Source organism: Martes martes (assembly GCF_963455335.1).
Source record: "Martes martes genome assembly, chromosome: 16".
Classification (NCBI taxonomy): domain Eukaryota; kingdom Metazoa; phylum Chordata; class Mammalia; order Carnivora; family Mustelidae; genus Martes; species Martes martes.
Window position 1 is genome coordinate 49671745 of NC_137904.1, and position 72089 is coordinate 49743833.

General features: G+C 44.7%; 1 protein-coding gene and 1 pseudogene across 2 annotated transcripts; one reads left to right on the top strand and one right to left on the bottom strand.

The window, feature by feature from the left end:
• The first annotated feature begins 3320 nt into the window (after positions 1–3320).
• On the top strand, positions 3321–3995 carry LOC308357395 (large ribosomal subunit protein uL24-like; annotated as a pseudogene). Its single transcript has 2 exons — positions 3321–3707; positions 3909–3995. The product of its transcript is annotated as a large ribosomal subunit protein uL24-like (transcript).
• Positions 3996–15573: 11578 nt separating this feature from the next.
• On the bottom strand, positions 15574–55338 carry MARCHF10 (membrane associated ring-CH-type finger 10; the record flags this gene model as incomplete). The annotated part of the gene is made up of 4 exons (XM_080826996.1): positions 15574–15908; positions 23069–23240; positions 45991–46110; positions 55249–55338. 4 exons carry the CDS (start codon positions 55336–55338, stop codon positions 15574–15576), a joined length of 717 nt encoding a protein of 238 aa, XP_080683122.1.
• Positions 55339–72089: the final 16751 nt, after the last annotated feature.

Genomic DNA, 72089 nt, shown 5'->3' on the forward strand with positions numbered 1-72089 from the left:
GAAACAGAATTATAGTTTTCCATTATGGGCACAAACAAAAGAAGAGCTATACCATATTTTTCAAAGACTCAATATCTCCAAGATGTCAGTTCTCCCCAGAATAATCTGTAAATTCAATGCAGTTTCAATGAAAATCCCAACAGGCTGACTTTGAAAGGTATATAGTCAAGGATTCCGAAGGAACAAAATGGGGAGGGAGGCTTTGCGCCACTGGTTACCAAAACTTATACAAGTTACAGATATTAAGATGCTGTGGTATTGGATTAGGGGAAAAAAAACAAAAAGAAACAATAGGCCAGAATAGAGAGCTCTGAAACGGACTCAGACATTCATAGTTCTGTTATATGACAGACGTGGCTCTTCAGTTTAGCCCGGAAAGATCCTGCAACAGCTGGACATTCATGAAGCATACCTCACACCCCATATTAAACCTCACTTCACATAGAAGTCCAAAATCCATTTCACACTAAGTGCTAAATGTGCAGAGTAAAACTGTAGCGATTTTATTTTATTTTTTTAAGATTTTATTTATTTGAGAGAGAGAGAGAGAGACAGTGAGAGAGGGAATGCAAGCAAGAGGAGTGGGAGAGGGAGAAGCAGGTTCCCGCTGAGCAGAGAGCCCAGTGCAGGGCTCGATCCCAGGACCCTGAGATCATGACCTGAGCTGAAGGCAGATGCTTAATGACTGAGCCACCCAAGTGTCCCAAAACTGTAGAGATTTTAGAAGAAAATAGGAAGCATCTCATAATGACCCCAGGTTGCAAAAGGATTTCTTCATCAAGACAAGAAGTTACAAATCACAATCCATAAAGGAGATGGGTCCATTTGGCTTCATGAAAATTAAAAATTCATTGTCATTAAAAGACATCAAGAAAGAAAACACAAACTACAAATTGGGAAAAGATATTTTCAACACATGACTGTTAAAGGATTAGATCAGTGGCCAGAACGTATAAGGGATTCCTAAAATAAAAGAGAAATAGTCTAAAGGAAATAAGGGCACAAGATATAAATAAGTATTTTGCAGAAGAGGAACACAAGTGGTCATTTGACATTTAAAAGAGCACATAAAATGCCTAACCTCATTAGCAGTCAATGAAATTCAATGTAAATTAAAGCCACAATATCATTTTATTCCCATTAGTGAGGCAACATTTTGAAAAGTCAATCAATGTAAGGGCTGGCAAGGAAGCACAACGATAGACATTGCTAGTGAGACAGTAAACGGCCATTATTATTATTATTTTTTAAAGATTTTATTTATTTATTTGACAGACAGAGATCACAAGTAGGCAGAGAAGCAGGCAGAGAGAGAGGAGGAAGCAGGCTCCCCACTGAGCAGAGAGCCCGATGTGGGGCTCGATCCCAGGACCCTGGGATCATGACCTGGGCTGAAGGCAGAGGCTTTAACCCACTGAGCCACCCAGGTGCCCCACAGCCATTATTTAGGATGGGGAAGGCGTGCTAACCTCTAGCTCAGCAGTTCCACCCCTAGATAAATATCCCAGAGAATTCTTCCCATGGGCACCAGGAGACATTTGCAAGAACGTTTATGTGGCCCTGTTTGCAGAAAACAATAGAGAACCCCAATGCCCATCAACAGGAAAACAGCCAAATTGTGGTATATTCAGGTAACAGAATACCTTGTGTCGTGAACGCAAACAAAGTAAAGCCAAAAATATCAACGAGGATGCCTCTCGCTAACGATGCTCAGGAGAAAAGCAAGTCACAGGGGAATAGATATTCCATTTCTATAGGGCTCGGAAGTAATGCATTTCTACAGAATTAAAAAACATGCACAAAATATTGTTTAGGGTTGTGAGTTCGAACCCCACATTGAATGTACAGATTACATAAAATAAACAAATTAAAAATTTTTTAAAAATTGAAAGCAAAGGCATGATAAATGCAATGCAAGAATGGTTTCCTGGGGGGGCAGCAGGGGTTGGGAGGGTGTAGATGAGGGAGGAAGATGAGTTAGGGTGGGTGATGGGGTCAGGAGTTCAAGTAAAGTTCTGTTAGCTGGAAGGCAGGCACCAGGATATTTGGGTTTTGTTTTATTTCGAATTCCCTAATTATTTGTATGCATTAAAGTAACTAACCAAGGGGAAATTTTTAAAGAGTATAAGTGGCATTGAGAAATGAGCTTGAAATATTAAAATGAAGCATATTATAAAATATGAGCCAAAGTGTACTAAGAATTGCATTTATATGCAAAGATAAGAGACAGGAAGCAAAGTTTTTTTGTAGTACTTATCTCTGGATTATAGGATTACAGGTGATTTTTCTTTGAAGTTTTTATTTCATATTTCCTAAAGTTTTTATTTCATATTTCCTAAAATGAACATTTTTGTGATCATAAGAAAAGCATAAGGTTTATTATATACAGGGAAAAAAGGTGTCTGATAAAGTACACAAGTCATAGCTGTTTAATGCATTGCCACACCGAGACGTGGATGCCCTTTTCAAAGAAATCATTTTTAGCCCAAAGACATCACTTTGGGCTGGTGGAAGCCCAGACTCCTGACAAGTGGGTCTGAAGGTATATTTCTGGGTAGGTGTAGATGGGTGTGTGTAAGGCTTTGGGGCCCTTAACCATGGGTCAGTGTGCTGGTAGTGTGCATAATACGGAAAAGCAAAGGTCCCGCCAACAGGAAAGTTACTCATTTCTGTAGCTGGATAACAGACCTAGAGGAGTAGAAGGGCTGCATCCTGTGACCTGTCTTATCCTCCTACACTCTCATTCACTGCCATGGAATTTTCCCACGTGCAAATGAATATCAGTTGGATAATTAATGGCCCAAATGAGCTGTACTAACACACACAAAGAAGGCTTGCATTCAAAGAATCCATTTCCAGATCAGTAAGCCAACATTAGGGTGTGGTGACACCTGTCATAAAGGAAACGGCCGAATCCTGACGTGGTGTCTAATGATGGCTTTAAAAGGTATCGAATTTCGTAGTTGTGAAATATCCCCAAATCATCTTACAAGACAGTGAAGATCAAAGATAAGGGTAATCCATAAAAAAGACCTTCTGTCTCTCCCATGCATGAGAAAGAACACAGGAAATGGAAGCAGGGTTACCCCAGTGCAGCCCTGCAGAGAACCCAGGTAACCATGGTAACTGGTTGGAACCAGACTTTTGGTTGGAAGGATTCAAATTCTAGAGCTGTTGGTTGGATTTGTGCAAAGTCCCATGAGAGAGAGCTCGTGAACTTCAAGTGCAGAGTGGTTCACTCTCTGGGGAGATAGCAACCTTTTTATAAAAAATCCTGGTTCCTGAACTTACAGAACCAGAAATAACGTGTGGATCTCTTCCCTCCTGCGGCCATCGCTGAAGCTCCTGGGGCCAAAATGAAGTTTAATCCCTTTGTGACTTCTGACTGGAGCAAGAACCGAAAATGGCATTTCAATGCACCTTCCCACATTCCCAGGAAGATCATGTCTTCCCCCCTTTCCAAGGAGCTAAGACAGAAATACAACATTCGGTCCATGCCCATCTGAAAGGATGATGAAGTGCAGATTGTGCGAGGACACTGCAAAGGTCAGCAGATTGGCAAGGTCGTCCAGGTTTACAGGAAGAAGTACGTCATCTACATTGAACGAGTGCAGCGGGAGAAGGCGAACGGCACAATCATCCATGTGGGCATTCACCCTCGCAAGGTGGTGATCCCTAGCCTAAAACTGGACAAAGCCCGCAAAAAGATCCTTGAACCAGGGGCGCCTGGGTGACTCAGTGGGTTAAAGCCTCTGCCTTCGGCTCAGGTCATGACCCCAAGGTCCTGGGATCAAGCCCTGCATCAGGCTCTCTGCTCAGCAGGGCGCCTGCTTCTCTCTCTCTCTCGCTCTCTCTCTCTCTCTCTGCCTCTCTGCCTACTTGTGATCTCTGTCAATAAAAAAAAAAAGATCCTTGAACGGAAAGCCAAATCTCACCAAGTAGGGAAGGAAAAGGGCAAATATAAGGAAGAAACAATTGAGAAGATGCAAGAGTAAAGTAATCTTCTATGTGACTTGAAATAAAAACTGTTAAAATGAAAAAAAAAAAATCCTGGTTCCTAATGGCTGGTGAGAAATGCTAGCTCTACACAGCAGTTCAAAACCCCTTAGGTCGAGCAAACTCGCCTTCCTTAAAGTTACAGTAACAGTAGTCAAGGAAAAAACACTTCGGGAATCCTGAAGAGATTGAACTAGAAGACCAAACATTTCCTCATAGATACATGTATCTTAAGAGCAACAAAATAGACAATTTCCTCGATATAAGCCACATTAAAATGCCAAAGAACGGCCTGTCTATATGAGTTAAAATTCCCATGATGCTCTAATGAAGGCACTGGTTATTTCTACCTGGGAAACACAGAATTAAAAAAAAAAAAAGTGTATACATCTAATTGTGAAAATTCTTCACCTTTCCTGTAATTTCTTGAGTTTCTCAGGGTCCGCCTTTATCTTGATGGCTTCCTTTTCATCTGTGAAAGCAGGGACTGCCAGTCTGTTTCCATTATCATTTTGATTTGGGGAATCAGAGACTGCAAAGAAAGTAAAGGGTATGTTTTCTTGCAGGGACCCAGGCACATCCAAATGGCCTTGTACGTTCATTCTTGATGGAGAAGAGCTGGTAGACTCCACCAAGGACAAGTTGCTTTGAGGATTTATTGAGAGGTCTTCTGTGTATAATGGAGCCCCCTGTGATGGGCTTGTTAAAGTAACATCTTCTCCCCTGACATCAAATTCATGTGCACTGTTTACCGGAAAATAACTATGGTTTTCAGCACTGACAAATGGATTCCTATTTCTAATAGGGGACAGTGGCCGACGAACACTAAACCTTGAGTTTCCCTCTGAGTCTGTACTCTGAACGAAGGTAAATGACATTGATGAGTCTACTGGAGTATCCTCTCTCGTAGCAGAATGCATTAATGATCCAGGAATGTTGTAAGGTGAACTCACTGGTGACCTTGGAGCTGTTGATCTACCCGAAAGAAAATAGTCAAGAGAATTACTAGAGCTGTTTAGATAGGCATGCAAATCTCTTTCATAATCATGGGTACCAGACCTGTCTTCCATTGAAATACAATCTCTAAATACATTTTCAGCACTGAGGTCACCATCCAGACTAGATCTGGTGTCCCATGAAGGAAAGGCGCTGTTCTCATGTTTACTGTCACCACTGTCATTCTCTTTAGGAGATCCTCCAGGAGGTAGCTCGGGGTCTTGAAACACCCTTGGCCCAACAGGAGGCGGCTTGGTCACCGGCTCCATTGCATTGCTTATTCTTAATGAGCCATAACTGGACTCATTTCTTCTTACGGAATTAGCTCTCCAATTTTCAGGGTTTTCTTCGAAATTTTTATTTTTGGCCTGAGTGGCCGATATCCCAAGAAATCGACTTCTCTTGTGATTGGGAGGAGAACGAGTTGGGTGCATACCAGCCAACAAAAGTTCTTCCTCTACAAGAGTTTCTTCCTCAGTGTCATCACCGTCTCCTCCAGGGTTTAATGATAAAATGGAATAAAAATCTTCATCTCTGAACCTAAATGGTGCCCTTCTTGGTCCTCCCAGGTTGGTGGTTACAAGTGGTGGCCCCAAGGACTCACTCAACACTTGAGGACTGTTTGTTCCTTGGAAGGCCTGGCGTAGGCCTGGATATAGCTCATTTTGGGAAAGAGCACTTGGGTCTCCTTTTTTGGCTCTCTCAGGGGTATTCTCAGTCATGGTCATTAGCTGTGAGGATGAGACGAAGTTTCTTCTCTCTCGAGTTGGCCTCTTCAGCTTAGTGTCACTTGTCCACATTGGGCCCTCTTGTTGAACTACTGGATCTGCATGGAGAAAATAAGACAAGTTTGTCGTTTTACTGTAGGTGCTCATGGATGAAAGACCTTTAACACCAACACTGAGAATCCCTCAAGTCAACAAAAAAGCCTAGAGAAGAAAATATGCATGGTTAAAACGGCTGGATGTATAAAAGGACAACAGTAGAATTAGCTTCCTTTTACTGCTCCTTTTGTACATTCGTGGAGCTTAGGCTGGTTCTGGGGAGACGGGGTTTACAGATTGTTTCTGAGGATACAGATTGTTTCTGTGGACGCCTTTGGGAAGACTGTCCAGTCCAGGTCAGCCAGGGCTGGTAATGGGTAAGTCTCTCGAATGATAGTTTTCATTCCAGTATTTATGGAGAAGGAAAACCAGCCCTCCACAAAAACCACCAGTGCCTCCTCATCTGGTTTCATTCAGCGTACATTTACGACACTCCTGCTTCACACACGGCTTTGCAAAATCTTAAGGAAAATATAATCTACCTTGGCAGATGGGGGGGGGAGGCTCTAGAAGCTGGTGTCCAGTTACCCTGATGATTTTGGTTACATTTACTGCTTAGTGCAATAAAAATTATAACTCTCTTATGAGATCATTACCTTTTCTTTGTCATGAGCCCCCAGTCGATCTGTAACCTCTGGCTATGAGAGAATTCTTCCCCCTACCCCCTGATTCTAAAGTATGAAGAGATGTACAGGAAGGAGGAGGCAAAAAGCCCAAATGAGTAGGAATTTCTAGCGGTGAAGTCACGTGGTCAAAACCTGCCTTATAAAAATAATGATTAAGCACTACTTACTGAGGGCGTGTACGGAACAGGCCAGGCACTATACTAACTGTATTACATACACACATTTGGGCCTTACAACCCTATGAAACAGGTACCACAATCACAGCACACTATAATCAAGGGCACCAAGGCCTAGGGAGGTCCCCTTGCCTCCTGGAGATCGTATTTCTAGTAAGTGATGGTGCGATCACTCGAACTCAAGCCTGCCTGACACTATGGTTTGTGTTCTCAATCCCTACCCTGAGTCCCCCTTAAGAAGCTGGGTGGCCTTTCCATTTCCTCATGAAAATGAGAATCCATTTAATTCATTGTGATGTTGTGTGTGCTGTTCACGGTTTCTTACCCTCTCGATGCAGACAGGACGCTGTAAGTACTTCTCTGATTCCATTTCTCTTTGTTTTCTCTCTGTTCCCTCCTGGCGTTGGCCTTCCTGCCCGGGTCCCCTCATGCCGTCCTGCAGCATCTAACGAGGCACTGCTGTTCTTGTCGTTCAGCTTCTAAAGCCACTCACCCCACAGAGGGGACAGGACTCCACCGGCTTGGGAAGGCCTGTGTTGGTACTAGCTCAGGCAAGGATTTGCGTTGCAAATCCTCAGAGCATCTGGCCAAGCCAAGGGCCAAGTCAATACTGACTCACTTTAATTGAGGGCCTCCCGGGGAGCACCGGCTTCTAATGTCCTAATACTCTGTAAGCCTCTTTTATTGTTAACTGCATGGGACACTCAGCGACGCCGTGCGCGTTTTTACTCATCAGCTCTTCCAGAAATCAGTTAAGCTCTCCTATCGGGCCCCTCGTGGGTTTTCAAAACCCCAGTAAGAGATGAATCAGCAATTCCAGGGAGCTCTGAGCATCTGGTACGGGAGTGGAGCTGGTTTGGATCGCGGTCTGAGGGACACATGCTTCTGTGTGACCCACTGAATTCTCTGGATAATTTGGGGGGGGGGGTAGAAGGACTGATAACAGGAGATTTGGAAACACAGGCTCTGGTTGATTCCTTTTCATTTTGAATTTGATGAAGGGCCTCGGAGATCAGCTCACTAGTGCTGGGACGTGAATCTTCTGGTCTGTCCCTGAACAGGCAGCAGCCCCTCTGCCCTGAGCCAGTTTAATCTGGGCTTCAGGAGACACCAACGCAAAACGAGCCACTAGGTCAGCTTCTGAAACGGGGAACTGGACACTCAGCGGGAACCACAAGCTTGTTTCAAGGAAGCTATGGGGGTGCCACCCAGGGACACTGGATTCGGAACACAGCAGGATGATGCCTGTGGGTCCCAGCACAGCCCAGGAACACATCTTCACCCTCTTTGTCACCACCACCCCCTTCTCTTGAAAGGTCCAATAAGCCTTCCCTAGCACCTACCCCTAAAGGTAGCAGGTGACACCATTTTATATTTATGCTATTTTAACCTGATTTCTTATGTCTACCTGAGGGGGAGCAGATCTCATAGCTCTAGGGCTCAGATGAAACCCCCCCTTCGGTATGCTGGGATGTGCTATTCATAGACCAGACCCTACAGATTCTGACGAATGCATCTTGGGCCCCGTGTGGACTTCAACTTAGAAGGAAGGGCGCCTCCCACATCCGGGAGTTCAACTAGGTACGACGGAATATTCTAGAGGCAACAAGATGAAGCCAAAAAAAGCCTCTGTCTGCCCTCAGGCTCTGTCCAGCCTAGACTTCTTCATGTGCTTGACCAACCAGTAGTTTTCCTACATTCCAAGAGCCATAGACTTTTAACTTTTTCCTCTGGTTATACAAGTAGTCGCTCTTCATTTGGAGAAAAATTGGAACTTTCAGAAGAAGATGAAGAAGAAGAAAACAAAATCACCCATAGTCCAAAACTCAGATAGCCATTGCTCCTGTTCAGGAACTCAGGGGTGGGTTGCCAACTCAAGACCCCTGGGTTATTTTCATCCTATGTAGGGGTTTGGCTCAACCTTTGAACCCTGAGGCAACCACCTTCATGTGGAGGCTGTATGTTCTGGTTTACCTCAGGCCCATAGCCCTGGTTATGTGTTTCTCCTGCCACATCGTCTGTTCCCTGATGGCATTTGAATTTACAACTCTGAGCTCTCTCACCTAGCCTTACCTCTTCAAAAAACCAAAATTGGAATATTTGGGTACATCCAACTTTATGTCCTGCTTTCTTTCCCTAAACTTTTTATTGTGAGCATGATCGCCTGCCATTAAATTCAATTATTCTTTTTCTTTTCTTTTTTTTTTTTTTTGACAGACAAAGATCACAAATAGGCAGAGAAGCAGGCAGAGAGAGAGGAGGAAGCAGGCTCCCTGCTGAGCAGAGAGCCCAATGCGGGGCTTGATCCCAGGACCCTGGGATCATGACCTTAGTCGAAGGCAGAGGCTTTAACCCACTGAGCCACCCAGGCGCCCCAAATTCAATTATTCTTTGAGAACAGGATATTAAGTACAGGTTATGATACATTATATAATTGTGTCACAATTTAACTCTTCTCCTATTCCTGGGTATGTAAGTTGTTTCATGGTTTTTGCTGTTACAAATTACCCCGAGGTAAATGTCCTTATTCATACAACTTTGACTGTGTGTCTCATTAGAACAGATTCGCAGGCATGGAATTGCTACATCAAAGATTTGACCCTTCTAAAGACTTCACAGATGTTGCGTAATTCCGGTTTGTACCAAATTACCCTACAGATAGGATATGAACCCATCTCTCATAGCTGTGTCACCAGCAACACATGCCAAGAGCTGGGCATAGCATCTGACACAACAGTGCCCAGGAAATGCTACTCATTTCACTACCAGTATTGAGTATTATTTTAAAAATCTTAGCCAATTTGGGAGGCCAAATTGCTCTCTTGCAAATTCACATGTATTACTTAGTGAGATTCAACTTGTTTTTGTTGTTGCTGGTTTTTGTTTGTTTGTTTGTTTGTCCAAATGTTTATTAGGTACCTGCATTTCTTCTGTGAAATTATCTGCTACCCCTCTTCCCATTTCTATTAGGGACTCATGTTTTTTCTTATTGATTTGTAAGAGCTTTCTATATATTACCTCTTTGTCACATTTGCTTCAAATCTCTCCCTGATACAATTCAAACATCTCGCTCCTACTCCAGTTTATGCAAACCACTTTAGCATGTGAGAGAAAAAGATTAGAGACTAGCGAGGAAAAAATTGGGGGAAGACAAGGAGCCCTTATCCTTATGTAAGAGAAAACTGAATATATACCAGAAAATTGGGACAAATTCTCAGTGAATTTCAGGATAACAGAAGATGTCTTCTGGGTACAGGTGGAAGACTGTATGAATCTCATGGGTTCAGGAACGTTCTATGCAAGGGGAACCTCATCTTTCAGATAATATTCAGAGGTTTACTAAGGTCACTGGGGAGATGGCAGGAGAGAAACTAATAATAGTTTGTGCCCACTAGAGCTGATCAATATATTTCCTTTAGTTATTACAGAGTACAGTGAGTTAGATTTTATTATCTTGAATTTTAGACAAGGGAACTATAATCCAGAGTGTCTGCTTGAACAGCCCTTGGCTCCAAGGCAGGGAGGAATTAGAAGACAGGTCTTCCCTTCTCAACAGGAGGTGTTAGATCACTAGGAGCCTGTGACATCTGGTTGCTATAGATTCACGTATGCTCTCATTGACCCTACTTCCAAGCCATCCAAGCCACTACCATGTCCTATATTTACAGGTGTCCATCAAAGCATAGATCACATGTTAAAATACAGCCGACTGCATTCATTGTGTGGTGAAGTGGGATGCTCAGTGGTTTCTCCAAGGGGAAGACTAGGTCCACGGGCAGGTTGGCTGTCAAGTGTCACTTTCTTTGAGTCCCATGGAGATTCCTTGGGTCCTATGTCTTCTGCCACCACAGGGGAGGGTAATGTGGTCAGTGGAGCAGCATGGCTTAGGAAGCTCAGAACTGAAAGAGGGGGTATGCACCAGTGTTTGGAAATAAAGCATATATTTATTTTGATGTTCTTTCTTACACACCGAGATCTTGAAACCCTGGGTCGGAGGTGAGAAGATCCCTGTGGGACATGAGCAGCCTGCCACCCGCAGACACCCATCCATCATCCCTCCTGGGCCAGGTGAGATATCCCCAGAGTTGCACACTGCTTCTCCACCCCTCGTTCCCCACCCCAACCCCACCACCTGCCACCCAGATGCCCTTTCCAGAAGCCAAATGGCTGCCCTCCACTTAAAACTAGGCACAATCGAAAAAACCCAAAAAAACAAAAAAAACAACAACAAACTATGCACAGTCACGCTTAATGGAATAAATGGGAGAAGGAATAAAAACAAACTACCTACCTTCTCTAGCTTTTCCTGGCAGCCTTCTTCCTCTTGAAGAAGGAACTAGAACTAATGGTTTGCTTTCAAAACCTTTTAAGCATTTCATTTTAAGGTACACTCTCCTCCACATAAAAGCACAGTGTCTAAAATCCATACAGAATTCACCAGGTAACAGTTCGAGTCAGTTCTCTCCAAGGACCAAGATGCACGAGCCACGAGTCCTTACCTGGTCCCCTGAGGGCCTGTGCCTTCAATCTGCTTCTGTCCCCCGGCACTCTTGGGTTCTGCGTTTCTGGGCTGACTGTCAGTCTCCCCAGGTTTGGCCTCCTCTTCCTCGATAAAATCTGTGGTGCCTGGGCTGCTGAAAGGTGCAAAAGCTTTTCAATAATTAATTTTTTTTTTCCCGGGAAAACAGTTTCCGCGTAAAGAATGCTCAAAAGGCCCAGCAGTGGGGAAGGCAGTTAAGAGACTGGGCCCAGGTGGTCGGAGAAGAACTGGATTTGGAACCTGGTTCTGGGACCTTGGAGCTGTGTGAGCTCGGGAAGATCACTTCACCTCTTGAAGCCTCAGTTTCCCCACCTAGTAAATAATAATACCTAATTTGCAAAGTTGTTATCACCATGAATGAGGACCTGTGACACCTGCAATGCAGAGTCTATAAGGGGGTGTGTCCTTTTGCTAAGAAGTGTCTAGTTGCCCGTTCATCATAGATGTTGGGTTGGGCATGTTGGTAACACTGTCAAGAACCATCTGCAGTTGGGACACACAAAGGCCCTCTCCCCAACTGCACTTCCAAGGTTGAATCACAGCCTATTTTGTTTCTGTATATCCTCAGGTGGTTTATTGGCAGCTCACATGGCCTTCGAGAAAGGTTCCAGGCATCCGGGCTAAGCATACAGTTTTCTTTGCTATGTGCTATGCACCACTGTGCTGGGATGATAAACTCACAGGAAGATGGTAGCTGGAATGCTAATGTGGGTTGAGGTCCCAATGAGTATTTTTTTTTTAATTCCCATTTTGAACTAGGTTGCTAATTGGTTTGAATAATCTCACATTCCTTCCGCGCATAAGAAGCATCAGCGCATGTGGAGTTTGGGGCAAGAGTTCCAGTATTTTCCATGCCCCTCTGCAAGTTCTCAGGTTTACAAGGCAATTAAATTGTGACTATCTGAACTAAATCTTTCCAAGAGAATTTGCTTGGCTCATCCCCTCTTGGACAGTTCAGAAATTTCACAAATGACCATGGCCAGCAGGCAACGTGGGTAAAACTGGGAAGGTCCTTGAGTTGTGTGCGAGAGAGCAGCCGTTCTTGGCCCATGAAGACAACTGGATTTATGTTCCCAAGTATAAGTTGTGGTTGTGTAAATAGTTTTTGTCCAGATTCAGGAAATGAATGAAAGTTCTCCATGGTGGCTCATGAAGCTGAGTTTAATACAATGATTAGGTACTCCCTGCTTCTCCTGATGGGCCCCAGGAGGGGAAGGCACTCGGTTCTGTGCCCCCCAAGAGAGAGAGGACCATGTTCTATTGGGGACGTGCTAGAAAGGGGGCTCCCGGTGGTGAAGGCTCATGTAGGGCAAGTTGGTGGAGCCTGGAGAGGTGACCAGAAAGGAGAGAGAAGGGAGTTCTCCAGAAACTGAGGATCTCTTCTTCAGAGAGTAGAGGGTGGTGATGAGACAGTTTCCCCAACCTCGAGGAGAGTGGGAGGGGCTTTAAGAGTACAGGACCCTGCATGGAAGAGGTGAGGGAGACACTTTCTCAGTACCAAGGGTTTCTACCTTGTCCCCTAGGACCTCATCCCTTCCAGTTCCCAGCCATCAACAACTGCCTCCTGCCTTTCACCTGATGATAGGGCAAGAGGTGACAGGATTGTGACTGAGCAGACAGGGGACCAGGGAAGGAGCAGGCTTAGGGCTCCAGCCCAAAGGTCCCAAGGCACAAGGATTGTGCTTTGATTTCCAGCAGGGATCCCCTCAGAATATTCACATTTCCTTCACATCCCGGGCAGCCGAACCTTACACTGCCCACAGCCTCATGCCCCCAGCCCTCTCCACACCCTCACACACGCCCTCCTCCTCCCCAAGGACCTTTCTTCCCTAGCCTGAACTAACCAGCAGTTCTTCTTAGGTCTGTTTCCAGTTTCACCCCCCCCACCCTTGACTCTGCTCTGACTCTGCTTTGGCCAGAACTTTCAGGATTCCTAGGACCTTTAGCATTTACATATTCTAACATTGCCTGAGGTACGTATCTTCTCTCTCCTACTGGTTGGTAAGCTCCTTAAGCATGAGGACCCTGTCTCAGCCAGCCTGTGTTGCCTTGTCTCCTGTAGGACAGTCATTGCTTAGTGCGATTTGCAGGGCTCCCGAAGACGCGTTCAGCTACCCAGCTACTACAGGGGATTCCAAAAGTAGAACAAACTTTTTCTCGTGCTAAACATCCAAGATGACTTTAGATAACAGGTTATTTTGTCTTCTCGTTAAAAAAAAAAAAAAAACACAAAACAACTTTCTCCAAAGCACCAGATCTTTTAAATGATTTCCAAAAATTACCACATCGTCTCTGAGTTTTCAGCAAACTAAAGTCTTAAAGCTGAAAACCTGCAAATTGTTTTACTAGGTCTGGCGGTGAAGCTGGTAGTGTGGGCAGGAGCCTCTGACTTTGGGCAATTTGAACCTCAGTATTTACAACTGTGAAATGGGAATATTCCTACCTTGCTGAATCATTGCCAAGTTTAGCAGTAATGTACATAAAACCCCTCACTCAGTGTCTAGTGTTTATTAGTTGCTCTAAATGGTAGCTGTAGCTTCTGCCATAAACAATTTACTATTATTACTACTATTTCTACTACTAATTGGGAATCTGAAGTCACTCCCGTGAGAGAACTGGACTGGACCAGAAACTTGTTATGCAGGTCTCATCAGTTGAGAATAATCTATTCAGCAGCTTTCACTGCTGTGCACTTCTTGCTACTCCCTCCCTCAATCTTCTATAAAATCCAAAAGGCAAACAGCAACTCCCTTTCCATTATAATCTGTTCAACAAATACCCATGTGCCTTTGCTATGTAATAATTCACAAAGATGAGTAAGACATTTTGGTCATGACCTTAAAGATTGTAATCCAATTTAGCTGTACCGTTGACTTCTTCCTTGTGACACCTTTAGAGTCTATGAAAAGCAAATTCTTAACAAAATATTCTTTTTTCACCACCTGAAATTGCAGTCACAAATGAGGCAACCTAAGCTGCGTAGCTTTTATGGGCCCTGATTGCGGTTCCTAATCCCCTTACCGGTACCCAAATCGGACCAAACTTCAGACCTCTGGGGCTTTTCCAGGATGGTCCTCCCTGTGGCATGGGACATACATTAACCAGCAGAAAGACGCAAGTTATATTTACACATTTACACTCTTTGGGGAGGGGGACAGACAGACCCTTTGCTTTCCAGAGAAGGGAGAGAATTGTGCTCAGGAGTCTCATTGCCGTGACTCAACACCCTGAAGTCTGCCAGTGAATTTGGGGGAGACTTTGGTTTGCTTTATACCATACCCTCTTCTAGTATCTGAGCAAGGTGATGGCTCCAGTAGAAAAGAAACCCAGTGGCTATTTAGATCAAACGCGTCTGCCCTAGTTCTCTTGATGATGCTGGGACACTGTCATTGTTGACTGAGTAGTTCTTAATTTGACCAGGAAAGGGGGGGGGGAGGGGAAGGTAGTCATCTCATTTTTATACAAGGCCCTGCTGACTGAGAACCAAGCCCACATAATGGTCCATGTTCCTTCCATGTGCCTGATCAGGTCTTGACGTCACTTGCCAGACACAGACACGGTTCTTGAGAGACAACGTCGAAAAGAGAGAAAATTACAATTCCTAAACCTTGGCATCCCCCTCCCCACCGTTGACTAGGAGGTGCCAAGATTCTAAGAGATGTCTTCTTTAAAAACAGTATTGCTTCCTTTAGACCGTGGGAAGCGTTCGTGGTGTTGCCTTGGTGTAACAGGCAGCTTTCCGAACAGTCACAAATAACAGGCCGCGCCTATTCGCCGCTTTGGGTGTGCTGGAAACGTGCGTCGTCTCACATACCCAGAGGAGATCTTAATTAAAGCTTAATTATGTACCATAAATATGTTTTATTTTGGAGCCCAGGAGGTGGGATTTTTGATTTGGGGAGATGTGGGGCCTAATAAGTAGGCAGGAAAGGGAATGTAAACAGTGACCGAGCCCTTTAATTTGTCCCCTCTCAGCGCGGTTCTCAAGGGGTTTCCAGTTCCAGCCTGAGCCTCGGGAAGCACCTGCCCCCTGCCCACCGCACCACCCTCGCAGGGACCTGCGCGTCGTCGCCTTGCGCCCGGTCACGTGGCCCCCGGCTTCCGGGCTTGCGCCCGGTCACGTGGCCCCTGGCTTCCGGGAAACGTGGAAGGGCCCCACGCGGGAGTGAAGAAATCCAAGAAGTCTCGCGAGATGACGGGATTTTATTGGTCGCTCACTCCTGGGGCGCCGTGAGGGAGGAGGTCGGGAGAAGGGGCAGCGGGTGTCTGGTCTTCCTGCTCCCCTGCACACCTCACCGCCCTGGGTTGGTCGTGTGACCTCGCCCCCCGGCCCTCCTCCCATCTACCTGTCTTCTGGAAGCCTCACGTCTCCCTCTCCCTGCCGCTGCTGTGCTGTGTGCCTGGCCAAGGGCGACTTACCACACCAGGTAAATTTTACTGGGCCTCCTGGGGCCAGGTAGGCACAGCACAGGGGTCTCCACCGGGATGGGGCTGGAGACCGGGAAGTAGCACAGGGTGGCAGGGGACTCGGGCACGGGCCCTGGGGACGAGGAAGTGGGGCTCATGAAAGAGGGGATGGGCCCCGGAGGCAGATGGGGGGAGGGGGCCTGGGCCGCCGGGGTGGCAGGTGGCACGAGTGGCAGGAGGAGGCAGCAGTAATTGGAATTGGGCTGCCGAACGGGGGAGAAAGCAAAGACGGAGCAGTAAGGGGAATATTCAACACAGAACAGGGGGTGCTCGCTGCTGTCACCTGCACAAAAGAAAAAGAGCAGTCAGGAAGCAGCACTCACGGTGGGAAAGGACATTAAAAAAAAGCCTGTGAATGAATCAGAACTCAAAAAGTGTTCTTCGGGCAGGCGTGTCCAGGTGTCCTAGCGGCAGCAGCCTTGGATCTCAGAGTCACTGAAGAGTTAACTGAGGGACATGGCCTCATCATCACACCCTGTTCCAGCCAATAGTCTCTGGCATCCCTGCCAGACACAAGAAAGTTCTTTCCCCACCATGTTCCTGCGTGGAAGCGCTGGGTCCCTTCTCCTCTCCCACAGCCAGTCTAATTAGCTGTGCTGGCAGCAACATACGGTGGCTGGCAGGGTCTCACCTAGATAAGGCTCTCCCCCCACCAGTCCTCCAGCTGTCCGCAGGAGGAGGTGGCGGTCATGCCCTAATCTGGCCTTTCTGCTGCAGAGAGGAGGCCTGGGAAAAGAGAAAGCAGCAGAGAGATCCTGGTGGGATCGTGGAAAGGGAGAGGGACCAAGGAGGAAAGAAGCAGGTGGGCGAGGGAGGCGTCCAAGTGAAGTTAATGATTTGCTCGCTAACCTCACACTTAATCTGCCAGCCTTGCTGGAGGCTGAGTGTGGGCACCTGATGGAGTCACGATCCAGAGGGACCCCCCCTTGTGCGTGACAGATTTCTCAGCTCTGCCATGAACCAGCTGGGTCACCTTGGATCAACTGCTTACCTTCTCGAAACCTGTTTCCTCATCTGCAAAATGAGACAGGTGTTTTCTCTAGCCTTGTTCCTCTAAGGGTGGTCCTTTGACCGCCAGCATGGATGTCCCCTGCCAGCTCCTTAGACATGCAGAATCTCGGCCCACCCAAACCTACCGAATCAGAACCCTGAAGCTTCTCAGGGTCCCCAGGTATCTTTCATCAACTTTAAAGTTCTAGAAGCAAGGCTCTGAGATGGGTATCCAAACCTCTGTGATGACAGTCACCTATAGTGCTTGTTAAAGACGTGGTTTTGCAGGCGGCTTTATTGGAGAATCTGAGAGATTCTGATGCTCTGGGTCAGGAATGGGAACCCGGAACGTGTGTTTAAATCATGTACCTCCCTGCTGATTCTTATCAGAGAAATTTGGGAAAGAGTGCAGCTGAAATCAGTTCCAATTCTAAAATGCCATCATTCCACGAACCATCCAGTTGAAAATCATTACCTCCAGTATAATGCAGGAGGCGGTGTCTCAGTCCTTATTTATTTGTATCCTGTGTAGAATTTGATGCGATTACCTGTTCCTTCATTTCCAAATGCCTCCTTAGGCTCCTGGAGTGGCTCCTACTTTTCACATCGTTTCTCTGTGATTGTCTTGTCCTTCTGTCCTTTCTCCACATCATCTCTGCTTGCTCCATACACTCTTTCGGGAAAGACACTCTTCAGTCCCCTTGCACTCCAGGCCCTTGAGTTCCTGCTGGCGGCCAGGAGCTCTCTGCTGAGCCACAGACCTGGATCATCAGGTACTTCCTGGCGTTTCTTTCTGGCCAGCCTGCCTGCCCCTCAAACTCAACACTCACGGAAGGGGGCCCACTCCCTTTTTGCTTTCTTAGCCTCGGCAAAGGCGTCCTTCACTGGCCTAGTTTCCTGGGCCAGAACTCCAGCTTCTCTTTTGTTTCTCCTTTTTCTTTATCCTCACACCCAAGGGTCACCAAGTTCTGCCAGGTGTACTTCCTTGAACATTCTCAAGCCCAGTCCTTCCCCCCGCCCCCTGACCCAAACCCCTCTGCTTTTAATCCAGGCTCAGCCCTTGTTTCTCTCTGGGTGTACTGTACCTACAGTTTGTCTGGTGTCTCAGCCTCTCCTCTGTCAGACTGCCCTCACCCTCCAGCAGTCCCCTTTCCATGCTAGTCTGCTTTTAAAAATGCCAGTTGAATTGCATCGCTTCCCACTTAGATCCCCTCCCTGGCTGATGCTGGGACATTCAAGGCCCTTGGGGACCTGGTCCTTGCCTACCTGCAGGGTGTCTGCTTTATAGTCTACACTTCCTAAAGCAGAGTTTCTCAAACTCAAATGTGCCTACAGACATTGCAGAGATCTTATTAAAGGCAAGTTCAGGTTCAGTAAATCTGGGCTGGGACCTGAGGTTCTGCATTCCTAACAAGCTCTCAGGTGATGCCTCTGCTGTAGTCTGGGGATGCTTCAAGGCCCAAGGCCCTAGACTACTTGCCATTCTTCGACATGTGTCTGTCTTTCTCCCTCTTCTTTGTGGCTCTCTTCCATGCCTTTGCATACTCCATACCTCCTCTGGGGCACATCATTCTTGCCTTCCCCCCTGGCTACATCTCCTGTCCTTTAGGAATTACATCCCACTTGTCCCTGCCCACAAGCTCGTGGAACTTACCTTTGTAGGGACATGTTGGTGTCTTGCCCTCCCGCTAAGCTGTGAGCCCCTGGAGGACCGGTTCTGTTTGTTTTATTTTTTCTGTGGCCCCAGCACCCATGCAGCGCCTGACAGGTAAGCATGCAGTGAGCAGAATGTTAAAGTGCAGAATGAATGGGTGATGGATGAGGAAATTAAAGCATCCTGGTATCTTTCTCCTTGGGACACCAGGGCTGATTGGATGGATTTATAACATCCCAGAGGTACCGGAGAAGTACATGACCTCACTGATAATCAAATAGTTTTTTTTTTTTTAATTTTTAAAAAAATTTTTAAAAAATTAATTTAAATTTTTTTTTAAGTTTTTTTTTTTTTTTTTTTTTTTTTAGTTTATTTATTTACTTACTTATGTGATCTCTACATCCAGTGTGGAGCTTTAACTTATGACCCCAAGATCAGGAGTTGCATGCTCTTCTGATTGAACCAGCCAGCCTAAAATTTTTTATAGTAAAGTTATAACCTCTCTTACATCTCATACTAAAATGACTTTGGTTGAGCGGCTTATAAAAAGATGCCAACCCTGGAGCAGCAGGTGGTGGTGGGAGTAGGCTTCATAAGCAGAGGGAGGATTGGGGACTGACCTTTACCTAAGGCTTAGGCTCTCCCCAAGATTTTAATCTTCCTGTCTACCTGGTGAGGTAGGTAATAAACTCGATTTTACTGATGAGGAAACTGAGTTCAAAGAAGTTGCCAGCTCACATTTATAGGGCTATGAAGTGGTAGGCCAGGAGGATTCTGAGCCAGGACTTCAAATTCTGGACTCTGTGACGTCCCTGAGCCCCACTGTCTCAGAAGCATTACCATAAACGACTGGGAATTGATTCTCTCTATAAAAGCGGGAGCACTCACTTATGTTGTTTTTTTTCTAACTTGGGCAGATGGCCTGGAAAGTTGTTGGACACCGGTGGACCTGCCTGGAAATTCATTAATCTTGGCCTTTTGAGAAAATCTTCATCAGGATTTATTTGCAAGGTAAGTTACGAAGATTTGGGATTTGCCTCAAATTTCTCTTCCAGGCTGCCCTACAAATAAATATTTCACAACTCAAAAGAGACGAAAGTTATGTTAGATATTTATCTTTTTAAATCTGAATTCACTGCTCTTTCTTAGCTTTACAAGAACACATCTTCATGATAAGCCATTATTAAGCTGAATAGGTTTTGCTACTCCTACAAATGTGAATCTGGTAATGACTAACATTGGACTCAGTAATAAGTGAGGATAATTTCAGAACTCTTGGCTTTGTTTTAAAGGGCAAGGTTTTGGAAGCAGGCTCCAGGACTCCATCCAGATCCGTTTTCCTGGCACATAACTAGGAGACGGTGCCCAAGTTCTAGGTGACAGGAGAGGGCACACTCATTTCCCGTGTGCCTGGAACTGAGGCAGAGAGGTCTGCAGGACTCCAGGCGCCAGAACCCCACAGCACAATGGCCTTTGGATGCCTCTATGCGTCTTGGAAAGGAGAGGTGGCTCCTTTACAACTCAGGCTAGGGCTGGGTGGGGTCTAGGATGTAGGCAGGAGTCCAGGAGTTGGAGGCCACCGTAGCTCCCTGCGCTTTTCTGTCCCCCAGCATTCGCTGGGCCTGCAGACTGCTCTGCTTCTCACAGACCCAAACAGAATTCTGTTTGTAACTCTGCTAGGCTTCTCTTCCACCTTGTATCAGTGTTCACCTTGCTCATGAAATAGGGTTTCTGAATCCACTGCACATCAGACACAGCTGGGTCTTGACTCACTGCCTGAATTTTCCATGTCTTTTTGGAGATAAAGCAAATCTCTGGCTTGGTGAATGCTTTCTGATTATTCATTTTTTTCCCTTTTGTGTTTTGCTTTGTAAATTCAGGGTGTAGCCAAAGCTTCTGTACCTACGTTTATATCAGGATTTAAAGAATACAACTCCGATTTTTGGTAAAGGGAAATAAGATTGTGGGGAGGTGGGGGACAACATTAAGACAAAGAAAACAAGGTTTTCTAGTTCATTCTCTAGTGAATACAACTCTCACATTCTAGAGATCATAATGCTATGAATTTACCGAGTGCTTATGGTATCAGGAACCGTTCTAATGTCTGAGCATATGTTTTATCACTGAATCTTTACAGCAGTCCCAGCAGGTAGGATCTGTTTTCACCCCCTACTTTACAGATGAGGAAGCTTAGGCACAGAGAAGTCACTTGCCCAAAGGCCACACAGCAAATAAGAAATGGGGCCCAGATGCATTTTGACTTTAAAGCACTTGCCCAACACTACATGGAGGGAGATAGTACGGAGAATCACAGGCCAACTCACTTAGCAACAGTTCCGTGGAAGACACAAGCTTAATTTAAAATGCGTGAATTCTTTCTAATAGAGTATGAAGACCAGTGAAAATCTGACACCTTCTTAGTTATAAATATAATTTGTAGAGGGCACCATTGGTTTCTATATTGTAAGTAGCCTTCTTAGGGGTTCTAGATGGTAGTTCACATGGACATAAGAAAAACCTCCTTTATGTCATGGGTTACCATTACATAGATTTGCATGTGAGGAAGGCCACATTTCCCAGCTATATTATTGTATTCAGGAAAAGTCTAGCGTAGCTCAGTGGAGGAAGGTTAGCCTATGACCCAGATGTTGCGAAGGGATTTCTTTGGGTTTGATGCTTCAGTTCTGCACAGTACCCCAGTTCTGAAACGGGAAGAAGGTTTGGTGATTCACTGCCGACTTTGGATCACCCCCAGAAAGCTTTAGGAAAATATTTCTCTACAGAGGTGAAGGAAAGCAGGACCCTGACCTGTGAATTCACCCAGTGAATTGAATCAACGTGTCCAGATAATTCAGGCCCCAAATCTTTTTCTCCAACAGCAGGGTATTCATTTGATCCTCCCCCCAACCCCCGCCCTGAGTTGCTAGCACCACTCAACTAGACTTTTCCTGAAAAGATTCTGCTTAAATTCTCACCATGTCTCTGGGCTCTCATTTCGCTGTGCTAATTAAGGAACTCTGAGGGTGCATCTACACATGTAAAATGAGTGGATCTGAACACACCAACGCTTTGCTTTTGGCCAGCTTCGCGAATGCAGTTAGTTTGCTGCGCGACTGCTTCGGCTTCTGTGGCAACTGGCATCAGTCACCAGGACTGCTAGCCTCACTGGACAGCCGGGGCCCAGTCCGGCTCCTGCCTGCATGGGTCTTGGACATGGTCTAGGGTCCTAAGAGGACAATAAAGCCACTGCTTTTTAAAAAGCTTTTCCTACAAGTAACATCCCTCATTTGATGAAATAGATATCTTTCTGCCAACTTGGCTCTCCTGCCTAAACCTTGGTGTTTTCCAGGCTAGTAATTCTCCAAACGTGATGTTTTATAGAATGTAAAGTGAATTAATTCTTCATTTGTCAGTGTTGTAAGTTCCATATGGAGTTTGCTTAGTCAGAAAAGCATCTGTATTAATCACAAGACCAAAATTATCTTGTGGACCTCAACTGTACATCTTAATGACTTTTCTCCACAGATGACAAAGCAGCCCCTGTGAATAGTTACCCAGTTTTGGTAAGAAGGCTAGAAATTATACTGAGTGAATGAAATTGCATTATTTGAACTTAAATTCAATTTTTTTCTATTAAAAACCTCCCCAGTTCAATAAATTATAACATGTATTTTGAAATATTTGGGGAATGATCTTATCTGCTCTATTCCATTCTTAAACAGCTGAATTAAAAACCTTCTTCCTACTAAAAATTTTCAAAATGAGAAGTTAAGTATTGATGATACTTTCCCCTAATTAAATAAGGAAAAAGAATTCAGGCTTTGCTTGAAAGGACATCATTTCAGAAGTCAATTTGGTTTTGTTTTTATTTTTAACTTCATTAAAGCAACAAAATGTGGGTGGTTAATCTGAGGGAAAGCTGCCATTTTCTAAAAATGCATTAAGACTTAACTGGACGGGTGGTTGCATGACAAGAGCTATTTAGGATTAGAAAGTAGTTGTGATTTGTATTTAAATGAACTGCACGCTATTTACAAATTCCTCGGCAGTTAATTTGGATCGTTTCCATCCTACTGTAAGCAGAAGGCAGACCTTTCTGCCTAGTTACCCCAACTTCGAAGTCCGTTCCCAGAGGAATCAAGTTTGTCCTCCATATGTTGGCTTTGATGGGGATGAGCCCGAGGGACTCTACGCTTTCACTTGAATTTATCCTCTTTCTGGATACTATTAAATCACTCCTGCCTCAAGCAGAGGACTGGTCTCCGCTTCAAAGGCAGCTAAAGAGTGAGTTATTTACCAAATCGCACAAAAGGGAGGATTTATCAAGCCCCTTTTCTCCCAGAGAGGACAACCCCAGAACTGGAGGACTTTATTACTCTCTTTCTTGGCTATAAATTATGGCATTCAGATGCTTTTGAAAGCTTCTCTTCATGCTCTTGCTTGAGTCATAAAATTTGATACCTGGGGCCAAATGCCTTTATTCTCCTCCTCCACCCCCCACCCCCAAGGGTGAAGAAGATGAAAAAGTGCCAATTCTAGGCAAGTGCCACACAAAGCCAATGACTGCTCCGAAAATATGGGCAGTGGGAACAGTTACTCTACATAATTCACACCTCCTTGACCTGCTATTCTATCCTGAAATGAATTTTACCGTTTGCATAAGATCACTGGACACTCCAAAGCCTGAATTCCCCACTGGGAGAACACTAAGTGGAACCAACAGCACCAATCTGACTGTTGTCATTACCTATAATACTGGGATTTTAGATTTTGTGAATTTCAGTAACTCAGCCACTCACCTGAAGAGGGTTTGCTGGGACTTGCTTTCTCCACTTTCCTTGGAGTCATAGTACTTTTATGTTTCTGTTTGACTGCTGTTTGGTCAATTGCTGGAAGTTTGGAATCACATTTAACCGCAGAACTCTTGGTGGATGGTCTTGGTTCAGCCAGAGGATCCTCCTCACCAGAACTCTACCAAAAAGGAAAGGTGTCTGAGTATCAGTGCCAAGTAGGTCATCTTTGCTATGCAGAGGAGAGATGCGCTGAATGCATGGACTCCTTCAGCACTAACACTGGAGCGTCCTGCCACGCTTAATATGCCCTTTTACCAGAGAGATTTTGATGGACTGTATCCATTTAGAAGTATCAATTAGAAATAATAGCAAAGTTAATGAGTCTATTTTGCAGAACACTATAAAAAGAAGGCACTTGTGTGAGTCTATCTTGTAGAACATTATGAAAAGAATGCACTTCTGACCCTTGCGGAAACCCAACCAGCTCATGTTAAAGGCTACATATGAAAGCAGGAGAAGCAATCAATGCCCTTAAACTTCTTGCTTTTGTTATTTGAACTGCTTTGGGGGTGGGTGAGGAAAAATGTTCCTTACAGTAATCATATACTTAACAATGAAAAGGAAATTTACATAGTGTGTTGGGACTGAAAAGATGGGACCTCAGTTTAATATTCTGAATTACTGCGTGCAGTCTAAGAGAGACTAATCTTAAAAGTCCCCTACTTGTCAGTTCTCTATAAAGAAGTCAATATAAATTTATGCCCAGCCAAATCATGATTCCGGCAGTGTCAGAGCAGCTTGGCACAGCCTTCCCAACACAGCAAAAATGATCCCGACGTTCATCGTTTTATCCTTTGCCACAACTACACCCACCAAAGAGATAAAAGCAGTGAAAATGGCTATGGGAAGCCTGGTCATGAGAGGGGAGTTAAGTCCTACATTATGATTTTTTTAAAAAGATTTATTTATTTTGGGAGGGAGGGGTGGAGGAGGAAGGAGAGAATAGCCCCAGGCAGGGTTTGCTAGGGGGGGTTTGCTGCCAGGACCATGAGATCGTGACCTGAGCCAAAACCAAGAGCCAGACACCAACTGAACCACCGAGGCGCCCCCCTGCCTTATGGTTTTATAACCATATGATTTGTAAAACACTGCAACATACAAAACCCCAAGATTCCCCCCCTCTCTCCCGGGGGAGAGGGTCGCTCAGTTCTTCCACAGGCACATCAGTCCACTGTTGGAAGGTCCTCTGAAGATGCCGTCTTCTGTAGGCAAGAGTGCTGTATTAACACCCCTTCTCCCCTCCCCAGCTGTGGCAATGTGTATTGATCTCCCTCGTCATTCTCGCTGACAGTTGTGGCATTTTCATTTCAAGGCTCCTGACTCAGGAAAATACTCTGAGTAGCTTTGAATCATTGGGCGCAACGTAAGACAAACAACTCTAAGAAAAGTCCCCTACTTGTCAGTCTTCTCCAAAGCAGTCTGTATAAATCCACAGGTGGACAGATCATTATCCTCTAAGATTATAAGTCCTGTTTTGTAATTTAGAGTCTGGATACAGCCTTCAAACAAGTAATTATTGTTTCTCTCTGTCGCTTCAGAAAACAAATCAGATAAGGGACAGGGAAAATAAAGGACTTAATGAATCGGTTCTCCATTTTCCTTTTTGATTTGAGAATTTAATAGAAATCCTTGAAAATGATTGTGACATGTCAAAGGTGAAGCGTTAGTTTGTACCTGAGCATGAGACGGGCTGTTTTCAGAGAAGGAAATGTGGGTAGGTTTTAATTATGATGCCTAAGACAGTGAACATGTGATGGAATTTCTTCCACAAACTGCCCAAAACAAACACCTGCCATTAGGGTATGGATGGATAATCCGGCTCATACAAGGGTCTGTTCTTCAGCCCTCCCTCCCTCCCTCCTTCCTCCTTTAAAAGATTTTACTTATTTCAGAGAGGGAGAAAGCGCAAGAGCACACAAGCTGGGGAGACTGGCAGGGGGAGAGGGAGAAGCAGACACCCTGCTGAGCAGGGAGCCCCCCCCCCCCCCGCCACCGCCATGCGGGGCTTGACCCCGGGATCTTAGATGAGGGCCTGAGCCAGTGGCAGATGCTTCACCGACTGGCCCCCCCTCAGCCTTTTATTTCTAACCAATGCAAAGACAGGAAAGATGCTCTGGGCTCAGACTACCAATACCCACAGTTGACAGTATCAGGAACAGTAATGGTGTCCACCATTACTGTTGGGTTCATCACCCTCAGCCAGGGCAGGTTTCTTTGCTTGCCCCAGGCAGTGGTGAACTGGGAGGTGTGGGTTGGTGACAAGACTTTTTTTTGGGTGGGTGTTAAGCCATATTTATTGTTCCTTCATCCACTCATACCTCAAGCCGTTAATAGCACTGAAGGTGAAAGAAAGTTTGGCCCCCTAGGCACTGCTTATTACAATGGAATTGTGTGCTTGCATTCTGAATACATCCTTTTCTGGTTCCTGGTTCCATAAAACTTACTTACTTCTGGTTGGTAATCATTCCAAAGCGTCCAGAAATGGCAGCTGAAAGAGGGTGTTTTGTCAGCAGGAAACTAAAGTCACAATGGCAGGAACTATAATACTTATGAATGTGCTTGCTTCTCTGAGTCATCATAAGTAAATCATTTCAACTTTCTGTGCCTTTATTCACGTCCTCTTATGATCTGCCATTTTCCTCTATCCTCTTCTATGAAAACCCATCATATTATCCAGGGAGGAGGATCCTTGATGGGACAAGTCATAGTAACTCATTCTGGCACTAAAGCATAGTATTCAAGACTTCCTGGGAGTGAATTCTGGCCCTTTCACGGAGTTATTTTGTGATATAGGGTTAGTTTTAGTTCATCTCTCTGCATCTCAGATTTTTTTCATCCATGAACAATAGTGGTCTACCTTTTGGTGGTTCTTTGAGAATTGAATGAGTTAAGATGTGTTGATAGCACTTAGAACAGTGCCAGGCATCCAGTAAGTGCCATGCAAGTGTTGGCTTTTGCAATTAGCTGTTCATTCATGTTCAGCCATTAAACTAGCTAACTAGCTAACTACTGAATATTAACTATATATTGATGAAAGCAAAACCAAATCCCCAATGAAACATTCCATTGGATTGTCACCTAATCCCAAGAAATGGGAACAGAGAAAGTGGATCAGTTTCTTCACTGGACTCTTGGTTTCTTTCAAAAGCTTTATAATTTGTGAACGTCAGTAATCAGTGGAAATGTATCTAGTCTTAAGAAAACATGGTACAATTTCTTTTTCACACAGTATAAGCTCTAATGGAAAATATTTACAATGTTTAGAGATTATCAAACAATAATAAAATTATTTTGATTTAAAGTTGATTTTAAAACAGTCTTTTCCTCTTGTAATTTCGAACAGTAATTACAATTTTCATTCCTTCCCCCATATGTTCCTAAGTTGAAATGTCACATGGAGGTGGAGGCAACAGCACATTGCTATTCCTTTGAGGGAAGAAAAGCAGCTCTGTCTTTCAAAATCCAAGTCTAAAATGTTTTTAAAAAATGAACTAGAAAAATCTTTAAAAAATCAAGCTACGTGATACTTGTAAGGATTTTTTCTCTATTTGTAATTTGGTGAGAAAGTCCTAATGAAGCCATGTGAACTAAAAGAAGTTATTGCCAAAATTAACATTTTCTAGAGCATTATTATATTTGTACTTAACGTTTTCCAAAAATCCCAACTTGCTCTTCTGGCCTAATAGAGATATTACCTTGCCCTAGGCTAGGCTCTCTCAAAAGAGAGAAAGAATCTCTTTCTCAGAGAAAGAATTGCATGAGGAAGAGAAGGAACTTCTGTGAGAGAATGCAGTGGCACTGGGCACTGGAGTAATGGCTTAGTAATGCTATAATGGTTCTAGTTAGGCCTGGGAGATGGAGACCCAAGGGTTGGGAGTGGAATGCATTTCCTCAGGGATGCGAGAATGACGAGATTTTTTATGTGAGACCTAACAATGTCGAGTCTGGAATGGCAAGGTGACAGTGAAAAGAGATGATTAGTAGAGCAAAGGAGACTGAAGTAGTAGGAGACAGAAAAGACCAACTTATTTTCCAGCTCTTGCCTGATGGCTCATTTCCAAGACCCAGGAAACTGATTCTCTACTGGTGTGCCACCTCCTTCCCTCCCCCACTGGGTGCTACTGAATTCTGATTGACAGAAACCCATTTTGCCACATGTCATGTGATGGTAAGCTGGGCTGGGCAGATCTTCTGACATGGTGTAGACCAGGGTACAACCTGCTGGGAATAAGAGGGAAGAGGAAAAGAGTAATGTCAAGCTAGTGCCAGAGAAAAGACCGTGTGTTTTGACATTCAAAATGAATGTGTTTTCATGAGAGAATGAAGGACCGTGATCAAGATGGTGATCCTCAACATTGAAACAGTATCAACATGGGAAGGATGACCGAGAGACTGTGGGTGCAAATGTGTACTTTCAAAGTCTCCAAACTCCACACCCATATTGTGCCTCAAACACAAAAACAGCCTTAGAAAATTGAGGGTAGCTCATATAAACAGCATTCTGGATAGGGTGGCCCCCTTTGTGTATTCAAGAACCATAAAGTAAGCATGTTCTACACGGAATGCTGGCCGTATCACAAAGCAGGCTAAACCTTCTCTTACCTAGAAAAACTCTAAGAGCAGCAAAGTCCTGCCCATGTTCAGGACAATTTTGAGCTTACTAGAATTGTAAACTTCAACAACAGTAAAGAACAAGGATCAGTGACCTTTTTTGGGTTTGAGGTTTTTTTGTGCGGGGTTGTTTGTTTTCTGGACTCAGGTACCACCTGCCAGAATCAGATTGCTGCTTAACCCCATTTGTCTCTCCCTCCTGAAGATATGGCTGCCAGATGGGGCTGGGTAAGAGTAGGATCAGCAATAAACCTTGGTCTCCATTTTTGCCACAAGATGCTTTTTGGAGTAGGTTGGGCTGTCACATGTATAAATATCATGCACACTGGTCTATACATTGACTTTGGTAAAGAGACACCCCCCTTCCCCGCCCGCCAACCTGCCATTGTCTGTGATTCTCATGCTAGCAGGTTGGAATGACTCATCCTGAGACACTGATCTGAAAGCAGTAGTGGCCTTGATGATTAATGTCTTATGACCACTGGGTCTGCTCGCTGAAGGACGGGCATGTGGGACTCGAGTTGGCTTTGTGCTTACTGTCCATCTCACTATTGAATGGCCTCTGGGTGAAACTCAGAGCTGCAAGCTACTGAAATAGCAAACATGACAGATTTCCTGACACTTGTTAGGTATTCCTTGTAATGCAAATTGATCCCTTGTGTGTTGTAGACATACCTGCGTGGTGACATATTTTCATGCTTTTGGGGACAAGTATGTATGGTGTTCTCTGGGATAGAGTTCTTTTTTTTTTTTAATTTTTTTTTTTTTAGGATTTTATTTATTTATTTGACAGAGAGAGATCACAAGCAGATGAAGAGGTAGGCAGAGAGAGAAGAGGAAGCAGGCCCCCCGCCGAGCAGAGAGCCCGATGCGGGGCCCGATCCCAGGACCCTGGGACCATGACCCGAGCCGAAGGCAGAGGCTTTAACCCACTGAGCCACCCAGGTGCCCCAGGGATAGAGTTCTTTGTGGTGGGCAGTGGGTAAGGAAGTGGTATGTGGCCAGAAAATGTTGGATTTTTAAAATTTGAAAGCTACAGTGTAGTGTTTATTTATTTATTAGAAGATTTATTTGATAGAACAAGCAGGGGGAGCAGCAGACAGAGGGAGAGGAAGAAGCAGATTCCCTGCTGAGCAGGGAGTCCAGTGTGGGGCTCGATCCCAGGACCCTGAGATCATGACCTGAGCCGAAGGCAGACGTTTAATGAACTGAGCCACCCAGGCGCCCCCAGTGTAGTGTTTAGTAGCACAGTGAGACGGCCCTCAGTGGGTATTTCTCACATGCAGTGTGGCTACAATGTATTTCTCCTCCATTCTTTATTTGAATTCACATTCCCCTTTTAGCTGAGAGGAGCATCTGAGGAATGTGAAAGATTTGGCCATCAAATGGAGATCACCTACAAGATTACCTCCTACTCAAAAGAGTGTATCTAAAATGTGGGAATTAACTGAGAAGTATCATTTGCAACTACTATGTCTTCAACCCCATGCTAGGCACCATGAAGGAATCTGAAGACAAAAAGCTTGCAGTGGGAGAGAGAAGATTATACCATACTAGCAAAATGCAAAAAAACATTTAATTAAGCGATCAGTTGGGTGGCACCAATTCTGAATTTCAAAGGAACTCACAGAAAACGATGTGAAGTCAAGGCAGGGTTCATGAGGCAGGTGGTGGTTTCTGGAACCTGAAGGATGACTAGTAACTGAGTCGATTAGAGGCAGCACAGGAGCACAGGAGCCAAGGTATGGATGGAGTAAGAAGTCAGGCCTGATTCTCAGACAGCAGGGCAAGGGGCCAGAGCAGAGTGTGGGAGGAGCGGGAGAACAAAAGCTGGATAGCAAGGTAGGGTCAGATGGTGGGGAGGGGCTCTGAGACTCAAGCAAAGGATTGAGAGTCAATATGATAGAGGCTGGAAGTCTAAGTAGAAAAATGCTTAACATGGTGTTAAGACTAGCATGTATCTTTCAGAGCGGGAAAATAAAGGATCCCTTCCAGATTTGCCACTGAAATAATCTTTTTGTAGTTTCAGTGGCATATTTTTATAAAGTATAATTCTTCATTACAAAAGAAATGCATGTTCATAATGGAAAAATAAAGACAAGCCTAAGAAAACTTAAAACCTTCAAAACTGTATTAATCTTGAAATAAAAACTGCAAATAGCTTGGTCTGTATTCTTTAAGACTCCCTTTTCATGACTGTGATGGAGGCAACTAGATTTCCACCAAAATACCTTCTCAAGTAATGAGTTGAAGCTAGATATGGCCGCCCACCTTGAACTGAACCCCTGCCACTGGATGTGAACTCAGGAGGGAAGTCTCACCAGCCCATGGGAGTGGGAGTGATATGATATGTGCATTCTGCCTCAGTGTCTGGCTCAGCACTTCAAGTTGCAAGGTAACAACTTTGAAAGTCGGGTGTTGAAGACAACCGAACCATTATCAGCCTGTCTCTGAAAGTCCTGGTGGAGGAGAGCTGCCTGCCTGCCGATCTGGTTCATCCAGCCTGAACTGTCACAGGCACAAGAACTTCCGTCTTGATGGAGCCACCATGCTTCGGGTCCCGTTGTCACAGCCACTGACCTTACTCTAACACACATGAATGCATACATATGAATAGGATTAAAAAATAATTTTAAAAAAATAATAATTTAAAAAAAATAATTTCACTTAATGATATTAATTTCACTTAATGATAATTACCTGCATCAACAGATACCTGTTTAAAATTTTTTCAGTCTTAATTTGAAGAATGTCAGATCTACAGAGAAGTTGAAAGAATAATACAAATAACACCCATTACTCTTGGGCGCCTCAGTTGGTTAAGCAGCTGCTTTCGGCTCAGGTCATGATCCTGGAGTCCTGAGATCGAGTCCTGCATTGGGCTCCCTGCTCAGTGGGGAGTCTGCTTCTCCCTCTGACCCTCCCCCTTCTCATGCTTTCTCTATCAAATTAAAAAAAAAAAAAAAAAGAATCTTCAAAAAAAACCAAACACGCATTACTCTTTAGCTTGTCAAATTGCACGTGTGTGCTCTCATGCATGCGCTATGTATTCTTTTTCTGAAGAATTTCAGAGTAACTAGACTTCATGGTACTTCACCCCTAAATACTTAAACATGTATCTCCTATCAAAATATTCTCCTACAAAGCCACAATACCGTTTATCTTACCTAAGAAAATATAACAGTTCCATGACATTGTCTAACATGTGGAGCATATTCACATTGTCCAAAAATGTCTTTTTAACTGTTGGTTTTCATCTACGGTCCAATCAGAGTACATGCATTGCATGCAGTTTTATGTCCCTTTAGTCTTTGGTTTTCTTTTTTGCTTTTTTCATTTTTTTTTTTAAAGATTTTATTTATTTATTTGACAGACAGAGATTACAAGTAGGCAGAGAGGCAGGCAGAGAGAGATGGGGAAGCACGCTCCCTGCTGAGCAGAGAGCCTGATGCGGGGCTCGATCCCAGGACCCTGAGATCATGACCTGAGCTGAAGGCAGGGGCTTAGCCCACTGAGCCACCCAGGTGCCCCTTTTTTCATGTTTTTTTACTGTTTTGAAGAGTCCCAGCCTCACAGGTCTTAGGTTCCAAATTTGATTGTTTCCTCATAATAAAATTCACATTAACCATTTTCGATATGCATATTCCATAGGTGGTGTGATGTTCTTCATAACATCACACGTCAGTACCTCACAATGCTATTTGATAATTCTGTTTGATCTCTAGGGAAAAGTGGTGACTACCAGATTTCTTCAGTGTAAAGTTACATTTTCCCTCCAATTGCAATTAGTAGGTAATCTTATAGATGATTCTTTGACACTGACTAGCCTAGTCATAAACAACATTTTACCCGATGACTTTAGCATCTTTTGATGTACTTTTCCTGATTTTATAATAACACAGAGATAGCAAAATGATGATTTTTCTAATTCTGTCATTTCTTTTATAAGTAATAGTTGGCATTCTTCTCTAAAGGAGAAATCCCCCCCTTCTCTTTTATTTATGGATGTAATTTATTTATTATCATTGTGGTCTCAAGGATATATTTTACTCAATTACCTCATCACATTCTTTGATGCTCAAAATGTACCAAAAAATGGTGAATGGGAGTTCATTGAGTTTGACTTTTGACTTGTCTTTGAGCACTTCTTTGCTTTCTGGTATAATAAAATATCATAGTTTTGCCTTGTATTTTACCTGTCTCAGGCCTGGAATCCAAGAAATTCTGGGTCCTTTTAGTTAAAACAGTACTTAGGAATTAATATCTGGGTGTGAGGTGCGTTCATTGCTAGTGACATAGCATTGTTCCTCAATCCTTTCAATAAAATTTATTAGAAATACATATTTTAAAAATCATGAATTCACAGTGATATTTCTAATTAAAATGTAACACTATAAGGAACTTTCCCTTCCTTTAATAATTTTATATTTGTATTTTACGTTTAACATCTTTATGCCTTAATTATATTAATATTTTTTGTTTTAGTCTGTAATAAACATGAAATAATGTGAAAATTACAATTCAAATATTACTCTAAGACTAAACCCACTACATAAATTTCATTCTTTCTTGGTAGTTCTCTTTATCTTCATTATATACTCCTCAATTACTGGATGGATCTATCATAATTCTTTCTGTTGGTCATATACTTTGCTTCCAGCTTTTTGCTATAATAAATAATGCTATGATGAATATTCTTAAAGATTTATGCACATCTTTAATTATCTCCTTAAGTTTCCCAAAGTGGGAATTTATATTAGTAGATTAAAAGCATTATAAAGATTTAAAGTTTTTTGTTCCCAAATTGTCTGCCAGAAATATTGGTGTCAATTTACATTTCTAGATGTGTATGAGAATGCCAGTTTCTCTATAACTTTTCCAACTATTCTCTTTTTTTTTTTTTTTTAAAGTCTTTGTCGGGGTGCCTGAGTGGCTCAGTGGGTTAAGCCTCTGCCTTCGGCTCAGGTCATGATCTCAGGGTTCTGGGACCGAGCCCCACATCGGGCTTTCTGCTTGGCAGGGAGCCTGCTTCCTCCTCTCTCTCTGCCTGCCTCTCTGCCTACTTGTGATCTCTGTCTGTCAAATAAATAAATAAAATCTTTTTTAAAAAAGTCTTTGTCGTTTTGTAAGAAGATTATAATTTTGATTAGTTACTCATACGTAATTTTAATTTCATTATTACACAGGCTCATTTATCTCACCAACTTAGTGTGTTCCACCCAGTTCTAAAAAGGGTCTGAGATGACTTAAAAGTTGAACTCAAAACCATTTTAGAAAATGGAACAAGAGGGGTCCTGGGTGGTATAGTTTGTTAAGCATCCAACTCTTGGTTTTGGCTCAGGTCATGATCTCAAGGTCTTGAGATGAAGCCCCATGTTGGGTTCTGCTCTCAGTGCAGTCTGCTTAAGACTCTCTCTCCCTCCCCCCCTCTGCTCTGTTTCTCTCTCTCTCTCTTTCTAAAATAAATAAAATCTTTTTTTTTTTTTTTAGGAAAGACATTTATTTATTTATTTATTAAATTTATTTGACAGATAGAGATCACAAGTATGCAGAGAGGCAGACAGAGACAGAGAGGAGGAAGCAGGCTCCCTGCTGAGCAGAGAGCCCGATGTGAGGCTCGATCCCAGGACCCTGAGATCAGGACCTGAGCCAAAGGCAGAGGCTTAACCCACTGAGCCACCCAGGCGCCCCAATAAAATCTTTTTTTAAAAAATGGAACAAGAAAAGGCGAAACTAATTTATGGGGAAAGCAGAATAGCAGAGAGTGGACAGGCATAAGAATTGGCTAAAAAAGGGGAATAAGGAGTCTTCATGGGGTGATGAAAACTTGATAGGGGTTTGGGTTACATGGTTTTGTTGTTTTTTTGGGGGGGTTACATGGTTACATGCATTTGTCAAAACTCATTATTACTGTTAAAAACTGTCAAATTACTGTCAAAATTCATTATTACTGTTAAAATTTTCACAATTCACTACAGGTAATTCCTACCTCTAAAAAACTGGGAAAAAAAAACACAAAACCACAAAATTTGAACAGTCAAAACCACAAAAGCCATAACAAATATTCAATGCTAGTTAATGATGTACATATTGAAGCATTTTGGGGTGGCGGGAGGGCAGATGTCTGCAACTGGCTTTGAAATGCACCAGAACACAAGGTGGATCAGTGGTTGGATAGATCGATATGTGATAAAGCAAATATAACAAAATGTCAACAATTGTAGACTGTGAGTGGTGGATTTATGGATATTCACTACACAATTCTGTCAACTCTTCTATATGTTTTGAAGCTCTCAGAGTAAAATGTTAGGAAATGGAGCAGTAGTACAGATATATAGATATTGCTGGGCTGCTGGGATAAACTAGGTACTTGGTGGGAACACTGCCAGTTTTCTTTTTATGGCTCATAATAAACATTTCATTAGATTTAAAATGTTTCCTTCATGTTATCATCTGGTAACAATGAGAGATCAATGATCAATATAGGAAATTCAATGTGAGATAAATTTTAAAAGATACCTCTCACACTTGGTGCTTTAGGAGGAACATAAATTTATACTAACCAGTGACTCTTCGTGGAAAAGGCAATAGAGCCACATACATTGGGATATGGGAATGATGAGTAAAACAAAGACTTGATTCTTACAGAGCTTACAGTCTAGGTAGGAAGGTAGATCGTTTAATCAAATCATTAAATAAATGTAAAATTACATGTAGTAAATTTTTTTTTTAAAGATTTTATTTATTTATTTGACAGACAGAGAACACAAGTAGGCAGAGAAGCAGGCAGAGAGAGAGGAGGAAGCAGGCTCCCTGCTGAGCAGAGAGCCCGATGCGGGGCTCGATCCCAGGATGCTGGGATCATGACCTGAGCCAAAGGCAGAGGCTTTAACCCACTGAGCCACCCAGGCGCCCCTGTACTAAATTTTAAACAAAAGGGGGGAAGCACAGCCACAGAAGATAGGGCAGAAGGGCCCTAATCTAGTTGGGGGAGGGGCAGTTTGGAAAAACCTCTCTGAGGAAGAGACCTGGGCTGACATCTGAGGCATAGTGGGAAGGCAGGGTGTGTGTTGTTAGAAGAGGGAACAGTATGTACAAAGACTCCTTAGCAGGAGGTGGCCTGGTACATAGGAGGACCCAAAACCAGTGTGGATGGAGCAGTACAACGGGCCAGATCCGACAGGGCCTTGTTGGCTCCATGATGGATTTTGGTTTCCATTCTGAAAGTACTGAAAGCCACAGAAGGGGCTGAAGTGGGCCAGGGTTCCACTCATCACTATCACTCCACTTGCAGTGGGGAAAGAGGGATTTAGGGGGAGGAACAGAAGAGAAGACTTGGCTAGGAGGCCTCCTAACCTAACTAGGAAATAGAAGAGAAGCACACACAGATTAAAAAGCTATTGGGGAAGTAAAATGGGAAAGACCTGGTGATTGAATTGAATATGAGGGTAAGGAGATTCTGATGATGCCGCACAAAAGCAAGAGTGAAGGGCCAGGTTGGGGACTATAGTATTGCTTCTGTGGAGCCTTCCAAGTAGAAGTAATAAGTAAACAGTTGAATATTCAGACCTGGAGATTACAAGTGAGTTCTGGGTTGGATATAGAGATCTGGGAGTCATTGGCAGTTAACATTTTGACTTTGGCAGTTTTCATTTTGAGAAGGTGACCTATGGAGAATTTATAGAGCAGGACTTCTTGGGAGTGGGTCATGAACTTGGATGGGAAAATTACATGTTTATTTCGACTAACCTTCAACTGAAATCTAAATATGGCTTTCATTTCTGAACGCAGGCAATGAACCACCATAGTATCAGCAGTACCTGTGACTTTGTCACCAATAGCAATCATAGATATTTTCACATTTCACAGACATTACTGAATCACAGATTTCTAAAAATATTTTGATGACTTTCGATGAAAGTGGTTTCCTTTGAAACTCTATATATTATTTTATGTATCTGAAAATGTTCTGAGAAGATCTAGAGATCTTAGATCTTAGTAGGACACCCTACTGTCCCAGAGATCTGTGATACAAAAATAGGGTACTGCCCCCCACCCCCGAAGGTATGGAGTGAGAAGAGCACCAAGCCTTGAGGAACCCCGGGACTCAGCCTGGGTGGAGGAGGAGGAGACAGGGAGGCACCCTGGAGGAGAAGGTGGCTTTGTAGGAGCTCAGGGACACAGTGTTTCAAGAGGGACAGAGTAAGGAGGCTGTCAACACTGCCGAGAGAGCAAGCATGGATGGCAAGGACTGAAAGACCTGCTGGGTTCAGAGACGTGGAAGTCATTTGACAAAGCGCCATTTCGGTGGAATGACGAGCATGGAAGCCAGATTGGAGTGGGTTGAGGAGTGAGTGGGAGGTGGGGAAATGGAGTCAGTCAGTGTAAATAATTCTTTGAGAAGTTTGTGTGTAAAGGAGAAGAAACAAGTGGAAGGGATGTGGGATTAAGGAAGAACTGTTCTTTTTTTTTTTTTTTTTTTTGGTAGGCGACCTTGGATCATGATTAGATGCTCTGGGGCAGCTGGAGATGCGGGCAGGGGAAGGGAGCTGGATAGATAAGGGACCGGAGGACAGCAAGGAGTGGGGATCTTGAGTGGGGGTGGAGAGGCTTGTAACGGGTGGGACAGAGCGGTGGGTGGTGCACAAGGAAGGGAATGAGTGGGCAGGGCAGCACTGAGCTGAAGAAGTTTCTGTCTGAGGACCACTAAAGGGTGGGGTGGAAGAGAGGAGGGACTAAACACTGCGCAAAGGGAAGAAGGTTCGAAGTGGGAGAGAGTTGAACAGGGAAACTGGGCAGCACTGAGGAGTTCCAGGAGGCTGGTGGCTGTGACCTTTCAGTGGGTACTACGTCTCACATTTCAGTGATTTTTCTCCAGCAGTTTCCAGGGGCCTTGATAGAGACCCAGAGACCACGGATGGCCCAGATTTTTGCCAGAGAGATGAGAAAAAAGATAAAGGGCAAGGGAATTATTAAGAGGATTTTTTTTTTTTTTTAAGTAGGCTCCATGCCCAGCATGGAGCCCAAAGTAGGGCTTGAACTCAACGACTATGAGAACAAGACCTGAGCTGAGAGCAAGAGTTGCAGGCTTAACCGACTGAGCCACCAGGGTGCCCCTTATTAAGAGGATTAGCACAGAATCTAGGCGGCTTAGGAAGGGAAAGTAAGTAAGGGGGCCCACGAGAGAGCAAAGGGCCAATGGACCAGAGGTTCCCAAGAGGTGGAAGAGAAGTCATAGTAAAAAGGGATGAGCAGAAGAGCTGGAAGTCTGGTATGATCAGTGGATTTTGGTTGATGTTGCAGTCCAGGATGTGCCGTTGGCGGGGGGAGGTGGTGGCAGAGTGGCATGGAGGGGGACACTTAAGATGCATCTGGAACTGAGAAGCCAGGGTGTGTGTGGCCTGATTGTCCAGGTGGGTGCTAAAGTCATCCAGGATTGTGGCAGGAGACCAGGAGATGGGTGAACAGAGAGCCAGCCACTGCCAGAGTCCTCACTGAATGAGAATGGCCAAGAAACAATAGGGGTGGTGGGGGATGGGGGAGGGGATAGTGGAATAAAACATGGCAAGCCTTAGTGCACCTGTGTTTCCATCAGAGCCCGAGGAGCAGACCTGGGAGCGAGAAGGGCACCCTCCTGTCCCCTGATCCTAAGGAAAGGGTGCAGGAGGGATATGACCGGTACCCCCCAGGGAGGGGAGCTCTGAAGAGAGGTGTGATGTACATGTCCCATGGCGCAGGAAGACTGGACAGCTCACCCTTGCCCAAGAGTGCCTGTATGTCTTTGACTTCGGCTGTTCCTTCCACCTGCCTAAGCTCCCCAGCCCCACTTCCAGCTCCCCAAATCCTGTCATGCCTTAAGATCCAGGGGAAAATCTGCATCCTTTATGAAGCTTCTCCAGGGTTTCTTCTGCCTTTTCTTACACTCATCAGATACTGTCTTGAACTGCAGGCGTTCATGTGACATCTTATTTCGCCAGCACTGTGAACTACCCGACGGCGGGGCATGGTTTCTTTAGTGCCCTGTCCCTATGGCACCTAACACCATGTCTTGGACGCAAGTGGTTCATAATTCCTTAATGAATAAAGCAATATAAAAGCAATACCAAAGAAAATTTTAGGATGAAATGCTGCATGTTATAAATCATGTTTAATGCAGGTCTGCACCCAGATAACACCTTGCAATTGAAAAATTTTAAAATTTTGATAGCTGGAATTTTAATTGGTTTTTAACAAGTTTTTGGGGGTTTAAAAAATAATTAGGGCCATTTTTTAAATGGAGGGGATTTTAATAAAATATGGTAAACTTAAATACATAGCATTGCATAAAATGCAGGAAAAAGCTACTTTATTATGATCTTCTTCCACGCAATTTCAGAGATGCTGAGTCCAATTAACACAAGGAACTCTCTGGGTCAGAGGCCATTGATTCTCGGCATCAACAATTTCACTGAGCTGGGATAACAATTGGGGTTTGTATCACCCGGCCACATGGCAGAATCACCCCAGTGGAAGGACTGACTTGAGGCTGTCTTGCTTATCTGTTAAAAAAGGCAGGACAACGTTCTAGAAGCAGCTGCAATTTGAACTGACAGTTGCCCCATTTTGCTGCCACGGCCTATTTTTAAATTACCTAGTGGAACTCAGACAAAGCACAGAAATGAAGGAGAAATGAAGCGTTCGCTGCTGGCTTTGCCCAATATCAGGTTAGCATTTGTGTGCTCCATCAGTGCTGCTGAAGACCTCCGGCGCCCTGGCTTGCCCACAGAGGGGCGTGCTCGCCAGGTATTCCAGTTAATCTATGATTGAATCATAAAATTAGTATCCAGTTTAATCTGGTGAGTCCCCAGGGGGAACATTAAGTCATGTTTTTATAGCAAGATTTCTCTTATAAAGTACAACTGAGTCCCAGGCCAACTTGGGGCCCTTCTGAGTTTCCTCCGTCCACAGAGAGCCTCAGCCCAGACTCTCTTATGTCCTTGTGTTCTTACTGATATGTGACAAAAGGAACTTAGCCAGGGCTTTGAAGAAGCCATATGTCCATTTGCAGAGAAGTATGCCTGGGAAAGGAGACTCTCTTTTGCTGGTCCTTCTCTGGTCAACACCAGTGTGGAGGTTTCCAAGTGGCTGGATATAACTGACTCATCTTCAAGCCCAAACTGGCCATTGTACCTTGGCAGCCTTACTAAAGTCCTTGCCTCTCAGGCCATGTCAGGGACCATTCCCTACTCCACTCCCAAGTAACAGCATCTCCTGTTTTCTCTTGTTCATGATGAAGATTCGTGTTTTGGCTGTTAACAACTTTATCACTAGGACTTCAACAACATGTGCACATTCCAAAAATGTTCTTGTAACTGTCAGCCGTCACACATTCATGGAGCTCCTCTTAGGTGGGGGGGCACTGGAAACAGGACAGTAAACAGCACCTGCTCCTGGGTAGCTTCCAGCTGGGGGGTGGGTTTGGCAAGACAGGAAGATGTATCCCCAGGTGGGCTCAAGCCCAGAGAGTGTTACGGGAGGGACAACAACAAAGACACCTGACCCCTATCAGAAGCTTAGAAACTTCACAGAAGAGGTGCCCTCAGAGTTGAGGGTCAGGCTGTCAAGGACCTTGAGTACCTTGCTAATGGGTTTGGTCTTGATGCCAAAGACAATGGGGATCTGGTAAAGAATTTTTTTTTTTTAAAGATTTATTTATTCACGGGACGCCTGGGTGGCTCAGTTGGTTAAGCAGCTGCCTTCGGCTCAGGTCATGATCCCAGCCTCCTGGGATCGAGTCCCGCATCGGGCTCCTTGCTCGGCAGGGAGCCTGCTTCTCCCTCTGACTCTGCCTGCCACTCTGTCTCCCTGTGCTCTCTCGCTCTTTCTCTGACAAATAAATAAATAAAATCTTTAAAAAAAAAAAAAAAAAAAAAAAAAAAAAAGATTTATTTATTCATTTGACAGACGGAGATCACAAGTAGGCAGAGAGGCAGGCAGAGAGAGAGGAGGAAGCAGGCTCCCTGCTGAGCAGAGAGCCCGATGTGGGGCTCGATCCCAGGACACTGGGATCATGACCCGAGCCGAAGGCAGAGGCCTCAACCCACTGAGCCACCCAGGTGTCCCCTGGTAAAGAATTTTTAATGGAGGAGTGACGCAATCCAGTTTGCTTCTGGAGGGATCACTCTTACTGCAATCTGGAAGACTGGCTGGAAGGGGTGAGGTGAAGGCAAGAGGTCCAAGGAAATGACTCCTACAATTTCCAGGCCAAAAAAAAATGGCCCTGCAGTGGGGCGTGCTGATGGACAGATTCACAAGAAAGGAGACCAGAAGGCCTGGCTTTGGTGTCTGATTGCTGTGAAGTGTGAGAAGGAGCAGGAGAAGGAATCCAAGATAATTTCTGGAATTGTGACTTGGGCAGAAATAAATTCAGGAAGAGGAACCATTCTGAAGGAAACAGATGATGCAGTCAGCATCTTGAGTGTGAGGCGCTTGTGGGACGCGCCATGGTGAACAGATCAACAGCTAAAACGGCACACAAACTCAGATGAGAATTCCCACAGATCTGCACTTGTCAAACCGTGGGCTGCACATTCCCTCTCTGTGACGTACGCTGGAGCTGGAGATGTCGTGTGCAGAGCTGCAGTATTACTCAGGTGCACCTCGAGGGTGCAGAATCCCAGCTACAGGCAAGAGGGCGGCTATGACAAACACCACACCAGGTGCTAATGATGACTCAGCCTCCCAGGGTAGGGCCTCTTGGCAGTTAGAACCCGTGTGTGCGTGTGTGACCTGCCTCAGCCGCACATGGGCCTGGAGCCAGAGAGAAGGGAGGCCCGACCCTCAAGGAATCTGAGAATGGACAAGCAGAAGTTAGGGAAAATTATAAGTGTGAGTCATGGAACGCTTATGCGCTGTGCTAAGCCCCGGCTGCTTTCATGACACCGGTAAGGGTGTTGGTAGGTTGACATTGACAGATTAATAGGAGAACAACTCCCTGAGAGTTGTTTGAAAGGGGAGAAGCTGAAGGCTTCATAGGCAGGATAGGCTGAACAAACAGGTCATGAAAGGAGGCATGCAAATATACTGAGGTCGCAGAAAACACATAATGCAAATTGAGCTAGCCTTTTTGGACAGCGGCACCGTCATCGGAGAGTGACATTTGCAAGGGGCTGCAGTATGCAAAACATTGTATTGTGTGTTATGCAGAGCCCGTTTCTGGGAAGCAAAACCCCCTCCTGGCCCAGTCTTGTTTTTTTGAACTTGACCGCAGTCTGGAGCAGCGCTGTCCCATAGAATGTTCCGCAGTGGTGGAAATGTCCTACATCTGTGTGGTCCAGTACGGCAGCCGTGGGACCCATGTGGCCACTGAGCATGTGAAGTGTGGCTAGTGAGACCAAGTAACTGCATTTAAAATTTTCTTTGAATTAATTTAAAGGTAAAGGTAAATAGCCACACAAGGCTAGTGGCCACTTAATGGACACCACAGTTCTAGACTTTTGCTGCCCTCACGTATGGATGGACATTCTGACTTTTTAAGCCACTACGGGTTACTTGAAGCCACTACGGCTGTTTTTTTGTTTTTGTTTTTGTTTCAACCTCCAAAGTTTGTGTGGATCATCATGAACAAAACAATTAAAATGATTATGTTGGGTAATAGCCTTCACACTTAAGTTTACCATGCTTTTTGGGAAATTCAGGTGATCTCACCGGTCAACATCCCACTGAGCCAGGCCTGGGCATGAGCCAGTTGCTGCTGGTGTCAGGTTTACTGCCTCCTTCCCATGTAACGTTGGCTCCTTGTGACCTGGAATCTAGTTATTTGGTTGCTGGTTGCTGATGGTGAAGGACAATAATCCTGTTCCTATCAGCAGGGCAAACAGTATTCTTGGTCTCCACCTTCTTTGCTGACGAAGAAGTAAATGCGGTGACAACATGCCCCGAGTCCTTGAGGTTTGTGCATTTGGAACAGCATCCCTTCCAGCAAGGATAGAAGATAAGAGCTCATGACCTTCCTCTTCATAGAAGGTTGCTGCTCCCTCTGCCCCAAGTCCTGGGCTAATCATTTTCATCATTTTCTATGGGGAAATCAGGGCTCCTGTTTCTTCGCTGTGAAGGTTTGGGAGGGTGAAATATCCCGTCAGTTACAGCAGGCTCCTGCAGGCCAGCAGCTGTCCTGGGGACATGGTTTCCTGCTCGTGCTGAGAGACTGCTTTTTAGTCTACTACTCATCCAACTCCTAGTTGACTAGACAGAGGTGCTGTGTATTTCCCTACTTATTCTACTCTGATTAAATGGTTAATATGGTTGCATGTCACTTTGAAAAGAGTCCAAAATTAAGTTGCCTTTTAAAATTGAGTTGGTGTTTAGAAATGTGGCCTGGGATAAGGCTGAGGTGAAAGAAGGTATTCTAGAAGCCTCAGAACCTGCTCTGCCACTGATACCTATGAGAGCACCATTTGTGGCTAGTCGGACACCAAGGTAATTTATAATGTAATCTAATGTTGGTATGAACACAAGAGTCTCACTTGTTCTCCCACCGATCCCACGAGATAAGCATTAGTAAGTATCTCCTTGATGGGAAACTGAAGTGCTTAGAAGTGGTTTGTCTGAATTCACACTATAATGAGGGACAGAGATGGCCCTTGATGATAAGCGTTCTTTCTGCTTTGCCGCACCACTAACTTAAATGTATTTAGGAGGTAACACTTTAAAGAACATCGCAGCATGAGCTTGATGGTTATTGCTCTGTCTTGGATTTAGGTGTAACACATCCTTGGCCTAAGGCGCTGTTGAAGCCACTGGTGGCGAGGAAGCCATGGTGCACAATGGTGTGGCCGCCGCGTTAACTGTGCATTTGGGGATCTGCCCCCTCTAGACAGGTGTCTGGAAATGATGGCTTGATACTGGATCTCGTACTTGATGGTGAATGTCTCACTAATATCAGGTCCGTCAGCATTGTGATCATCTGAGACGGGGTCAAGGAGACTGGGTCAAGGAAGGAACAAGTGGCAGAAACTGCAGTACAAGCGTCAGAATTTGGTGGTGGTGCCTCATGCAGTGAGAGAATTAAGCAACCCACTTCCATACTACCGGCTCAATCGGAACGAACTCTCCTTTACAAATCAGAGGCAACACGTTCCTTGGTGTTTTCAACTACAGGAGTCTCTCTCTAGAAGGGAATTACTTAGGGGGATGTTCACCTGTGGAGGAGGGCTTTGGTTAGGTTTACCCCTACAGATGGAGCTGGATCTCCTGCTGCTCTTTTCCCATTGACCAGTGATGGGCCGGCAACTGCAGTGCCCGACATGGCGTTCAACCCACTGAGCTCTGCAAATCGGCACTGGTCTGGCCGGCGCTGTCCTTGGGCAGGTACCAGCGTTCTTGCTGCTTCCTCTGGGAGACTGACTCCAGGCACCGAGGAGCCTCTAAAAAGAGGTTTGATAAGTTCCGTATTCCCTCAGGATTCGAAATATAGCAGGGCAGGCCCAGACCTTGAAGGTTTACTAACAACCAGATTTTCAGAGACTTTTGGGCAGGGGTCCAAACCTGGGAGGGGAATGCTCCCACTTGACCCATGATCCTGGGGGCTGAAGAGTTCCCTATCTGGTTTATCTCATGAGAGAGCTCTAGCTTCATTCATATCAAGCAGAAGTTGAAGGACTAAGCAGGCTGGGGTGGTGGGGAGGGGGGCAGAAATCAACATTACGAGCGCACAAGTCATATGGCTGATGAGTGACGCACTCAGTGACCTTTTCACTCCCCCTGCCCTTCCTGTGCTTTGTATCCAGAGGCAAATCCTCCCGTATCCCCCAAAGAATTATCAGTAACACAGAGAGCAAAGCAGAGGTGAATTGCACTGTGGAAAATTCTGGTTTTGTCACTCTTCTTGATAGAGAAGATGTGACCTTGAAGGCACTTGTATAATCGAGGCCCAAACCCTTGGGATATCATTACCTGGAAAAAAATTGAGATTATGTAAGTCATGTTGTTTTGGTTTCTCTGGCAGACTGAGGTACAGAGACAGTACAAACGTGAAAAATCCTGTTCTTATACTTTGGAAATGGCCAGTTTTGTGCATCTGACCACATATTTTTGTCCTTATTTCATCATTACTTTTACAACCATATGCTTTTTTAGATATGGTCTGAGTGTTTTGCAATGATGATTTAAAGAATGAATAATTTCTATAGCGTAGAGAAGAAAACTACAGAAATCTGTCAACAGCCTGTCCTTCAAACAAAGTTTATGGAGAGGAGCATGAAACTTCCAGTCCTAGAATATCCCAAATGTGCAAGCATCACCATGCAAAGTGGCCATGGCCATGCATGTCAGTCTTTGCATGAAAATACAAGAACCCAGCTGCCCATTTGTTTACCAGTCTAGGAAGAGTGCTCCGTGTTACTGTTCGACTTACGTCACATTTTTTGATCTGTCCTTGAGTTTTGTTCTATGTGCAAAAAATGTGAGAACTTATCTTAATGCTAAAAATGTGCTGTTCCAGCCAAACTAGATTTAATTTTTGGATTAATCTCATTCCCTAAGTTTAATCAGCAGCAGGCGTTCTATTTCGTCTTTGACTAACAGGGAACGACTGAGGTGATATGTTCTTCTCGATGGTGCCAATATTGTAAGAGTCTCTTTCCCCTTCAGACTCTAGGTGGAATATTTTATGGTGTGATTTCATGTTTCTTAATAGGGAGTACAGATCTCACCCAGGGATACATCTACATCCATAAACATCAATCATCGATGTTTTTAAGGTATCCTTTGAGCATTAAATAACCACAGTGCGAGCATCCCAGATTAAAGGAGAAATTCCAATGAGAACTTGATTGATACTAGGTATCTAGGATCTATCTCTGGGATCCACGCTGCTGCCAGAGAGAGTCCATCCTCTAGAGTATATTGTAGGCATAAAATATTAAATAAGAGTTCATAAAAGGCATATTACTCATCTTAAATCAATTCACCATGCCAACAAACAGTGTTGAATGCAGCTTGTGGTATTTAGTACTTACATAGGATAAGTAAAATTTGTACTCAGATAAGATCTTAAACATGAAATATGATCATATAGTTCAGTGGTTCAGAGCACCCTCCCTGGGTTAGACTGACTGCAAAGGACCCCTGACTCCACCACACACTGGCTGTAAAGTCTTGGGTCAAGTTTCTTATCTCTTCTAAGGCTCAGGTTCTCATCATTAAATAAGGTAAATACATAGAGATTTATGAGAAATAAGCTAATATTTATAAAATGCTTGGCATGGTGCTGGAACACTGTAAGCACTCAGATAATGGTAACTACAACTATTATCATCATCATATCACAATGATATTGATCTTATTATTTTTTATTATCATCCAGACAAAAATACTTGAACAATTCCTATTTATTACAGGGTGCAGTTATTACTACATTTTTACTCTATTTAAGAACAAGATTAAGCAATGCAGTGAGTTAGACTAGAAGCCCATACACATGTGTAATTCTGTATCTATATTCATCGTATGGCCATGGTTATATGGACAGAGCAGATAGACATTGATGCAGGTGTAGAGATAGGGAGATGGTGATGTGCTTTAGAAGGCCCAGTGCCTCAACTCTTTTTTTTTCCCCATTTTTTAAAATTTAAATTCAATTAGCCAACATAAAATACATCATTAGTTTTTGATGTTAAAGTTCAATGATTCATTAGTTGCGTATAACGCCCAATATCCATCACATTATGTGATGTCCATCACCCAGTTACCCCATCCCTCCACCCACCTCCCTTTCTGCAGCCCTCAGATTGTTTTCCGGAGTCCAGAGTCTCTCATGGTTTGTCTCCCTGTCTGATTTTTCCCATTCCATTTTCTCTCCCTGTCCCTATGATCCTCTGTGCTATTCCTTATATTCCACACATGAGTGAGACCATATGATAATTGTCTTTCTCTGATGGACTTACTCATCTTAGCCTCAGCTCTTGAGGCTTAGTTGCATTTCTGACTTGGATGGTGCCTCAGACATGATCTCCATCAGGTCCTTCAGGAAGGAAGATCGAGGCCCAACTGGAGTGAAGGGGGACAGTTGCACCACAAAGGAGCCTCCTGGATGGTACCCAGGATGGGAGCTCTTGCCCCTGCGTCTCCCCATCCTGACCTTTAGGACTCTCCAACACCTCCTTTTTGAGTTGGCTTTTTCCTAAGTGATGCGCACGCACGCACACACACACACACGCACACACAAACACACACACAGCAGCAGACGCAGGAGGAGGAGATCCTAGAGTTCTAAGTACCTGTTTGGAAGATGACCCACTTGAAAACCGGGATCTCTCCAAATTTGTCTCTGGCCCCCCAAATTGATCTCTTTTCTTCTCATTTGGGTCTCTTCTATATTCCTGTCGTCTCAGACAAGCCTACAGAATAAAAAACGTTTCCTTGGCTTAGGTCTTTGACAAGCTTTATAACTTTTTGCTTAATTCCTACCATGAGGAGCATGAAATACATAACGTCCATCCCTAAGGGCTCAACAACACCTTTACCAAGTGTGAAGACACTCAGCCAGGCATCATTCTCTCTTCCCTTTCCCCAAAATACCAGATCAGTGGGGTGCCTGGGTGGCTCAGTGGGTTAAAGCCTCTGCCTTTGGCTCAGGTCATGATCCCAGGGTCCTGGGATCGAGCCCCACATGGGGCTCTCTGCTCAGCGGGGAGCCTGCTTCCCCCTCTCTCTGTCTCTGCTTGCCTCTCTGCCTACTTGTGATCTCTGTCAAGTAAATAAAATCTTTAAAAAAAATGTATAAACAAAAACCAGGCATTTATAAAAAAAAAAATAAGTCACTGTTTAAATAAATTAAAATCAACACACCAAGAGGTGTTTTGACACGTATTTCCCAACAATTGCCTTCTTAAGGCAGAAAGTACCGGATACACAGTATCAGCTTCCCTTCCGCCTTGCTCTTCTGAGTCTCCTCGTTCTGTCGCCGCTTGACTCTGACCTCTTGGATCACACCTGGTTCCAGGGTACGACTTTTCCTACATGAGAGCTTTAGCACGTGAGCTTCCTTTCACTCGGAATGCCCCTTCATGGGATGTTCACAGGCTGGCAAACCCTGCAGATCTATTCAGATCCAGCTCACGTGGCATCTCTCGCCTTGCCTTGCTCCTCTTCCCCAGGCCAAAGTAATTGCTCCCTTATACAGACACAGCTTGAATTGTGCAATTTTTTTTTTAAACTGTTGTATTTAGTTGTTTTGAGCCTGTGTCTCCTGCTGATCAGTGAGAACCCTCAGGGTAAGGACCACCTCTTATCTTTTGAATCCCCCAGCATCTAGCATTTAATGTTCACTGAATTGCATTATTGTTTCAGGGGGAAATATCAATTCCCAAATGCAAAACAATAAAAAAATAAAAATAAAGTAACCAACAAAAAAAATTGCCCATTTTTTAAAAAAGCAAACAAAATTAAGAGAAAATCTAGTACCAATATATTTCTTCTCCAGGATTAGGACAGAAAAAAACCCCAAGGATATCAGGTGCTATGGGGGTTTCAACTGATATTTTAAATAGTTTAAAATAGTAAAACTTCTTGGAGCATTTCTATAGATTCAGTGCCCGAATTCACCTTTGCGCCGCTAGAGCCAAATTATCTGCTGTCATGGTAAAGAAGGACAGTGTAAAGACCAACAATACTGTTACTAAACAGGGCCTGACATCTCCCCTTCCTGGCTGGGTTGAGAAAGGAAAGATTCCTCCTGCATTTTTCCCCTTTGTTAGAAAATGCATCTCCTTCCTTGATGTGGAAGGACTTGCCAGAATTTCACGCCTCTGGGAAAGCCTAATATTATGCTACGTGGTTAAAAATAGAAATGACCTGATATTAACAAAACATTTACCGCCTGGAATTGGGAACAGCGAGCCTGTGACACTGCTTCACAACCGAGTTGCTGGTGAAGCCCTGGCCTCAGGGCTCATACACAGCAGCCAGGTGATACCTGCAGCAAGTGGAATCCTGTAGAAAAGGAGGGTTCCAGCCTGCTTTATTTGGAAAGGGAGAGCAATCTGAAATGGTTGCCCCCCCCCCCAACCTTTTCCCCTGTCTCACTGTTAATCCAATTTTCAGAAACTATGCTATCTAGATAGTAAGCCATTTTAATAAATCCTGGGCAATGTTTTTTTTCTAAATTAATTATTTGGGGGGGGTGCAGAAGGAGAGAGAATCTCAAGCAGATTCCCTGCTGAGCATGGAGCCTGACACAGGACTCGATCCCAAGACCCTGAGGTCCTGACCTGTGCCAAAATCAAGAGTCGGACTCTCAACCCACTGAGCCACCCAGGTGCCCTGGCAGTATCTGTTTTAATAAATAATTTGAGCAAGAGAACCCCTAAAAGTACTGGACAGTAACTATGATAAGTTAAACACCAAGTAAGAAAGTACACCAAAGTAAAACTGGGGAGAGTTAGCAGGAGAGTTTAATGACGTTTAAGTGAAGGTGGGCCTCTTTCCCATTCCCTTTCCAGTAACTTCAGATTGGAGCCTGTTTGGGAGGAGCCCTGGCTGGGAGTGTTGTTTCCTGGAGCGGCAGATGTCTGTGTTATCCTAACCGACTGGGATTACAGGCGCAAGCAGCAAATGCTGATAGGCTCAAAGTGGAGGACAGTGTTAGCAAATGCACACAGGACCAAGGCAGATTTTGTGGGATGAACAGAATTCTTGTGGGTTGAGTGTTTTTTGAAAATTCTCTCCAAGAATGCATGCAACTTAAATATTTCTTTACCAAAAGGGGAGGAGGAGTAGAATGGTTTGCAGTGTCAAAAAATTTTTTTTTCCCCTCTGGTTCCTTATGCCTCCTCCTCTCAGAGGAGCCCAAGAACAAACTGGTGTGAGGGTGGGTAATTTTTATCTTGATACAGTCAAGCAATCTTTCTGTGTAAATCAAACATCGGTTCTCTTGAAGTGATAGCTTTGCGCAGTTGAAGGAACACAGGGACAGAGGCAAGTCCAGACTTCCAGTCCTAGAAATAACAGGACCGGAGCCATAACTGCCCCTTGTCCCCCAGGGGCTAGTTTTCTTGTTATTTGTAAACGTGAATGATTTTTGTTGTTGTTGTTGTTGTTTTTGTTGTGTGTTTTTTTTGTTTGTTTGGGTTTTTTGTTTTGTTTTGTTTTGCCATTTTTGATGCTGATGTTTCCACATTGGGGGTCCTGGAGTGACAGGGCAGAGTGTGAAATCCATAGGATGGGGAGGAGGAACTGATGTGTAACTCGTGGCCATCAGGGGCTCCCCTTCCCCTGGAACTTTAAAAATATTCCCCTTTCAATTCCACATGTCTGGAGCTAGATTGCTATAAATAAGTTTCTGTTCATGTGACGGAACTGGCTGAGGGCAGTCTTAAAATTGAAGGCTTCAGGTAACTCCTTATTTCCTCCTTGAGCTGGGGGGGGGGGTTCCTCTTTCACTCCTCCTCCGACTCTGCCTCCCCCCACCCCCCAGCCCATCCCTCTGACCACCAGGCTGCCTCTAGAGCACAGGCTCCCACTGTGGGGGCAGAACACAGAGTGTGCATATATGCCTGTGGGAGATGACGTGGGTTCCGTGACTCACTGTAACTCAATACGGGTAAACACGACAAACCCCAGCTCTGCCACTTTCTTGCAACGTGACCTTGGACAGGCTGACTAACGCCATTGATTCTTGCTTCCCTCATCTGTAAGAGGGAGATGCCTGGTGCCGCCAGATTGCCGGGGAGCCTGGGGCCCTGTTGGCAGGACGCTTGGCAGAGTGGCTCCTGGCGAGTGTTCAGTGAGAGGCGCTCATCACCGCCATCATCACCATCATCACCGTCATTATCATCATTAGGCATTAATTGTTGTTTCTGATCCCACTGCCTGGTTTACTTCTGTTTCCAAAGCCAGCCTTTGCCAAATCACGTGACTCTGATCCTGGTCAGGGAAGAAGAAAGAATCTTTCTGTCTGGGCCTGAGCTTCCTCCTTGTTTTTGTGCCCTGGAGGCAGAGGACTGTTTCCTAGGCCCGAAGTTCCCCGGCTAGACAACTGAGGCAATCCTGCCCTCAGTCAGTCAGGGTATCTTGTAAAGCTCTTTTTCTTCAGTGTTGCAGTTTTCTGACTTTGGGGGGGTGGTGTGTGTGCTCAGTTTCATGAGCTTATTTGATTATCAGTCCTGCATTCAAGTCCTCATCTGGGCTCCTGGGCCTTAAGAAGCCACTGGGCCTTAGGAACACTTGCCCAGGCTCAGGGTTCCAGTCCGAAAAACCCCGAGACCATGACACATCTATACCTCTTGAGTGCGGTGGCCTCCACCAAGGTCATCATTGCTCTGAGCGTCCAAGCATTTTGAGAAGTGGGACTTGCCACTGCTTTGGTTGGTACTTTTCTGTTGTTCTTTTGATCTAACATGCATAACCTGGAATTGGGGGGTTTAATTATCATTGGTGGCATTATTCAAGCTCATTAGTTTTAAGAGGTTAAGGAATCAGAGGTATAAAAACAATCTGACACTCTGTTTCCCTCAAATGAGTTTCTTTTCCTGTTCTGTCTGTGGAGAGGACAGAAGCACATGCCTCAGTGAACAGAACAGAGACTCCTCCCCTTGGCTCCCATGGGAGGGGAAGCTGAATTTACTCCCTCAACCCCCTGAGTGGATGGTCCCCAAACCCCTGCCACCTGGCATTGTCACCTCTCATGTCCTTGAAAAAGTTTATAGCGTCACGTTAAGTTGTTTGTTCAGTCCTTGAAAGATCAGGATGAATAAATGACAGGAAATGAAACCCATCCGAACACATTTGATAGATCACGGAATATCATTCTGAAATGCCAAGTGTAATCTTTCTCTCCAGCTTTCAGTAGACATTAATGGCTAAATTCTGCCTCAAGTTACATAAACACGTTTGACCAAAAGGAAGGAAGGAAACAAAATCCATGCAGCATGAACACCCTTGAAGAAACAGAGCCAAATCCTGAGATGACATGTAATTATGTACTAGCTACCAGATTCTGAAATAGCATGTAATATGCCAAATAGATGTTTATTTCCTCTTGTTTTTTCAAAAGGGTCCCACCCAACCACTGAAAGCAGCAGCATCAAAATAACTCAGGGTGGGTTTAAGCCACCTCTCCTGGTGCCGGCACACAGACCTGTAAAGGCACTGCTAATCTGGTGCACACCAACCCTTAGCGTATTTTAGGATGTTGCAGGAATAGTGTACACAGGAGGTTTGCAAAGGCTTCAATTTGAGCCAGTTCATTAAAGGCGAGAGAAGCACAGGAAGGAATCTGTAGCAAATGTGTATGATTTAGGAGTCCTATCTGGCTATTAGGTCTTACTACGTTTGTACACCCTGAAATGGGGAGTCCCTAGTGTCCAAGCAGTTTGCTGCCCTGGGAGTGAAAGCTGGGATTCCTTGGGCCAAACTCATTGAAGAGCCAGCGTTTCAATATCGACCCGTTGCAAAGTCTATCTTAGTAAATTATCTACATATATTCAGGTCATACATGGACCAAGTTATTGAGGGGTTATTAAGGTCATGCGATTGATTCTTAAACCCGACTTTAAATCCTTTCTGGAACAAGACAAGGGAGAGACTAAATCATACAAATAGCTCACTGCTGTTCCTCTCAAAGTCATTTCTGTGGGTTGCTATATATTTAATTCAACAATACTCAGAACATATTAAAGACAACCGTATTTATTTTTTGCAGACTTTGTGGTGAGTGGTTTTGAAAATGCTCAATGAGGGTGGACTTGACCTTGAGAAATAGTTACAAGTCAGCTGAATCTAAGACTGATAAACAGAGTTGGTGGTCAAGTTAGGTAATGCTGGCTCACATCAATGGCAGGGTGTTCAGTTCAACACAGAAGAGTAAGACTCCATCCCTGCCTTGAGGAAGCTGTGGTCCAGACTGAGGGGAAGTCACCCAGAAGACAATTTCAGTACAATTTCATAAGCAACGTGAAGGAGGTATGAAAGGGCGCTTTGGTATTGGAGTGATGGAAATGTTGTAAAGCTGGATGGTGGTGATGGCTGCAGATTTGGTAAATTTACTGCAAGTCATTAAATTATACACTTAAAACAGGTGAATTTTATGATATGTGAATTATACCTCAATAAAGAGGGCTTTAAAAGAAGGGTGTGGTGGGAGTACAGAGGTTCCATTTAGTTCTAAATTCAAATTGCAGTCTTTACCACCTCTTTCAAGAGAGTAAAGGAGGAGGAAGGGGAGGTCAGAGAAGCAGTGAAGATTTAGGCTGCTCTGTTTATGGTTCTTGGGTCTTGGACCTGCCTTTCAAAAAAGCAGTCTGAAGGATGCCAAGGTTGGAGGCAAGGAGACCGGTAATAAGGACATTGTAATGATCTTGGAGAGAATCCGTGGAGATGGGAACCAGGGTGGTGGTGATGGCATGAGAAGGAAGGCACAAGTTCATGAGTTGATACGTAACAGTGGCAGGACTTGGTAACAGGTGGGATATGGTGGTGAGGGAGAGAAAGGAGTTGGGGAAGGCTTAAATACAGAGGAGGATGGCAGGGGCTGGACATGCTGAGATGCCTGTGTGACATCCAGATGGAAATGTCCCAACAGGCAGGGGTGCATGTGATGGCGACACTTTGGAGAGACTCAGGGTTACAGGTCATTAGTCTATGAGTGATAGTTAAAAACATGGGAGGGAAGAAATGGGTCAAAGAGACCTTGTGAGTTGGAAGCAAGCTAGGCTGTTGGAAACCAGGAGAATTAACATTTGTGGGGCAGGGAGAAGAATGTGAGAGAAACAGAAGGAAAATCAGCAGAATGTGCTGTCAGAAAGCCAAAGGAGTAGTGTTTTGGGAAGGGAGGAGTGATAGTGTCAAATGTAGATAAAGCTTCAGAAAACAAAGACTAAAAAGATGTCCCTTGAATTTGGCTACTGATCTTAGAACAACTTCAGGAGAGGGGAGGGGAGAGGGCAGCCAGGTTGCAGCGGGTTAGGAGTGAATGGGGGGAGTGGAGATAGAAATGTGGCAGGTTGGGGACATCTTGGGGACAGTGCCAAGTCTGTGGCTAGAGAAGGACCGTGTGTCCTGTAGCTTTGTTCTTTTGTTCTCGGTATAGGAGGGACTTGAGCATGTTAGTAGGCTGAGCCAATTAGAAGGAAGGAAATGTCAAAGATACAGACAACTAGTTCCTGGATGGAGAAGGGCTGGACACAGCGGGGTGTGGGCCAAGAGCTCGGGCCAGGCCAGGTGCTGGCCCAGAGAGTGTCACTTCCCCCTGGGGACTTAAAGGCTGGGGGGGTGTGTAGCCTGGAATGGAAGGGGAGGAGTGGCGAGGCTTCCTACCTGATGGACTTGGGTCCTTTGCTTTGTTTCCTGTGTGTATAAAACAGGAAGAGAAGTTCTTTGTTGAAAGTGTGGGGATTGCAGGTCTGAAAAAAAGTAGGAAGGTTGAAAACTGATGATGACAGAGGGAGCTGATGGACGAGGAAGCATGTTGATGTGAGTCAACCTTCGCTCCTTTATCTCCCTCACTCCACCTCTCTGTATATGGGCATGATGGCAGTTCTGCTCCTGTTCCCTGGGTTGAGCCACTTCTCACCACCTCCACTCCTACCCCTGGGTCTGAGCCACCATCATTTCTCCCCCAGGTTTCTATCAGAGTTCCTTACCAAGTTTTTCTGCTGCTTCCCTAGCAAGAGCAATCTTTAAACACTGTAAATCAGATCATGCTGCTTCCCTGCTTAAAATCATCCCAATAATTCTCCCTAAGAATAAACTCCAAACACCAAATTTTGTCCTGAGAGATTCAACATGATCTGGCCCCATTTACTTCTCCTACCTTGTTACGTTCCACATTCTCCCTTGATCAATGTGGTTCAGCCACTCTGGCCTTCTTTTGTTTCTTCTGGAGCTCCAAGTTAGTTCCTGCCTCAGGGCCTTTGCACTTGCTTTCCGTCTGCTGAGGATGCTCTGGCCAGCTCTTTCCCATCTTTTACCTCTACAACCAAATGTTACTCCCCCAAAGAGGCTTCCCTACCTGTGTAAGGGAGCATCAGCCCCCAGCCGGTTACCTCTGTTTGCCTCCTTATATTTACCATTAATCAAAACTATCTCACGTATTTATTTACTTGTGTGTTTTGTTTCTCAATTCCAGAATAAGAACTCTGGGAGGGAAGGGACTTCGTTTAGGATGTTGTAGGCACTTGATAAGTGTTGTTATTTTTAAGGGCAGTGTTGAAAGTATCCTTATTAATAAGGACAGTGTTGAAAATACTTTGAAATTAGACGAATAAAGCCCCAGTGACTTCAGGCCACACAGTTGTGTGATTTTCTTCAGCAGAGACCATCAAATAATAAGATTGATTTTCTTACATGTTCTTTCTGGAGACAATTTCAAACAAGCATTTCCAAATGAGGGTCAGGTGGCAGAGGCATCCAGGTGAAAAGCAGATGGATTCCCAGTGTGACCAGTTCAGCTATTTATGTTCTTATTCATTTTACAGAAATTCCCTCACTTTTACAGTCTTGTACGTGGGTTGGCAAGTTGTGGGAGGAAATTGCTGACTCTGCTTCCAGCCCCACAGCTAAGCCGCGTTGTACAGGTGAAATCAGGTTACTGAGCTCGGTCTGGTTTCCTTGGTGACCCAGGAGGTTTGGTTATATTTGAAATTGCTAAGAAGGAGAAAAATCCAATAGTGACATTTCTGTGTTTTCCTTAGGGAAGGTGCACTTTTCAATCCTCAGCTGAAGCTGAGGACATGCCTCCTTGATTGGCGCGGGTTGACCTCTGGCCAACAGGCTGAGCGACACTTTCTCACTGCTCCCAGAATCTCACGCCCAGTCTGGCAAGTTTGTCCTATGCCAGCTTTGGGTAATTACATCATGACTCCTCGGGCTCCCTGACTGTTTTGTTTTTGCATGTAAACACTGTAACTAGGGTGACGAATAGTTAGGTTATTGGAGAATGTGTTAACCACCTTTCTTCTGGTGGGATGACAGTGGAAAGGCATATTATTTTATAAATGGTAGGTCAACCCCATTAACTCTTTAATGGTTTTTTTCTGGATATCTGGTTTATCAAATTTAAGCCTTCATGTCATTCGTTGACAAGCTTTGTGTGCCAAGCTCTGTGCTAAGTACTTTTCAAGTGCTATTTTGTTTTCATGACACTATTATGAAGTGGGTACTATTACTATTTTTTATTAAGTTTTTTTATAGAGAGGGTGGGAGGGGCAGAGGGGGAGAGAGAATCCTAGGCAGACTTCCCAGCACAGAGCCCAAAGCAGGGCTCGATCTCACAACCCTGAGATGACCTGAGCTGAAATTAGGAGTCAGATGCTTAACCTGAGCCACCCAGGCACCCCAAAGTGGGTATTGTTATTAACCTCATTTTAAAGATGTGGAAACACAGAGAGGTAAAGTGACTTTCCATGGTCACACATCTAGGAAGTGATGGGTTTGGGATTTTGGGAAGTGATGACTGCTTATCATGCACTCTGACTGTATCCTGAATTCTCACATGGAACTCCAGTGGAGGTGGAGGATAATTTTAGTTTCTTAGTTACCTGATATTCAGAGTCCACCTTATGCTGCATGTCCCGCAGATACTGAACATTACTCACGAACTTCTGCCTGTCCCTTGCTTCATGCAACATGATTCTTAATCGCCAACCTGCATATAAAAGATAAATACATGTGCTGTGACATACTCCTTTGTTGCTATGCCAGATTTGGATTTATCTTAGTATAATTGCTTTCATTCTTTTATTAACCTAATTTCCATTGTTTGAAAGGCACAGATGCTCCTTTCAGCCAGCAGGGATTCTTTGTATTGGTGTGGATGCCCTTACAGCCCTCCTGTTCTGGGCATAAATAACACGGTCACATTCATCAGCTGGCTTCCGTGATCTCGTCCTGGTTATTCATAGGGGGTTAGATTGACAGACACCTGATTCAGAAGCAGTTCTACGACTTGTCAAAAAAAAAAAAAAAAAAAAGAAAACCCAAGAACCTAGCGAAATTAGCAATGAGTAAAGGTATGAACACCTGGTCACTTAAATTCACTTATTCAACAATTGTGCTCCTATTCCAACTGAGGCACTATGCTGTGCGCTAGGTAGGATACGAACGTGCCCTTGCCTTGGTGTTGCTTACAGTCAGGTGAGCGGAGGACCGGCATGGAACCTCACTGCACCCCAGCCACTTCAAACCCTGTGAGGTTTTCTCATGAACCTACCCCTCCTTCAGAATTGTCGGAGGGGAACGTTCACACTGCCCGGTGAGCTCCTCCACCATCCCTCTCCCCTGCCATCCATATCCTCACCCAGCCCTGATGGTTTTCTCCTCTGAAGTAGCCCCTGAATCCATCATGGGGAGAGCGTGGGCCCTGCTGTGAGACTCTGTGGGTTCAAATCCCAATTCTTTGAGCACTGACAAAGGAACCCTAATTGTGATAAGTGCTATGGAGTGGAAATGTGGGCTTCTTTGAGAGGTGCTTATTATGGAAGGGCATGACATGGTCTAGGGGGCAAGGTTTTCCTTAGGAAATGACACTGGGCTTCCTAAGGAGTGAGCCAGGCAAGAAGCGGGACGGAGAGCATCTCAGGCAGAAAGGACAGCAGGTGCGGGAGCTTCAGGGTAGCAGGGGGCTGGTGCGGTTGAGGACCAGGAGGGCCAGTGCAGTTGGAGCAGAGAGAGGGGAGAACAGCAATGGAGGGGCCGTAGGGGAGACAGCCTGGAAGGTTATGATTGCCAAGAGCCATTTAACTGCCACTGGAAAGTTCCAACCTGGGGAGTGAATGGTTAGATTTGCATTTTATTTTATTTTTTATTTTTTAAAGATTTTATTTTTAAGTAATTTCAACACCCAACCTGGGGCTCAAACTCACAACCCCAAGATCAAGAGTCATACATGCTCTACCGAACTGAGCCTGCCAGGTAGCCCTCGGTTTGCATTTTCAAAGGCCCCTCCGGCTCTGGTGTAGAGAATGAATGGGGGTGGGGTGGGGCTGGAGCAAAAAAGGAAAGTGGAAAGACCCCTGGGAACATATGATGATAATCCAGATAAGATGGTGACCACACTTGAGTGGCGAGAGTGGAGAGGCAGGCAGGCATCCAAGCTACTGTTGACTGGCCTCCCGAAGGGCTGGGCACTCTTGTAAACATTTACACACAGTAACTCATTCCATCTTCAGGAAGGCATTGAGCCAAGCACTCGATTTCCATTTTGCTGTTAAGGAGACTGGGGCACAAAGGGGCACAAAGTAACTTGTTTAAGGTTACAGAGCTGGTAGCTGGAAGAGCTGGGGTTTGAACCCACGGAGTCTCACAGCAGGGCCCACGCTCTTGCCATGATGGATTCTGGGGCGGGGGCTTTACTCGGGGGAGAAAATCATCAGGGCTGGGTGATGACACAGATGGCGCGGGAAGGGGAATGTGGAGGAAGCCGGCCAGGTTACAGGCTCGAGCAGCTGGCTGGGCGCTGGTGGCTGGTCAGCTGGTCGGTGGGCGATTCTGGAGACATTTCTCTCTGTGAGAAAACCGTGTGGAGTTTGAAGGGGAGGGGGGTGGGGGAGCAGCAGATGGAGGGGTCACGCCAGCGCCTAGAGGCAGGGCTCTGGAGCTGACCAGAGAAGTAAGGATTTGGGCACCACTGGCATTGGGTGACAACTGACGTGGCAGGCAGTGTGTGTGCTGGAAAGAGGAGGAGAACCCGGGACGGAAAGCTGAGGATCACTCCAACTTGAGAACCCCGAGCGGAAGAGAAGGCTGCAACACCGCCAGAGAGTCAGGAGGCAAACCAGGTGGGCGCGGTTTCATAGATGCTGAGAAGAGCCGGTTTCAAGGAGCAGGTTATTTATAACCTCGGTGAGAGCACTGAAGACCGATTGCAGTGCATTGCGCAAATGAGAGGTAAGAAGTAGAGACGGCGCTTTCAAGAGCTCTGGCTCTGACTGGTGTGGCCTAAGTTTGTGACCAAAATATTTAAAGTCACACAGTTATTAAAACGGTGCTGTTCGTGATGAGTCTGCTAGACCTCCTCAGTCAGGGTCATCTGAGGTCCTACACATCCTGCTTTTTTGGCCAGTGAAGTCTCTTCAGTGATTTCTACAGATATATTTTTTTTAATTGACATAGAACATGACATTCGTTTCATGCGTACCACAGAATGATCCGATATCTGCATATGTTGCAAATGATCACAGTAAGTCTAGGTAGCATCCATCACCCACATAGTCAGTTTTTTTCCTCTTGTGATGAGAACTTTTAAGATCTATTCTCTTACCAACCTTCAAATATACAGTATTTTCTTGTTTGTTTATTTAATTTATTAATCTCTATACCCAGCGTGGGGCTCAAACTCATGACCCTGAGATCAAGAGTCACACGCTCTTCTGACTGAGCCAGCTGGGCGCCCCTCAGATATGCAGTATTAACCACAGTCACCACGCTATACGTCACATCCTCAGTAGTTACTTATTTTCTTACTGGAAGTTTGTGCTTTTTGACTCCCTACACCCATATTGCTGTGCCCCCGCCCCAGCCCCGTGCCTCTGACAACTGCCAGTTTGTTCTCTGAATGTTCTCTGTGTCTATGAGCTTTGGTTTGTTTGTTTTTTTTTTTAGATCCACATATGAATGAGATCATCTAGTATTTCTTTCTCTGTGTGATGTATATATCTTACATTTTATCTATTCATCCATCAGTAGACACTGAATTTGCCTCTGTGTCTTAGCTATTGCAAACAATGCTGCAGTGAGTTAGTGTTTTGGATAAATTCATATGGTAGTTCTATTTTTAATTTTTTGAGGGACCTCCATATTTTCCATAGTGGCTGCACCAATTTACATTCCCACCAACAGTGCACGGGGATTCCCTTTTCTTCACATCCTGAAGAAAACTTAAAAGAAAAGTAACAGCACTTACTTGTTATCTTTTAGGTACGAGGCATTCTAACAAGGGTGAGGTGGCATCTCATTGTCAGGAAGGGTGATGTGCATTCCCTTGTGATGAGTGATATTGAACACCTTTTCATGTACCTGTTGGCCACATGTATGTCTTTTTTGGGAAAAAAAAAGTCTATTCAAATCTCATTTTTAAATTGGGCTCTGGGTTTTCTTTTTTTGCTATTGAGATGTGCTTTTATGATTTGGATATTAACCTTTTATCAGATATATGATTTGCAAATATTTTCTCTCATTCAGTAGATTGCCTTTTCATTTTGATGATGGTTTCCTCTGCTGGGCAGAAGTTTTTTGGTTTGGTGTGGTCCTACTTGTTGGTTTTTGCTTTTGTTGCCTTTTTTTTTTTTTTTTTTTTTTTTTAGTTTATTTATTTAAGTAATCTCCACACCCAACATGGGGCTCAAACTCATGACCCTGACATCAAGAGTCCCCTGCTCTTCCAACTGAGCCAGGCAGGCACCCTGCTTTTGTTGCCTTTGATGCCTTTGATATCAAATCCAAAAAAGCATTGCCAAGACCGAGGTCAAGGCACTTACCACCTACAGAGTATTATGGTTTCAGGTCTTATGGTCAAGTCTTTAATCCATTTTGAGTTAATTTTTGTGTATAGTGTAATCTCACCCAGTTTCATTCTTTTCCGTGTATCTTCCAGTTTTCCCTGCACCATTTATTGAAGAAACTGTCCTGTCCCCATTGCAAATTCTTGGCTCCTTTGTCATAAATTAATTGACTACATATGCATGAGTTTTCCAAGGCACTCTATTCTGTTCCATTGATCTATGTGTGCTTTTATGCCAATATTATATGATTTTATTATTATAGCTCCATAATATTGTTTGAAATCAGGAAACATGATGCCTCCAGCTTTGTTCTTTCTGATACACATATTTAAGTGACTACCATGTAACAGATGCTGCTCTAGACTCTGGAGAGACAGCAGGGTAAGATAGACAACACCCCTACCCTTGGGTGTTTGCTTTCCTTCCTCTCTCCATTTTTTTCAGTTGTGTAGATATTGGCAAAATCAGGCTGCCCCTGACTCATGGTGACTCAGTGTCTGGCCTGGTCATTATGAAATCTCACCAGGTTTCCCACCTAGCCCCGAGCAAATTTGTGCTGCTTCCTCTGGAGTTGCTGTCTCTGAAATATAGAAAGCTGGTCTTTGAGAGTCCAAGTCTAAAACTACAATCCAACAGATAGTTCGACAGACTGCATGCAAAACCTGGATTTTGCCTCTGAGGATTTTTAATAGTCTTTTATAGAACTATACATTAAAAGATCATTTTGGGGGCCCCGGGTGGCTCAGTTGGTTAAGCATCTGACTCTTGATTTTAGCTCGTCGTGTTCTCAGTGTCATGAGATCAAGCCCCAATTTGGGCTCTGTACTGGGCATGGAGCCTGCTTGAGATTCTCTCTCTCCCTCTCCTTCTGCTCCTCTCCCCTTCTTTCTCTCTCAAATAAATAAATAATCACTTCCAACTTTTCATATGAATTTGTACCTGCACAGAATGAAGTTTTTTAGGAAAACAATGGTGTTAAAACAGGCAGAAAGATGAACCCCTGCTGCTACTGTTGGAAAGAAAAGCCTGTCTGAATATTAATCAGGCAGAGAACATAAGATTTCATAATGAAAATGTGTTAATGGTCACTAAAGGGGCACATCCCAGAGTCCACTTGGATGATACATCTTGGTTCCAAAATTAACACAGAAAAATCAGCTCATATATCCTGTTTTTCATGCCTTGTTATTTTAAAGAGGCTTCTAAGTCAAGAGGCATGAAAAAACTGTGTCTAACTAGGTAGGAAATAACACTATTTGAACTACTTGCTAGGTTACCTCTGACTTCACAATCATCTACCAAATAAAGGACTTTCAAATTACCTACAAAAGTCTCTTTACCCTCCCATAAACACTCTGTTACTGCACTTCACTATAAAATGCATATTTAGAAGCATCATGGTGCCACGTGTAATTTATTTAAATACTTCCGTACTCTGTGAGAGTAAACAAATACTACAGGCACTGGGGAAAGAGATCGCTAGGAGATAACCGCCGTTTAGGAAAACGTTCTCCAGCTTTCTGAAGTACCACTTGAACCTCATACTGTACTGCAGGTTTGAAAACTGACCAGGACAAACAAGAAACAGAAATAACTGTTTGGAAGTAAATTCACATGATATAATGCTTAATTTTCAGATCTCAGTTTAGTGGGCTTACTCAACCAGATGGCCATTTGAAGCCCCAAAATTTTTCCTCAGCAAATACAGACAGGTGGGGGAGGGGATGGTAATAAAATGTGGGCAAGGCACATGTTTCTAAAATAGCGTTCTGTATTCTCTTCCATTTCTCACCTTTGAACTGCTTCTCAATTTAAAATCCACTCATGGTCATGCATGCTTCTGTTTTAAGTCTCTGGTGACAATATATTGGGCCAAATATGTGCTTTAAAAATCAACGTAAGAAGCCATATTAAATCAGGAGAGGGAGAAGGAGAGGAGAAGGGAGTAGGAGGGATGTGGGCAAGGGAGAAGGGAGTCCTGCTTTGCTGACAGCAAGAGCGAGTGATTCTTCTTGGCCTCAAAATTCTACATATCTGTGAAATTTCAATGAGGAATATTCTAAGAACTTTGTGACATATGTATTCCTCTCTAGTGTAAGTTTGCAATGAATTCAAACCAAGTTTCCCTGACTAAGGAGAACAGAATCTGATTGCAGAATAGATTTCTTTCAGTTCTCTCAAATATCATATATGCCATCCTTCTGCTCTATGACCACATTTGTCAAAAGACTCGAGGGAGCTCTTTTTAATAACATCAAGCTATTTCACTGTTTTCTTATTAAAAGTTTCTAATATGTTCTCATATCAGAAGTATTAAAGTGAATATTCTATTGGCTTAGCAATAAAGAAAAATGTAAATGTTAAGCCTCTCTTTAGGCTGCACGTTCCCATGGACCACAATCTAAATGGCTATATTAATACCTGACAATCTGGTTTATAAGTATTTCCCCTTTTCCACAACTGTGTGCTTGGAAGAAGGAGCTCAGAACTTACTCTGTACACAACTAATTAATTTGTAATGACAAAGATTACAGGATTTAAGTCTTAGCTTAAAAAAATCTTAAAGAGTTTTAAAATCTTATAAAAATGACGAATATAAGCAACAAAGATGAGTGATTTGGGGCCAAGTTTCCTAACACCCCACTACTGAGAGAATGCTGTGACCCAAGGCAAAGAGGAGGAATTGACGTGGATGCGGGGAGATAATAGGACTCTCCTAGCCAGTTTGGTTTAGGAAATCGAGGGGGTGGGGGTGTAAGGGGCTTGTAAGAAAAGCTCTTTGGCAGTGACTTATTTATGGTGAAACTGACAGAGATGGGTGGTCACACACTTTCAAGCCTCGAAGAGAGACTCCATGTGTAACTGGGAAATTCTGGGACGTGGGATTGATATCATAGGCTTGACAAGCAGTTCGATGCTCCCAACGATGACAGTATCAACAATTTCCCTCTCAGAAGCCAGAGGGGCCGTGCGGTCCGTGTAGACACTACTGTGGACTTGCAGACCCAAGAAGCCTGCGGGGAAGTTACGCAGTTGTGGGGCGGCTGCCAGGGTGCAAATAAGTGATCCCTGGGTTCCCCACACCTGTCCCTTGAGGCAGGTAAACAGGGGGACCGCCAGGGAAAGGGAGCGGCCCGGCCGCCAGGCTTGGCCCTATTTCCCCCCAGAATGGCAGAAGCAGAAAGGAGAGGGTGTACCCCTTCTCCCCACACCTCCTCGGAGGACTGCGGGCCGCAGGGGTCGCGCGCAGCTGGGGCAGGCGGGCCGTTACCTGGCGGGTCCGTCCTTCCCCACCTGCGCGGGCTGAAGGGGCCAAGGGGCGGGACAGGCAGGCTGGTCCAGGGCAGAGGGGCCGCCCATCAATCGCGAGGGGCAGTCTCTGTGTTCCTCTTCCTCCTCCTGTCTCGTTTCCCCTCCCGCTACCGGCCCCTCTTCCTCCTCCTTCCCGGAGGCAGCTTTCCGCGGCGGCCGTGGGGCTTTCTAGGGGTGGAGGCGGTGGGGGCGGCTTCCTGGCGTCCTCCCGTTTCCTTGGCAACGCGGCCTCCTCACCCAGCGCGCGGGAGCTGGGGGCCGTGAGCGCTGGCGTGGGGGCGGGGCCGGGGCCCCGAGGTCCTGAGCCCAGACGCGGGCGCCCCGCGGTTGCCGTGGGAACGGGATGCAGTCGGGGAGGCAGAGCGGTGATGGCGGCGGGCAGAGAAGACACGCGGAAGGAGCACGCCGATTGGCTTTGTCTTGATGCCCAAGCCCATACCCAGATATTGAGGCCATCACCCCTGCTCCGAATTGGTGCTGTGCTTTATAAAGAACGTGACTAGAAAACAAGAGGGGGAAATAGTTTTAACTGAATAAAGTAATATTAAAGGCAGTAGATGGGTAGAGGAAAGACAGTGCAGCCCTGGAGTTTGAGCTATTCGGAGAATCTCAGAAGTACTTGCTCCAAAATAAGAAGGAAGAAATAAACGATCAAGGGAGGCACATTGTCTGTTGCAGAACTGAGACCAGATCCCAGTTATCTCCTGGTTATCAGTAATCTTGGCTGCCTTTCCCAAGGAAGGACGTTCTTGGAGGTTTACACTAGTGCCCACAGATTTGGAAAGGACCAGAACCTCACCTTCTGTCTGCCAGGCTTATTTCTGTGTGCGGTTTTTGGTAAGCCAGGATGACTCTTCCATTCATTTTGCGCATGTAGGCACTCAATAACTTGCCAACTGATGTCAAGTTAGGGCACTTTTGATTGGGTAGAGAATAGAGAGAAAAGGGAATAGAAATTCTTGGGCTTTCCATCAGTGCCCAGCATCTCTAGGTGTCTGTGATTTGGGTGTCCTCTAAGCAATCCCCCAAATCCAGCTGGCATCCATAGCTCCTGCATCACTGCACCCTTCCTTCTGTTCTGATCACCACCACCCTAGTTTGGGGCTCCAGGACCTCATGTCTGGATTATCGTAAGGACTGCCTGACCACATCTTGAGCTCCTGTCTTCCATACCCTAGCCGCACCATTTCCCTGATTCTGTAAGCAGCTCAGGTCTCATGCTGTGGCTCTGCTGAGAAGTTCTGAAAGATTCCTCGCTGACTGTGAACTAAAATCCAAACTCTTGACTACGGTGGCTTTCCCTATACCTTCCGCCAGGCTTGTTTTCTTGGTTTTCCTCTGTCAGGGCTTCTTCATTCATACTTCAGCCAGACCAGACTGCGTATGATAATCTGAATGTCACCCTCTGCTTTCACATCGAATCCTGAGGCACATCCTGATCCAGGCAGAGTCCAGATAATGTGTACTTAGGAGAAAGCTTTGTATTGGGAGCTTTGTCATCCACCCTCCTTTGGTTCTTCAGCAGTCACTGGTACCTTTCCATCCACCCCCGTTCTATTCTTGTTCTCAACTGGCTATCAAGTAATCCTTATCAAAGCATTAATTGATAATCGAAGCATTAACTGTAAGTATTAACCTAAGACCCCTCCCCATGGTCTTTACCTTTCCATCTTTTTAAAATTATTTTTTGAAATTCAAGTGTAGTTGACACACCATGTTACATTAGTTTCAAGTGTACAACATAGTGATTCGACAGGTTTATACATAATGCTATGCTCACAAGTATAGCCACCATCTGTCCCCCTACAGTGCTCTTACTGTATCATTGACGACATTCCTTATGCTGTGCCTTTTATTTCCATGTCTTATTCATTCCGTAACTGACAGTCTGTAGCTCCCACTTCCCTGCACCCATGTTGCCCCTCCCCCGACCCCCTCTCCTCTGGCGACCTGTTTGTTCTCTGTATATATAGGTCCGATTCTGCTGTTTGTTTGGATTCCACATATGAGTGCAAATCATATGGCATTTGTCTTTCTCAGTCTGACTTCACATAGCATAATGCCCTCTAGGTCCAACCATGTTGTTTCAATTTGCCTTTCAATCTTGGTAAGACACACTGATCGAAACTATAATAGTGAAATGATAGATGGAGAGCTTGTTCTGTTCAAGTTAGGACCCCCTTCAAATAAAAATAATCATAACAATGAATGATAATCAGGAATTATTATTAATAGTCAGAGGAGAAAGTGGAAGCCCAGGTGAGATGGTTGAAGAGAAGTGACCTGCCCAAGGACACAGATAAGAAGCAGACCAGGGCTCCAAAGCAGGGCTCCTCATTCTCAGCTCCCCAGGTTGCCTACTAGTAAGAAAAGTGCCTTGGCACTTGTTAGATCCAGATTTTTCTCCTTCCACTTCAACATCCATATAAAATACTACTGTCTACCTCAAAGCATCACTGTGGAGATGAAACGAGAGAGGGCAAAGCATATAACATCATACTTGGTCTGTAAGCACTCAATAATTTACTTTCTGAGGCACATTTTAAGATTTTATTTAATGCACATGAGGGAAACCATAAATATTTTCAGATTTTTATTTTTTATTTTATTTTCTAATTTATTTGTATTTAATTATTTTTTAATTTAAGATTTTACTCATTTCCTTGACAGAGACAGAGAGAACAGGAGCAAGGAGAGGGGCAGATGGAGAGGGAGAAGCAGGCTTCCTGCTGAGCTGGGAGCCCTGATGCAGGACTCCATCCCAGGACTCTGGGTTATGATCTGAGCCTGAAGGCAAACGCTTAACCGACTGAGCCACCCAGGTGCCCCTATTTTTTAAGTAATCTCTACACCCAAAATGGGGCTTTCCACTCACAATCCTGAGATTAAGAGTCACATACTCCACCGACAGCCAGCCAGGTGCCCTGGTATTTTCAGATTTTTCAATAACAAGGTTTGGAGATGTTACTTCATAGAGAGATGTCACTCTTCTGTGTTTCAAAGTGTTTCTGAAAATTAAGCTCTATGAAAAGAATCCTGGTGCTCTTAGAGGAAGGAGGCAGTGCCAGGAGCTGGCCCGTAAACAGTTACCCAGCAACTCCAACTTTAGTGTTTAATGAGTAAACTTAAGCTTGGCATGTCAATAAAATAAGATTGGTTCTAGCATTAAGAAGCAAAGTGCTAAGGAAGAGAAATAGTAATTAGAGGGAAAACAACAACAACAACACATGATTCCTGATTGGGGAAAGGATCTTCCTTTTCGCAAAATTCTTTGCAAAATGTCCCTGGCGGATGACGAGTAAGTGAAGAAAACAAGACCTAGACTCAAGTAAATCATGGATTCTAATGATGGAGGTATTTGGTGTTTGCCAATAAGCATCAGGAAGTTCTTTAGCTTAATCCAAGAGTTCTGCAAAGAGCAGCTTGGAGTATGAAATTTCAGAAGTATTCTGTGTATTAAGTTTCAAAAATAACATTTTCAAGGGAATTATTGAATTCAGTGCAAAGAGTAAGCTGCCCAGAGGGGGTAGTTATGCATTCTAAGCCTCCCAAGACTGGGACTAACCCCCCTAAGCCTAGGATATCTAGGAACCTCAAGGAGACCTGGCTCAGCTACTCGCCTGATCTGGAACAACATGAGCTCTTTGTCCACCTAATATTTTCTCTTCCTAAGAGAGGAGTCTAACTCAGTCACTTTTTTACCGTCTAATCAGGAGCTCTCCTGCCAAGTGGCCTCAGAAGTTGCTGGCCTCCCTTATTATATACACCACGGTCAGTTTAACCTTGGGCCTCGCCATGACTGATGGGTTTCTGTTCTCATCAGTTAAGTCCAATGTGGTGTCATTGCTTTCATTCAGTGCACAAGGCATGAGCCAGCAGTTTGTTTATGGAAAGAATCTAGGAGTGGCTTTCCTGAGAAGGGGCCTCTGGGCATGGTGGTCCTCTTAAAGCTTTAGGGGGTCTCCTCCAGAACCTCTCTATGTGGGGGGTCCATCTGATTAATTTTAAAAACTGACTAGTGGCTTATTGAATATGCCACGGGCTGTTTTGACATCCTGCATTCATCCCCTAGCTATATTTGGCCAAAGCATGCCCTGTGACAGTCTCTTAATGTCACTTATGAAAAGTGGCCTATAGAGCTGGCATTAAGGTGGCTGGATTCCTAGGTAGGCCATTTCAAGGGGGAGCCCTCTGGACATTTTGGGGGAGGTCACTGAAGACCCAGAAACAGGTCCTTGATTCTGTAGGATCAGATGTGCCATCTCCGTTCATTCAGAGCCGATCTTTTTCGGAACTGATTCCCACTGATTCCACTCAGCAGAGACTAAGTGCTCTCCACGTGACCAAGTTATTACTTCATCTCAGAGAACTGAACTGGTAGCTGACCAGCCCTGATCCTGTGCGTAAGATACTTTCCCCACCAGGGAAAAGGCATCCCCAGGAGATCAAATTAAAGATTAGAAGGCTTGGTGAATATTGAATTAGATCAAAGGGACTTGACTATTCTTAAGGGATTTCTCTAGCAGGCTGAGGAGGCCTTAAGGAATCACATCCCTTCCCTCTAGAGTTGTTTCAGTCTGGATAACTGATTATTCACCTCAAAGCGTCCAGAGACCTTCTTACATCTTGGTTTCAGTTAACTCACTGTCTGCTTCCCTTCATGGGACCGTTTCTCTTCCACTCATGCCATTAACAGCGTAGTTTGGAGTTGAGCAGGGTTGGAATCCCAGCAGTAACACTCGCTGTGTGACAGCGAACAACTTTCAGCCCCCTCAGACTTCAAAATCCTCATAGTTAAAAATGGGAACCGTCAGAGCCTCCTTGCCAGCTCGTTGGGAGGATTAATGAAATGAAGTTTCTGGCACTGCGTCTGCCACATCATAGCTGCTCAGTGAATGGTAGCTAGCATGATTATTTACATTATGTAGAGTTATTTCTTCTTGCTGAGACATACCAGGACCCATCACCTACAAACTGACAAAACTGCTCCAAAGGCTTGTTATTTCTTTAACATGTTAATCCTATGCTACTGACATCGTGGTGGTTAATTTTATACTGATTTCTTTTTTTATCCTGAGTTTCAGAGACTGACATTTTATGACCTCATCCCTAATTGTAAGGGTGTATCCAATTTGGGACTTGCAGCCATCCATGAGCTATATGAAATTTAGTAATGCCTGTTGGGCTTTCATAGGTCAAATATCTGAGATCTGATTCTCTCATGGAACAAAGCACACTCTAGTAAAGTTTGGCAAACTCCCTACAATTAATAAAAAAAAAAAAAATTAAAAAATCATGTCCTTTAGGGAAACCCTTAGAATTTTCCTCATTTGGAGTTGTAGCTGGCCTGTTGTGCTGTTTTACAAAGAGAGGGCAAACTCATTAATGTTTTTGGATCCTACAGTGTTGAGATATTTCTCAAAAGTTCAAACAGGCTTTGATTTCTTTATCCGTTTTGGAAGCCTCAGACTTTTCAGAGCCCTTCATTATGGCAATTGATGCATTTTAGACAAGATTGGATGTGATTATAAGAACTCTGAGGATATAAAACATAACTGCTTTTCTAAATTTTGAGCAGTTGTTACCAAAGGAAAGAATTTGATTTCTGTCCAGAGGAGTATCTGATTTGTTTGGACTTTGGATAAACTCGAGCCATACATGTTTGGCCAAGAGTTTAATTTGTGGACTGATCATCGAGCTCTGAGCAAGACCCAGGCTGCAGAAAGCCATGACACTTCAGGATCTCACGTGATCTTAAACATGTTTCTGGACAGATAAATAGGCCAAAAAAAAAAAGTCCTTCTCATCAAGAGGTCAGAGGAGCCTGAACGCTAAGCACTTCCTGGAGCTTCATGAAGTGGGTGTCACCCTGGGATATTTTGTTTGGATGAAAGCACGGAGCCAGTGAGGGAGAGAGCAGAATGACACCCCAAAGGCAGCTTGATAGAGGAGCAGGGGCAGCGCTGGTTTCGGGGGGATGGCGGCCTCCTTTCTCATCGCCCCTTTCCTGATGGTGGCAGTCAGAGAGCTTTTGCTGGGAGGAATGCCCTCTGCACACACGGGAAAGGAGTGGGGAGCCCTCAGAGGACTGTACCACCCAGCAGAACATTCATCCCCGAACACAGAACATCTCTAACTTCTGTGCTCTTTGCTCTTCAGGATTCTTTCTTCAGTGATGCTCCTTCTGTTTTTCTAATTATACACAAGGAGCATCAGATTAGTTGCTAGCTCTCATTTCCTTCTTTAACTCTTTGAGGCTTGTGAATGCATCTGCCCCGCTTGAGGACAGCTGCTTGCCACCCCTTTAACTAGAGGGTGGCCAGAAACAGCTTCAAGGCCGAGGTGGGAATGAGGTGTGGAGCAGCAGGGAGGAGGAGGAGATACGTAGTAAAGAGGGGTGACTGGGGATTGCTACCAGTCCCCAAATCTGGGCATCCCAAATCAGTGAATCTGGAACATTCCATTTGTGCACTTAACCAACAAATATTTGGGGCACCCGGGTGGCTTAGTCAGTTAAGCGCCTGCCTTCGGCTCAGGTCATGATCTTGGGGTCCTGGGATGGAGCCCCAGAGAGTCTGCTTCTCCCTCTCTCTCTGCCCCTCCCTCCCACTCATGCTTGTTCTCTCTCAAATAAATAAATAAAATGTTTTTTAAAAAATCAACAAATATTTGGTAGGTTTCAAGGACAATTTACAGGTAGGCAAACCCATAAATATACACTGACAAGTGATAGTGCCAGAACACTAATAGTGTGTAGAGAGGGAATACTGGGGGTGGTGATGGGAAGTGTGGGAACCTACTGAGACAAAGTGGTTAAAGATGGCCTCTCTGGGTGAGGTGTAGAGGATGAAGAGGTGCCAGTTCTCTAAGAGCGAAGAAGCAGTACGGGTAGAGAAAACAACGTTGGGAAAGTCATTCATTCATTCATTCATTTAGAGCAGGGGCAGGAGTAGAGGGAGAGGGAGAGAGAGAGGGTCTCAAGCAGACTCCACACTGAGCCCAGAGCCTTAGGCAGGACTCGATCTCATGACCCTGAGATTGTGACGTGAGCTGAAACCAAGCAATGGGGACTTCACCGACTACGCCCCTCAGGCACCCCAACGTTGGGAAAGTCTTGAGGTGAGAGAGAGCTCAGGGGATTCAGGGAACTGCAAAGCAGCCGGTATAGCCACAAGGCTGCTGTGAGGGAAAGCTGGTGAGGCTGTAGGAGTTGAGGCTGGGTTTTATTCTAAGTACAATGGAAAGACATGGAATGGTTTTTAAGTGTGCATGTATGCCTGTGTGTGTGTGTGTGAGAGAGAGAGAGAGAGAGCTGCACCTGTGAGGAGATTCCTTACCAAAATTGCTAATGATGACTGCATGATCCCTATCCCACCCTTTGAGGAAACTTTAAAATGTCATTATGCACTTGCTTGTCCATTGACACGAGACACGCTGATTAAAGGAATTACCAAAGAAACCTCTCCTAGTTCCAGGACACTGAGAGGACCAGAGGTGCCTTCTTGGTGGCACTCCTGATTCTTCACTTCCTAGGCTCTCATCACAGTGCATTTCCTCATGTTGTCCCTTACTGACGCATGTGTGTCGTACACTGAGTCTTGCTGCTTTTACTCCCCAGCCTGTCCTCCCTTCTCACTCCCCTCCGCCTCTCCTTTCTCTTCTCTCCTTTCCTTCGTGCTCTTCAGCTCTGTTTCCTCTTCCTTCTCTCTCTGCCTTTCCCATTAATGGCCGGAGTTACTTGCCAAACCACAGCTCTTAGATTTCTATTTTCCCAAATTTCGTGGCTCATGATTTTTGTTATTGCTTTTCTCCTCTCATTCCATGCAAGGTCCTCCTCTGGCTCCTCTCACCTCTCCTAGAGGGACTTCTCCCCCTTGCTCCCCTCCCTCAACAGGCCTAACCCCCAGGTCACTCAGTTTAATGAATGTCATCAGGAAAAAGTGCTCTTGCTCTAGCCCTGTAAAAAGATGTGAAGGGACGAATCTCAGTGACATGCGTCTACGGCCATCAATACGGCAGAAGACATTTCCTGAAAACCAGACAAAACAGAAGGTATCACTGAGCCACCTCCTTTCTGTGGCTCACTGCACCCTCTGAGTCAGGATAATGAGAGAACATTCTTAAAACATGACCTAACCACGCTCTGTTCTCAAACAAATTCCTGGATGTGTGTGGAAGACACTTCACCAGCAAGCCCGAGCACAAACGTGCGGGCGGGCTTGTTAGCACTCCTCAGAGTTGCTACCTGCACAAAGCCACCTTCTGAACCAGTTAGTTTATTCTAACAAAACAAAACAAAACAACCGAACACCAGCCAGTTACTAGCAGACACACTCTAAGGCTGTTCATGGCCGCATTTCATGGTTTTGTGTTTTGTTGACGGGGGTCTGTCTTTGGGTATTTGGGGCCCCTTGACCACATTACTCTTTAGCAAGAAGAAGTTATGGAAAATTCTTGTCAGATATAGAAAAAAAGAAACAGGATATTGTCCATTCCCAGAATAAAGTGGAGGTAGAAGTCACGATGTGAGTGTCATCTGTCTCCCATTTCACCTACACCTGGAGGAGTGTGTGTGTGGTGTGTGTGTGTGTGTGTGTGTGTGTGTGTGTGTTTAACACAGGCGGCTTATCTGAGTGGATTTTAAGAAATTAATTTAACTGAAAAATGATTAAATTACAAAGAGGTAAAAGCATTCAGTTGGCATCATGCGGGGTCAGAGGCCATTGCTAATGCAATATTCCGTCAATTGACTCATTGCTATTCTTTCATGGATGTGATTTAGTTTCTCAAATAGCTCTTATCATGGCAGGCTTGCATGGGAGACATGGTGCAGACGCCTTATAATCATTGCAGTGTGTTTACTTAACATTTTTAAAAGCAATGAAGCGATTTAAAATGTATTCGTGTATGTGTGTGTATACACAGCGGCGGAGAGATTTTGTGAATGTTCGGACAAGGTTCTCAGTGAACACTAGGGCAAGTGTTGAATTTATCCACTGTAGTGCCCTTCATGCATTTCAAAGAGCTTCGTGCAGACGAATGTTAAGCTTTCTTCATACCCATTGAATATACCACTATCTCTTTTTTAATACACGGAAGAAGCCAGAAGACAAAGAGTCTCTCTGTGTTCCTTATCCAAGGCCACACAACGGTTGCTGGAACCTTGGGCTTCCTGAGTGCGGGCCACTTATTTGCAGCATATCATAAGTGCTGGAAAATGGGGTGGGTCAGTGTGTTAGAAAGTACAGTAATCTACAGTTGGGGGGGGTAAGGTTTTGATAGACACTGCTTTTTTTGATTTGGGTAGAAAATAGAACAAGACAAGTCATAAGAATGGTTTTTCTCATAGAAACCTACTGCGGTCGGCGGGTAGAACAGTCCCATGAGGCCATGGGAAAGGGCAGAGGGAAGGTTCTGGCGGCACGTGAGTAGGAATGTGTGCACACGGGTGGCGGGAGCTGCATGTCCAGACCTGTCCTCTGCCTCTTCTCCTTCATCTTTGTCTCAGACTTTGTCCAGAGTTCAGAGCCGCGGGCAGAGTTGGCTTCGGAGGAAGCCAGGGCCCCGGG